Below are 62,206 nucleotides of genomic sequence, written 5' to 3' on the forward strand. Positions count from 1 at the left end.
AATAACTCCCTGAAGTGCAAGGCATACATCTCAACATTTTCATTTTCTCTCTGCCTGCATTGAAAAAACTGAACTCTGACATGAGCAAGTGAAGATGGCTGGCCATAAAGTTTCCTTAATTCATCTAAAATTGCCCTTGAGGACCCCTTTTTTCTGAATCTAACAGCATCACTTGCCTTTTTGCAACCCCATCCAGTCCCCAAATTACAAAATCAACTTTTTGCTGAGCATCAAGACCATGGGCCCTGTGCATGGACTCTATTTGTTCCACCCACACTCCAAATTTAATGTCTCCATCTTTACCTGAGAATTTTGGTATGAATGGCAAGGCCATAAACCATGGCATAGCCATAGTGGGAACTGTAACATTAAAGGGACCGGCTACAACACTGTTTCCTTCCTGCACGTTTTCATTCATTTTGCACTGTGAGGTGTGGTATGGGGATCCTGCCGACAACGCCAAAATTTATGTCACAAGGCTGTGACAAATAGTATTTTAATATCCCCGGGCCACACCAACACAGACACAAAAGGAAGGTACAAATTCAACAATTTATTTAAAAAGACAAGGTTTAAAACAAGGGGTCTAATTACTAAAAAAAAAGATTAAAAAGTACTGCAGTCCTTGAACGTCTCATAGGTTCCTGTCCAGTCTAACAAGAGTTTTTTCCTATACTCAGTCCGGTTAGCAGTGAAGGTTCAGTGGCAGGGGGCGTGGTCTTGCGTCAGCGTGCAGGCTGTCAGCTGTTCTTGTCTCTGCGCTGCTCTTGTCTCTCCGCTCGTCGTCGATCCGTATTGCTGCAATCATCAACAGTCACAATTACTGATGGGCACTGCAGCAGTTAGCAGCCCACTCACACAAACTAGACAGATCAGGCGGGTTTTCGTTCCTTTACTTATCGAGATATCTGGCTCATCACAGTATCACAGTGGCAGCAGCAGCAGCAGCAGCAGCAGCAGCGTCGTCGTCTCATCTCGTCTCGTCTTGTCTTGTCACAGCACAGCACGACTGATCGCCCCGACACACAGATTGACACGCCAGGAAGAGGGCGAGCTGATGGTCGCTAGCTGTTTTATATCAGCTGTCTTAATTGACAGCCAGTCACGGGGAAACGAAGGAGGTGACAGAGGGCGGAACTATGAAAGTTAATGTCCACAAGGTTTAGTCCATGCAATGAAATAAACTGCTTCCCCTGCACAAAAAAAACAAAAAACAAAAAAAACACACACATCAAAAGGGGAGCGAAACACACACACCAAAAATGAACACACACAAACCACATAGCTGCACCTTGTCATCAGCATAGAAATATACACGTAGACGCCGCATTGAGCTGGTTGGGCTGCATTTCTAATGCAAGGAAATGGACCGAACTTCATAAAGTGCCTTTCTACAAACTGATTTAACGTGATGCCTTGTATTCACCCATTCACACACACACACACACACACACACACACACACACACACACACACACACACACACACACACACACACACACACACACACACTAATATATTTGGGAAACAAATAGCCATCAAAAACATCAATTAATGTGATGTGATAGTGGTTATAATCTTATAGTATTTTGCGACATTTTATTATAGCAATATAAAATACCACAGGAACCTTGATAATACATACTAACGAGATCTTATAGGATTCCTATAGACCTTTTTTCGTTAGAGTACAAAGGTACCAAATCAGGGTATGTTTTTTAAGTTGTTACAGCTATCAATGTATGCAACACTGTAATTGTGATGATAAATATTGAAATATTAAACATGTTTATAATAACCAGATCCTGAATTTTAGATGTGACATGACAAACATTTACATTTCACTGATTTTGTTTAATCATTTTCATATTCAATGATTGCTGAACATATATACATACATATATCTATACATATCTGTACAGGGGTGGCATTGATGAACATATATACATACATATACCTATATCTATCAATCTATACATTTATACAACTAGTCTTGTGTGTGTGTGTGTGTGTGTGTGTGTGTGTGCGTGTAAGCTACAGTAAAAGCCTTGGAAAAGAATGGTCTTGCAAAGCTTTTTCCGTGTGTTGCCTTTCTGCAACTGAAGAGTGTTCATTTTTGGCAATGTGGTTCAGCCTTAGTTTATGGAAGACAGACACGACTAATGACATCAGCGCAAAATGGTGGTTATCAATCCCAAACTGTGTATCTTGAATGTGCGCCCCCAGAAAAAACACATCACAAACACAACAAAAAACAGAAAATTGAATAAATAAGTAAAAATATATAGAAATATATAGTATGGGGGAGGGGAGTAGGTAAGTATTAATTGATAGTCATTTCATGTAATTTGAATAGAATTGTAGAGCTGGTAAAAAATTTTTTGTTAGATTCAACAAGCTTTAGAGACTCAAAATACATTTTTGTATTTTCCCGCACAGTGAAGAGGTGGTCTGACGAGGCTGAAGAGGCTCTGAAGGACTGCTTCGAGACAACCGTGTGGGATATATTCAACGACTCTCATGAGGAGGACATCGACAGTTTGACAGACAGCATCACGGAAAACCATTTCAGGCCACCAGAAGCCAAACTCCCAGGCAGCCGGGGATTCAAAGTGGGCAGATGAGCTGAACACCTATTTCTGCAGGTTTGAGGAAGCATCTGCCCCTCCCCCAGCTGTACCAGCCCTGCAGCAGCCCTCCTTTGTTCTGCCAGCACCCTGCCCAAGTACCCCCCCCCGCAGTATTCAGCTCACCACCTCCAACGCCACCCCCCACTGTTCCTCCCAGCCCCCCAGCCACTTCACAAGACACTCAGCCCCCCTGCTCCAACTTGTCTCTCACACCTCTCCAGGTGAGAAATCAGCTGAGGAGGTTAAAGACCAGGAAGGCTGCAGGACCAGATGGCCTCAGTCCCAGACTCCTCAGATCCTGCTCTGATCAGCTGAGCGGGATCATTGGACATTTGTTCAACCTGAGGCTGGGAAGGGTGCCGCGACTCTGGAAGACGTCCTGCGTGGTACCTGTGCCAAAGACCCCACATCCTAAGGACCCTAGCTGTTACAGGCCGGTGGCACTAACATCACACCTCATGAAGGCCTTGGAGCGGCTTGGAGCTTTCAGGAGTAGACCAACACCTCACATGCTGGATAGTGGATTACCTCTCCAACCGCCCTCAGTATGTGAGGACATGGGACTGTGTGTCAGGGACTGTCCTCTGCAGTGTGGGGGCCCCCCAGGGAACGGTGCTGGCACCGTTCCTCTTCACCCTTTATACAGCGGACTTTTCTCACCTGTCACCCACCTGCCACCTACAGAAGTTCTCTGATGACTCTGCCATTGTCGGCCTCATCACAGATGGGGACGATAGGTCATACAGAGGACTTATTCAGGATTTTGTGGACTGGTGTCAGCAGAACCACCTGCTGATCAATGCAGATAAAACCAAGGAGTTGGTTGTGGACTTCCGCCGCCGCCGTCCGCACTCTCCCCCATCACCAGTGAACATCCAGGGAAGGGACATTGAGATGGTCACATCTTATAAGTACCTGGGTGTTCATCTGAACAACAAACTGGACTGGACTCATAACACCACTGCACTTTATAAAAAAGGACAGAGCAGACTCTACCTGCTCAGGAGGCTGAGGTCTTTTGGGGTGCGGGGGGCACTCCTGAAGACCTTCTATGACTCTGTTGTGGCCTCTGCCTTGTTCTATGGTGTAGTCTGCTGGGGGAGCAGCATCACAGCAGCTGACAGGAAGAGGCTGGACAAACTCATCAGAAAGGCCAGCTCTGTCCTGGGATGCCCTCTGGAACAGGTGGAGGAGGTGGGGGAGAGGAGGATGACAGCCAAGCTGTCCTCCATGACAGACAATGACTCCCACCCCCTCCAACACACACTCACTGCACTAAGGAGCTCCATCAGTGACAGGATGCTACATCCAAAGTGTGTGAAGGAGCGGTATCGCAGGTCTTTCCTTCCTGCAGCCATCAGACTTTACAATAGAAACTGCTCTAAGTAGGCGGTACAATAATCTGCATAACATTCTGTGCAATAACTGAACTGAACAATTTTTTTTGGAAAAGAATCTGTGCAATAACCTGGGCAATAATCTGTGCAATATTTCAGTACATAAAAGCCTGTAATCTGTGCAATATTTCTTTCTGTAAACTGTGCAATATTTTAGGTTTTTAAATACTATTCCCGGTACACCCTTTTGTATATACTTTGTGTTAACTGCATGCACTTTGTCTTTTAATATTCTATTCTGTTATTGATGCTGCTGTGAAATTCGGAATTTCCCCTCGAGGGACGAATAAAGGAATATTGAATTGAATTGACTTGAATTGAATTGAATTGAATTTTTAGTTCAATTAGAAAAAGAGGAAATGAAGGTGTCGCTTTGGACATTCTTACTTTATGTATATGAAATTTACCCAGCAATATAAAAAGATTGATTATATTATTGCTTTGAGGAAAAAGACCCAAATACAATAGTTTTTTCATCTAAGTGATATCTAAGTTTTTCAAATCATTCCAGAAAGTGATACAAAATGGACTTTTATAAAATAAGTGGATGATACTTTCTCGATCTTTCTTACAAAAGGTACAGCAATCATCAGTATCAGAAAATTTAGAAATGTATGCATTAGTAGGATAAATGTTGTGTAATAATTGTAAATGTAATTCTCTGATTTTATTCGAAATTAAAAATTTAAAGGGGAAAAGCCAAGCTTTACTCCAATCTATATCATGGAAGAGGGAGTTCCAAAAATTCTTACCACGAGGATATATTTTCCTTTTGCTGTATAGGAATTTTCCAATATGTTTATTAGTGCATTTATAATTAAGGAATTGGATTCTATCTAAGTATAGTGTTTGCTGAGGGTTAACCATCTTGTGTTGATCGTTACAGTTTTTCATTAGCTGTCAGGATCTGTCAGGTCTCTGTTTTCTTTTGTTTCCTGTTTTATTTTGATAGTCTCGTTTTCCCCTGTGCTGTCTCTACATTTGCTTCCTCCCTTTGTTCTTTTTCCCGCCATTGTGATTTAAAAATGTCCACTGCACCCGATACCCCACCACGTCCATCCATCCATCCATTTTCTATAACGCTTATCCCTTTCGGGGTTGCAGGGGGGCTGGAGCCTATCCCAGCTGTCAACGGGCGAGAGGCGGGGTACACCCTGGACCAGTCGCCAGCCGATCGCAGGGCAACATATATCACGCTCACACTCATACCTAGGGGCAGTTTTAGAGCATGTTTTTGGTCTGTGGGAGGAAGCCGGAGTAGAGAACCCGGAGAGAACCCATGCATGCACGGGAAGAACATGCAAGCTTCACACAGAAAGGCCCCGCCCGGGGATCGAACCAGCAACCTTCTTGCTGTGAGGAACGCGCACTACCTGCTGCGCCACCATGCAGCCGTCCACCACGTCCTCAAAAGCAAAAACACTTGCAAAAGTACAGACGTGAGTGGGAAGAGGCACATCCTTGGCTGGACAGCATCAGTGGAGATGATTACTATTAGACTATTGTGGTTTGATTGATTGTTTAGGATGTTGAGTTTTTAAAGTCGAATGAATGATCACTTATTTAATATACAGCATTATTAGCCAATATAAATGGCCATTTAAAGAGCAAATCATACTAATGTATTAACAGTTAATGAATAAATATTGTTAAGAGAAAACGTATATTTTTTAGATATACATTTCCTAGACTAAACTACCTGTTTGTAGAGCTTTCTGTGTAATGAATGAAAATGTTTGTATTTTTGAGGAATACAGTGTTCAGTGATCATTACATAAATTCTTTTATTAGTGTGGTTTAACTGTTTGGATGACCTCATCTGACCTATCTCATTAACTAGGTTAATTGATTGTGCAATAACTAAGTTGTGTGCATATGGCACTTTGTTATATATTTTCCTCATTGTATGTTAAATAGGGATGCATGTAATTATGGCTTTATGTAGCCTAATTAACAGCACTTTATATGCAACAATGTTGCACAATAAAGAATGTGTTCACTGGTAATAAAGCATTTCAAGCTTTAAGTATGACTAATTGCTCTCTTGATCACCCCTTTACTAAAAACAGTGGCTCAAAATAAAACATACCACTGCTGCGGGCGCCCCACCCCACGGGAGTTGGGCCGTGGTGGTTATGGCACCGAGGAGCTGTGGTGGGCGTCCCTTATTTTCATTTCTGAAAGGTGGCAACCCTATGTGCTACCTCCCTCCAATTCGAGTCGAGTCGAGTGGAAATGTGGTACTAGTGTGTGTTTCGACCCTCTCTTTGTTCATTGACCATTCTTCTGCCTGCTGTTTTGGATACCTCTGCCTGATTGGATTGCCTGCCCGTGTACCAACCTTTGCCTGGATTAAACCTTTTGAACTGTATCAGTCTGTCGTCTGCTTTTGTGAGTCCATACTTCTGTGAGTCTGATAGCAAGATCTGGCCCTGCTATCAGACTCACAGAAGTATGGACTCACAAAAGCAGACGACAGTCAATGAACAAAGAGAGGATCGAAACACACACTAGGAATACAGATATAAAGTACGATGGAACTCTCACACGAAGGCAAAGAAGATCTGGCACAGGAGGAAGGGAAGACACAAACTAAATAAACTAGGAGGGAGGTAGCACAGGTGAAGCACATTAGGGCGGGGCAGAGAATCACAACGGTGGGAAAAAGAACAAAGCGAGGAAGCAAATGTGGACACAACACGGGGGAAAATGAGACTATCAAAATAAAACAGGAAACAAAATAGTGCTAACAATAGATCTGTATTCGCTGGGTTTGATGGGAAAACCTCTTTTTTGTAGAAACATTTCATATGACATAACATGACCTTTGCTATTAAAAAAAATAATTTAAAAGTATTAAATTCTTTTCAGGGCTGCACAGTGGCGCAGCAGGTAGTGCGCGTGCCTCACAGCAAGAAGGTTGCCGGTTCGATCCCGGGGTCAGGCGGGGCCTTTCAGTGTGAAGTTTGCATGTTCTTCCCGTGCATGCGTGGGTTCTCTCTGGGAACTCCGGCTTCCTCCCACAGACCAAAAAACATGCTCATTAGGTTAAATTGATGACTCTAAATTGTCCGTAGGTGTGAGTGTGAATGTTTGTTTCTCCTTGCATGTGGCCCTGCAATCGGCTGGCGACCAGTTCAGGGTGTACCCCGCCTCTCGCCCATTGTAGCTGGGATAGGCTCCAGCCCCCCGCAACCCCGAAATGTTACACTGGCTGTACAGCCGCCGAGTATTAGGACCCAGAGATGCAGACCCAAAACAGAGACTGTGTGAAAACAAAGCCAAATTTATTAATAACAAGGGAAACAGAAAACACGCTCAACGAGCGGATAATACTAAAACAAAAGACGCACTCAAAAGGAGTGGAAAACAGAAGGAGCACCGATGAAGCGGGTATGACACGAGGCACGCGTAGAAGCGGCAGGCAGGCACTGAAACAAAGGAAAACACAACTCACTTTAGAGACTGGGAAAAATGTGGACAATAAACAAACGTAAATCTGATTGAGAGAGATAGACCAAAGACATGTACTTACGAACCATATGATAAGACACCGACACGGAGATCGAGGAATAATCCGGCGACGAGGAGCAGGAAGTCCTCGTCTTAAATACTCTCCCTGATGAGGGAGAGTGGCTGCAGGTGAGTCGCAGTGGGAGGAGCTGGCAGCAGGTGAGGGGCTGCCCAGCCATGGAACCCGGGGTAGACAGACAGACAAACACAGGGGAAAAGGAAAGGAGACACACAGGGAGAGACAGGAAGCCAGGATCGTAACAGTACCCCCCCCTCAAAGGTCGCCTCTCGGCGGCCTAGCAGGACGATCTGGGTGAGTCCGATGGAAGTCGTCGATGAGGGATTTGTCTAGGATGAAAGACCGGGGTATCCAGGAGCGTTCCTCCGGCCCGTAACCCTCCCAGTCGACCAGGTACTGGAAACCCCTGCCACGACGTCTTACGTCCACCAGGCGGCGGACAGAGAAGACAGGATCCCCGTCGATGAGATGGGGGGGAGGAGGGGGATCGGCTGGAGGGCACAGAGGGCTAGAGGAGACCGGCTTAGCTGGGAGACATGGAAGGTGGGATGAATCCTCATGGAGATGGGGAGCTTCAGGGTGACGGCTTAAGGGTTGATGACCTGGCTTGTAATTAGGAGCTGGAGTCTTGTGGCGGTCAGCAGCACGCTGTTTCACCTCCTGTGCAGAGAAAAGAGGTGGCTGATAGCCGGAACCCCGGGGCTGAGGCTTGGGCTGGTAGCTGGGGACCTGAGACAGAGTCTGAGGCTTAGGCCGGGGCGCTGGCACTGTGCTTCCCTGACCACTCCTTCGATTTCCCAGGAGAGGGCAGCGATGACGCGTTCCTGAGGAAGGATGCTCACCGTTACCCCAGAGTCCTCTGAGGGGTTGGGAGTTGGAGTCGGTACGGCTCGTCAGTACCCCCAAACAAATTGACGAGCCCTGCCTTTTGGGCCGAATGGGACAAGCAGGAAGGAAATGGCCAATTTGTCCACAGTACACACACTCACCCGCGGCGACCCTCCGCTGGCGTTCCGTGACGGAGAGCCGTGCTCTGCCTAGCTGCATGGGTTCCTCTCTGTCAACAGGCGGGGGCGGAAAGACGGGAAGCTGGACAGTCTTGGGCTCCGGAGGAACGGTCGCTGATTTCTGCCAAAGAAGTGGCGGCTGAGCAGGGGGACGAGAAGAGTGACGCCGAGACTGTTCCCTCCGGTGGTTGTCTGTCTGGACTGCCATGTCAATGAGTGCGTGTAGATCTGCAGGTTTCTCCCGGGTGGCGAGTTCCTCCTGCAAAAACTCGGAGAGTCCATGAATAAACACACCTTGGAGAGCGGTGTCATTCCACCCGGAGTCGGCAGCTATGGTGAGGAAGTCAACGGCATAATCAGCAGCGGCCTGAGAGCCCTGGTTTAACCGAAGCAACCGGCTGGAGGCATTACCCGCGTGGTCGGGATGGTCGAAGACCAGTCACAGCCTTCTCTCAAACTCAGAGTACGCCAGAGAGCAAATGTCCACGGATGAGTTCAGTGCCTCCGCCCAAGTAAGTGCCTTACCCCGTAGTAAACCAAAGACGTAATGAACACGAGCTCGGTCGGAAGGAAAAGCTCGGGGACGTTGGCGGAAAACAACGCTGCATTGCAACAGGAATCCTCGGCACTTATCCCGAGCGCCGTCAAAAGGCTCGGGATTCGTAGCCAAGGATTCAGGATAAGCAGGTTCGGATGGGTTAACCGTAGGCTGCGACGGGGTGGAAAGGAAACTGGATAAACTAGACATGTGGCGACACAGTTCGGCAACCTGTGCCGCCACATGCTGAGACGATTCACACAATGCCTGTAGCAGCTGCTCATGCTGGCCCAGCAGAGTGCCTTGCATAGCCACTGCTCTTTGTACTGGATCTGCTGGGTCCATACTGGCCGGATTATTCTGTTACGCTGGCTGTACAGCCGCCGAGTATTAGGACCCAGAGATGCAGACCCAAAACAGAGACTGTGTGAAAACAAAGCCAAATTTATTAATAACAAGGGAAACAGAAAACACGCTCAACGAGCGGATAATACTAAAACAAAAGACGCACTCAAAAGGAGTGGAAAACAGAAGGAGCACCGATGAAGCGGGTATGACACGAGGCACGCGTAGAAGCGGCAGGCAGGCACTGAAACAAAGGAAAACACAACTCACTTTAGAGACTGGGAAAAATGTGGACAATAAACAAACGTAAATCTGATTGAGAGAGATAGACCAAAGACATGTACTTACGAACCATATGATAAGACACCGACACGGAGATCGAGGAATAATCCGGCGACGAGGAGCAGGAAGTCCTCGTCTTAAATACTCTCCCTGATGAGGGAGAGTGGCTGCAGGTGAGTCGCAGTGGGAGGAGCTGGCAGCAGGTGAGGGGCTGCCCAGCCATGGAACCCGGGGTAGACAGACAGACAAACACAGGGGAAAAGGAAAGGAGACACACAGGGAGAGACAGGAAGCCAGGATCGTAACACGAAAGGGATAGGCTGTATAGATAATGGATGGATAGAAATTCTTTTCAACCCAGTTAAGACAATAGAGAGATTTGTGCCTTTTGGTAATATTCTCATTATTCCAGGTGATGGTTTTCTGTGGTGAGAAGTTGTGTGAGTAGTTTCCAAGCTAATAAGGCTTGTTGATAAAATTTTGATAGGCGTAAGGGGAGTTTGGATACATTATAATTACATCTTAATAGAAAATACAGACCTCCTACTACTTCTAATATGTTGTGAGGGATGAAAAACCACAAGGAGTGGGGTGCTTTTAGACATTCTTTCACCCATTTCAGTTTGAATGTGTAATTAAGGTCCTTAAAGTCCAACAGTTCGAAGCCACTCCCTGGATCCGGATAAAACCCTCCTACTTCAGGTAGTGGTGTTTATTCTTCCACACAAAGTTAATAAGGATGTTGTTGCTAGTAGAGTCTGGGACAGAGAGAGAAAGAGCGGGGTAAACCAAGCGTGAAACTCCTTCAGCTTTAGATAATAGGATTCTTTCTATGATGGAAAAGTCCCTCGACTTTTCTCCTTTTTTTTCTCCTCCCGTAGCTCTGTATGCATGCTCAAACTCCATCGTCTTCTTCGACTGCGTACCACTGCGTACGATCCTACTCCTTCTCTGACTCTCGCTTAGCTACTGAGAAAAGCTTGTTCTATGGCGTTTACTGCCCCTCTTTGAACTTCCAGTGGAACAACACCCACACAAACATTACAACTGTACAACTGAACATCTTTAAAACACAAGTGTAATTACATATAAAAAATGAATGGAAATGTAACTATAACTGTACACATGAAATGAGCAAATGAGTTTAACAATAAAATAAATCATGTGTTAAATTTATGGGGGTTACACTTGCGATCTTGGAGTGGAGTTTGGAGTGTAAACCTGTTGGTACAGTTCCACGCTGCACAAGAATGCGGCATCTTCTCTGCTCGCTCTTGCCACATTCAATATGATGGCGACGTTGACGTAGGACTCCAGCGCTCAATGCGGCATCTACTTGTATATGTCTATGGTCATCAGTGTCATTTCTCTTCACAATAAAGGACACTCCACCTCTTGCACCATCCTAAGGACATTGCTGATTTGACCGCCAATACAGCACACATGAAGAAGAACTTGCTGGTCAGAGATAAAGGGTCCAAATCTAAGGCATTACATTTGAGCCAGTACCAGTTGATCATTTCAATCTCTTCTTTCCACTGATACAAGGTACATCAAGTACATCATTAATATTTACTTAATTATTATCTATTTCATTCTATTAACCAATGTTGGTATTCACACTTTTGTTAGTTAGGAAAATGGGAGTTCAAAGGGTTAGTGTGCTTAACAACATAAAAATGAATCGATGTTTTTATGTTGGTGGTTGTCTGCTGATTTGGAAGGTGTTGTTCGGCTGTCAGCCACCAAATAGTTGGACCCAATGATGCAGACCCGGAGACAGAACTTATGTAAATCAAAACGCTGTTTATTAAACAAACAGGAAACAAAAACGCACTCAACAAATGGATAGAAAACAAACAAAAGACGCACTCAAAAGGAGTGGATGAATAACAAAAAAAAAAAGACGCACTCAAAAGGAGTGAATGAACAAAAGGAGCTCCAACGAAGCGGGTATGACAAACGAGGCATGCGTGGAAGCGCCAGGGAGGCACTGAAACAAAAGAACACAGCACACCGTAAGTGGCTGGAACAAAATAATGGAACATTAACACTTTCTCTGAGAAGAGGGAAGAACAAGAGACGTAGTACTTACTAACCAGAAGACCAGACACCGTCATGGAAGGATGAGGAATAATCCGGCAATGTGTGGGAGAAAGCTCACTCCTTAAATATTCCACCTGATCAGGGAGAGTGTTCATAGGTGAGTAGCAGGAGGTGGAGCTGGCAGCAGGTAAGGGGATGCCCAGCCACGCCAACAGGGGTGAACAGACAGACACACACACAGGGAAAAGGGGGAGGAGACACAAAAGGAGAGAGGCAGGATCCTAACAGGTGTGTGGTTCCTGTTTTTGTTTTTTGATAACTGTGTATTTTATTTTATTTAAAGCTTAAATATTGACTCTTACCTTAAATGCATTACAGCAGTGCTGTCAAAATTAGCAAAAAGAATATTCAGATATCCCTCGTAAACACTGAAGTTTTGAACCATTTCAATATATATTTTTGTGCATTAGGTCCATAAAAGGGCAAACCAATACAACAAAAAACAAAACAAAAGTGATTGACATTTATGCCTGTTGAAAGGATGTTTTTCCTGCTCATGAGGCAATTGTAGTGTCTCTCTAAATGAGAGTATGGTCTGTACCTGCACTATATGGAAAGTGTCCTGACACAACTTCTGTTGTGATTTCGTGCTATATAAATCGATTTGAATTGAATCATCTGTCTGCCATCTGTCTGTCATCTATAATGGAGGACTCAGCCAAGAGCCACAGGCAGTTCTGCATTTAGGTGCTGCAGAGTGTAGGTGCTGCCTGCCTTCACAACAGCCTCCCCCATGCAGCCACAAGTCTGGGAACCACCAAAAGGTGCAGAGGTTCAGCTTCATCTGAAGCCATGTGATGAGTTAGACTTTTCTCCATAAGTTGGAAACATTATGTGAACAGGGGGCTTGGCATACATTGATTGGGAAACAGACAAGGCCCAACTGGTGATGTCACCACATAAAGTGACCACAAAGGGAATAAAGGTGTTTGGGGTAAATTTTAGTTTATAGAGGTCTCTTTTCCATTTCTCATCTCTCTTGAGCATGGAGTCCACCACTGCCTGTTCCACATGCTCTAATGATTTTGCTGCTCCTGACTCCCAGATTTTGTTCTGGAGGAGTTGGACTGTGTTGCGAATTTCCTCTACATCATTGGGAGTCAAAACTGTGATGGCAATAGCAGCGTCACCCTCTTCATCCAAAAACATGTTACTCAAAAGGGAAGATATCGCCATTACAGGCTCTCTAAAGGTGACAATAGGGCCAGGTTTGCCCTTCCACTCACACACTCACACATTGTCATAATGTCGCACAGTAACGTGTCATTTGACAACCTCATTTGATATCCTTAGCACACAGTATGTATGATGATGATGTAATGAAGGTACAGTAGCTTGCTCATCTGGGGAGTGCCCATGACAAGAAGTTACTTTTTGAAGCATTTGACCCTGGGAAATAGGTCAGTGGGATATTCTGTCATTTTGTGTGGATTGTTAAATTTAAATTCCAACAGATAAATTCAACTAAAGTACATTTTAAAATTCACCCCTGGTGACAAACCTGATGGGCTGGTGTTCCGACAAAGATGCTTTATTTTACTATAAGTAACATCATTGTAAGTACATTGTTGACAGTAACTCCAATGCACTACATCAAACAGGATCCAAAAACCAGGGAAAAGAGGAGAATAATGAAAGTCCTGTGTAAATAATCCAGGCAGGAAACTATATGCAGTCATGTGAACAAAGAACCAAACCAACTATACAGCTTTATGTTCAGTCCAGTCATTTTGTCCATAAAAGTGCAACAGGAAGATATATTGCTTGCAACAATATGTTTCAACAAGGTTTCAATTAGGACTACAATAGTAAGAACAAACAAACAATGCTCTTAGGCCTGGAACACACTATATGACACATTATTCACCAGTCTCTTTTTATCAATGCACTGGTGAGCACTGAGAACTAAGAACCAGACAAGGTATTCCCACTTATTCAGTTGGATTTGGATAGTAAGGCATCTCAGCACAATGTCTCATGATCATGGTTACCTCTACTCAGCCTCTGAAAACAGTTGTACTGTTGTTTGTCTTCTGTGTCTCTGGAGGAACTTTATCAAGTCAGTCATATAAATGAATATCATAGTGATTTCATAATGATTATTCCCTATTGGGATTGGGGACCCCTATGAAAGAAATTAAAGCAAGGAAGCGTACGTCACCCGGATTGGCGTCACCGGGGCCCCGCCCTGGAGCCAGGCCTGGGGTTGGGGCTCGCAGGCGAGCGCCTGGTGGCCGGGTCTTTGCCCACGGGACCCGGCCGGGCACAGCCCGAAGGAGCGACGTGGGCCCGCCTTCCCGTAGGCCCACCACCCGCAGGAAGGATCAGAAGGGGCCGGTGCTATGTGGAATGGGTAGCAGTCGTGGGCGGGGGCCCCGACGACCCAAATCCTGGACAACGACTCTGGCTATGGGGACATGGAATGTCACCTCACTGTGGGGGAAAGAGCCTGAGCTAGTGCGGGAGGTTGAGCGGTACCGGCTAGAGATAGTCGGGCTCACCTCCACGTACAGTCTGGGCTCGGGAACCCAACTCCTTGAGAGAGGCTGGACTCTCTTCTACTCTGGAGTTGCCCGCGGTGAGAGGCGGCGAGCTGGTGTGGGCTTGCTTATAGCCCCCCAGCTCAGCCGCCATGTGTTGGAGTTCTCCCCGCTGAGCGAGAGGGTCGCTTCCCTACGCCTTCGGGTTGGGGATAGGTCTCTCACTATTGTTTCGGCCTACGGGCCGAACAGTAGCGTAGAGTACCCGGCCTTCTTGGAGTCCCTGGGAGGGGTACTGGAAAGTGCTCCAACCGGGGACTCCATTGTTCTGCTGGGAGACTTCAATGCTCACGTGGGCAGCGACAGTGACACCTGGAGGGGAGTGATTGGGAGGAACGGCCTCCCCGATCTGAACCCGAGTGGTGTTCTGTTATTGGATTTCTGTGCTAGTCACAGTTTGTCCATAACGAACACCATGTTCAAGCATAAGGGTGTCCATCAGTGCACATGGCACCAGGACACCCTAGGCCGGAGGTCAATGATCGACTTTGTAGTCGTATCATCTGACCTTCGGCGGTATGTCTTGGACACTCGGGTAAAGAGAGGGGCTGAGCTGTCAACTGATCACCACCTGGTGGTGAGTTGGATTCGCTGACAGGGGAAGAAGCGGGACAGACTTGGCAGACCCAAACGTACCGTGAGGGTCTGTTGGGAACGTCTGGCGGAACCCGCTGTCAGGGAAGTTTTCAACTCCCACCTCCGGGAGAGCTTCAACCAGATCCCGAGGGAGGTTGGAGACATTGAGTCCGAATGGACCATGTTCTCCACTTCCATTGTTGATGCAGCCGTCCATAGCTTATCCGTAAAGTCGGCGGTGCCTGTCGTGGCGGCAACCCCCGAACCCGGTGGTGGACACCGGAAGTAAGGGATGCCGTCAAGCTGAAGAAGGAGTCCTATCGGGCCTGGTTGGCTCATAGGACTCCTGAGGCAGCTGATGGGTACCGGCAGACCAAGCGTGTGGCAGCTCGGGCGGTTGTAGAAACAAAAACTCGGGTCTGGGAGGAGTTCGGGGAGGCCATGGAGGAGGACTACCGGTTGGCCTCGAGGAAATTCTGGCAAACCGTTCGGCGCCTCAGGAGGGGGAAGCAGCTTTCTGTCAACACTGTTTACAGTGGAGGTGGGGAGCTGTTGACCTCGACTGGGGATATTGTCGGGCGGTGGAAGGAATACTTCGAGGATCTCCTCAATCCCTCTGTCATGTCTTCCGTAGAGGAAGCAGAGACTGGGGACTTGGAGGCCGATTCATTCATCACCGGGGCTGAAGTCACTGAGGCAGTTCGCAAGCTCCTCGGTGGCAAAGCGCCAGGGGTGGATGAGATCCGCCCTGAGTACCTCAAGTCTCTGGATGTTGTAGGACTGTCTTGGTTGACACGCCTCTGCAGCATCGCGTGGCAGACGGGGACAGTGCCTCTGGACTGGCAGACTGGGGTGGTGGTCCCTCTTTTTAAAAAGGGGGACCGGAGGGTGTGTTCCAACTATCGGGGGATCACACTCCTCAGCCTCCCTGGTAAAGTCTATTCCAGGGTACTGGAGAGGAGAATCCGGCCGATAGTCGAACCCCGGATTCAAGAGGAACAATGCGGTTTTCGTCCTGGCCGTGGAACACTGGACCAGCTCTATACCCTCCACAGGGTGCTTGAGGGTTCATGGGAGTTTGCCCAAACAGTCCACATGTGCTTCGTGGACTTGGAGAAGGCATTCGACCGTGTCCCTCGCGTCATTCTGTGGGAGGTGCTCCGGGAGTATGGGGTTGGAGGCCCTCTGTTGAGGGCTGTACAGTCCCTGTACAACCGGAGCAGGAGCTTGGTCCGCATTGCCGGCAGTAAGTCGGACCTGTTCCCAGTGCATGTTGGACTCCGGCAGGGCTGCCCTATGTCACCGGTTCTGTTCATCATTTTTATGGACAGGATTTCTAGGCGCAGCCAGGGGCCGGAGGGGGTTCGGTTCGGGGGCCGGCAGATTTCGTCTCTGCTTTTCGCGGATGATGTTGTCTTGTTGGCTTCCTCGAGCCAGGACCTTCAGCATGCGCTGGGGCGGTTCGCAGCCGAGTGTGAAGCAGCTGGGATGAGAGTTAGCACCTCCAAGTCCGAGGCCATGGTTCTCGACCGGAAAAAGGTGGCTTGCTCCCTTCAGGTTGGAGGAGAGTTCCTGCCTCAAGTGGAGGAGTTTAAGTATCTTGGGATCCTGTTCACGAGTGAGGGAAGGATGGAGCGTGAGATTGACAGGCGGATCGGTGCAGCGGCTGCAGTAATGCGGTCGCTGTATCGGTCTGTCGTGGTGAAGAAGGAGCTGAGCCGAAAGGCGAAGCTCTCGATTTACCGGTCAATCTACGTTCCTACCCTCACCTATGGTCATGAACTTTGGGTCATGACCGAAAGAACGAGGTCCCGGATACAAGCGGCTGAAATGAGTTTCCTCCGCAGGGTGGCGGAGCGCTCCCTTAGAGATAGGGTGAGGAGCTCTGTCACCCGGGAGGAGCTCAGAGTAGAGTCGCTGCTCCTCCGCATCGAGAGGAGTCAGCTGAGGTGGCTCGGGCATCTCTATCGGATGCCCCCTGGACGCCTCCCTAGGGAGGTGTTCCAGGCATGTCCCACCGGGAGGAGGCCCCGGGGAAGACCCAGGACACGCTGGGATGACTACGTCACTCGGCTGGCCTGGGAACGCCTCGGGATCCCCCCGGAAGAGTTGGAGGAAGTGTCCGGGGAGAGGGAAGTCTGGGCGTCCCTGCTCAGACTGCTCCCCCCGCAACCCGGCCCCGGATAAGCGGAAGATAATGGATGGATGGATGGATGGGATTGGGGACCAACAAAAAAAAAAGTTCTTATGTACACATGCTTGAACGTTTGACTTTTTTAAAAATTATTTAGTTTTTTCAATCAGAGATGATTTAACTGGGAGAGTTGCATGCCCATCTGAGTAATAGTGTTCCAACTGTGAGTCATATAACATGGTCTTTGGGAAAAATTAATGGGACTTTTACTTCCAGAACCAGGGGCACCCAAAACAGATCCTTTCACTTCACAACTCTATGGAGGACACAATTAAGTGTAGTGTTTGCAAACTTCACCTATACTAGATACTAAATGTCTGTATCTAAACTCTCCTTAATCATTTTTTCATTCATTCGTTCATTTTTCTTTCATTCATTTTTTATCTGTCTTTTCAAAATGGCCTAACTTCATGAAAGTTAAACCACTAAACCACTGGAGCATCCCTTAAAAATCTACTTCACATCTGAATGGTAGCCGGTCGAGAGATACTGCAATAGGGATAATATGGTGTTGCTGTTGGGCACAAGTCCTAGCTGCAGCATTCTGGAAGATCTGAATTGGGTAATTGGAGGAGACATGAGGGGAACGACTGCAGGGAGTTAAAAAAATAATCTAAATATGATGTTATTACAGCATGGATAACCTTCTCCTAGACTAAGAAGGATCGAATCTAAGACACCTGTGTGTAAATCCTGTTTTATAATATATAGTGTGCATCCAGCTTTGATTGTAGAAACCTTTTTGAGAAACCATTTTTTCTTCACCAGAAGAACTAAGACAGAGTCATAGCCGAGATTCCAAAGTCTTGAGTCCAACTCTCCCAAATGCAACTCAACCCCAACACCTGACCACACACCAAAAATAAAGTCTCTATTTTTATTTTTTATTATCAATTAGATCTTTCATCACTTTGTTTATCTTATTTTCTGTAAATTCTATTTCTCAAGATGAAGGTCTAAATGCTGTATTAAGCTTTTTTCACACTGTCAGAAACTGTCAAAAAGTGTACAATTATGGTGTATGGTGTAAAAGTGGTCAAACGTAAATATAGTAAGTCTAAATTTATTTGTCTCCGCCTATAAAATATCCACCATGTGAAAAATACACAGACAACCCTTCAGTAGCTTCAATTGGTAGTAATGGCTCTGATGCAATATCTACATAGGTTTTTGTGATACAAATTTGGTAAATTAACTCAATGAACTCTGGGGAGACTTGTATTCCCCACTTCTCCCACTACAATGAATGTAAATTTGACTCCAGTCTGTATTACTTGCCAAGCTTGTGAGTGAATGTGAGCAGGTGGATTTAAAAATACTGTAGAAATTAGCAAATACACGGGTATGAAGCACAACATTTTTGACTGATATAAAAGGAAAGCATGATATTAAAATTACAATACCGTCTATTTACATGAATGAAACATTTCAGTCACTACTGTCTGCTGTCTTTGATTACAGTGAACTCAACATTTTCACTCACTGTGCTATTTGTTTTAATTACATTCTAGTAAGTCATTTTCCGGTACATACAGTATTTTGGTACATAAATTTTGCTTAATTTGGTCATTGAATGGGTGGAGATTCTGTCCATCAATAGATGCCACAAAATGAAAACCTAGACCTACCAGGGTGATCACCCAGCTGCCCTGTTCAGCAGACTAGGTACAGTCAGCAATATTTCACTATGTACAACTGTGAGCAGAAACTGGAGGGTGCAGCTGACTACACCAGATTTACAGACTAAACTCCCTCGCAGATTGTTTTAGGCTACACGTACAGGAAGCTCGTCCTCTGCCTCAGGGCCCAGGCTGGTGTAGGTGACGGAGGGCTCCAGGACTCCAGGACTGAGCGGGGGCCTGTTGTTGGCTTGCTGGCTGCATGTGTTCCGGAACTGTTTGTAGACTCGTGGGTCCTGGGCCACATAGGTAGATGAGGAGGAGTAAAGCACCAGGCCCAAGACAATAATGAAGAATGACAACAGATAGAGGCCAGAAAACTGCAACAAAGAGACAGACAGACTTAAACCTAAACAGTTTATTTCCACGCTGTTTCTTTACTCTACTTCAATTCCTATCTTGTAAACAAAAATCACTGTGTAGGTATCAATAACAGAGAGACAACATGTCCCATGCTTAGTAGTGATGTCAATGTTCCCTGGGAATCCACTCCAATTTTCTTCAGTGTTTGTGCAGCAATGATCTGCCTTTAGCATGTATTGCAGCTGATGAATGCATGCTTAAGTTAATGCATCAGGAGAGAGGCTACAAGCGCTTCCAAATTTCAATGTCCTTCTTGTCATCTTAGCCCCAACTCTCTGCTTCAAGAAACAGGGTAAATGGAAATGGAGTATATTTAAACAGTTTATACAGACTACTTTTCTAGTCTGACGATCACTTACTCATGCATGTTGTGGTAAAAACAAATTAAACTGAACCTACCAATTGTTTATTCTGACTGACATGGCCTACTGCTGCAACTGTTATTACAATTAGCCACATTCCTACTATTATTAGTATCATATACTTATTATTGCTATTATGTACATGTATTATCATAAAATAGCATATATTAATATATACATATACAGATGGAGCGGCCTCGAAATTCCCCTCCAGGCCAGAGGCCATCCAGCTCCCAGCCGGCTCCCAGCCGGCTGCCAGCCAGCTACCAGTCCCCCCCTCCTCTTGGGGGTGTGCCCAGAATCCACTATAAACACGCCTCTTCATTCAATTGCAGGGTGTCACCAGGAGATGGCTTGTCCCTCACAGGAACACATCTCAAGGGCAAAGATTTTTACTCCACTACATTCATCTGCTTTAGTAGGCTTATTTGTAGTTAGGCAGTCACAGTTACTCAACTATTTTACGTTGATTATTTAGATCAACTTAGAAAAATATTTCTCGCACAAAGTCTTAAAAAAGTCTTAAATGTGTGTTTCCATCAGCCTGTTTTAATGCATATTTTCGATTTGCAAACAGAAAAGCTGCAGGAGCAGAGCGCGTCATCTGGAGATTCCAGGGCTTACCAATGTTTTCGGCAACAGGCGCGCGGCTCTCGGCAAAAATAGACCAGGAAGCGGCCAGTAGACAGTCATGTTAGTATTGGTTGAATATGCGCTAATTTTTGCGATCGAAAGATTTCCTGGTCGGACTGATAATATACATTTTGATGCATGAGGGAGGTGGGAAAGTTGGCTTATCCATAAATGTAATTAAGTGTAATGGAAACATTTAGTGAAGTCTATAAAGTAGCCAGCGACACAATATTAATATCTGTGGCACAAATTGATTTTTAATTACTGGGGGTACACGCTCCCCTCAGCCCTCCACCTATTTTACTGGCCATAGCTAGTCTGTGGGACAGTGGGGGCTGGGAGCCTGTTTGGCTGGCGACCATCCATTGAGTTAGAACAAAGGATACACTGTAATGCAAATAATGACTTTTCAGCCAACAACGCGGCCGGCTCGACACTACACATGCCTGACAGAGTGACAGACAGGAGAACATCATGACGCCCGTGGTGATGATGCGTGATGTGTCAGTGAAACTACAGGTTTACTCAGCTCTGAAATGTGCCGGGAGTTAATCGCTTCAAATGCACAAATGCAGTGAAGTTCACAAACCACCAACAGTTTATAGAATAGAATGGACTGTCTATCAGTGGCCATTAGAGCAGCTCTCTAATAATTAAAATAGATGTCACACTGTGCGGAAGAGCTTAATAAGTTAACAAGAGATTTGGCCACGACAGCTGAAACAATGAAACAATTGGATTTATACTTTATCCAAAATCGGGGTACAATATTGCATGCCACGGATTAGATAGATACAGAAATCATCATCTGAGAAATACTCATGATACTGATTTCACTGTTTATTGGCCGTTTTCATGTGTGTGTGTTAACTGATTGGCCAATAAAAACAAGTAGATTGGCCCATCTACATCGGCCCATTGGCCCTTTATGCCCCACAACATTGTTTTTTTTCATGGGTCTGATTGGCCCATTAGGATTATTCATGATTGAATGTAGGTGTCTGTGCGGGGGATGAGGCTCACTGGCTGCGGAGGGAGAGTTGATCTTGTAGTAAGAACCTGTCTGCCTGGTCTAACATGATGAAGTCATATTGAACATTTCCGTTTCCCAAAAAAACATTTATTTGAGGTGCAGCGGCACAATATTAATATCAAACACGCGTGCACAACGCCTGACGTAAAAAATGCATTCTTGGTGCGCTTCTGAGCACTATGTTTACCCGCGACTATAACTTTTTTAAATAGTTACTGTTTATATTCATCGCGTGAACAGTCTGAAAAAAGAGACAGAGACACAGAGAGGAGGACACAGACAGTCACACAGACAGAGCGATGAAAAAGATCAGTGATAATTAACTACAGTATATTAAGTCTATGATGTTGAACATCGCAGTGCGCAGTGCGAGCCGTCTGCTGCGCTCCGCAGCCGCCTGTGAAGGCGAACGAAATCTGGAACCTTTCAGCTCAATGACATGACTTTGAAAGCACCAAGTGACTTGTTTTAACGAATTTCGTTAGATTAAAATATGTAGAACTGTAAAATATCACTTCCATGAGGCTGTTCAGTCAGACATTAACAGATCACAGGCTGAAATTGGCATTTCATCCTCCCGTCCCTCCCTCTTCAGCGCACTGTAAATGATTTCTGTCCAGTAATATACAGTACACACACATACAGGACTCTGCGTATTGCTGGTCACCGCATCAAATAGCGAACCGCAAATCTAAAATGCGCTACAAACAGGAAACCCACCAACTGAAAAGCAGAGTGGCTCCGCGAATCAGGCAGAGTATTAAACATTTAACTGTTTAGCAGTTCAAAATGCTAGAAAAATGCAACGCACAACTTCTGTTATTCATGATTAATTTTCTGGGCACAAATCACTCGGCATGCGGAGATGCGCTGGGAGCCTCTCCAAAGGTGGAGAGAGATGTGGAGGAAAAGGCAGGATGGGCAGATGAGCAGATCCAAGAAGTTTGTGAACGAGCACTACAATAATGTGGATGATTAAGCATAATTATATTTAAAAAAACTGCACAGGGTGCTCTACTAGACAAGCAGTTTTTCTTACAGCAGTGGAGGCTATGTGCAGATCTAATGAACGACTCAGCAAAGCTGACACGGTAATAATGACTGCTCCTCCTGGTGGACTGATCGAGCGAGTGCAGGTAGTTTCCGCAAATGGAGCTTAGGGGCGTTACGAGTTGGCCCCGCGCTGATGACGTCATCGCGGGGGATCTCATTACAGTCACAAACCCGCCTACTGCAGAGCAGGGACCAGTCACGGACCCGCCAGGGCCCCAGCATGAAATTAGGGGAATTTTGAGGCCGCTCCATCTGTACTATCATACACATACCATATACTTATACTATCATATAATATTTTATTATTAGTCTTTACTATTATTATGGATGTAATTATTATTGTTATTGCTGTGTATATTGCTCTCTCTATTTCTCTCTCTCTAAACCCAACCAGTCAAGGCAGATGGCTGCCCCCGCACTCAAGGTTTCTTTCTGTGAAAAGGAAGCTTTTCCTCACCGTCGTTGCTAAGTGCTTGCTCATCTCAGGGCAAAATTGTTAAGTATCTGTACATGAAATAGTCTAGACCTGCTCTACTTGGAAAAATGTACTGAGACAACTTTGGTTCTGATTTGGTGCCATATAAACAAATCTGAACTGAACTGAAATGATATTTTTCAGCATAACATTACTGTGATTGTCAGTTTTTGTGTCCTGTTCAGAGACTCTATAGTTAACAGGGGACAGTTGCCTGTTACTTCAGTTTACTGCAGTCAAAGCTGAACAGTGTAGAACAGATTTGTCATTGCACTCCTATGACATTATCAGATTCATTATGGACAGTTAAAAAAAGATCAAAATTGATGACAAGGCAGAACCCCAAAACACACTCTTCTTCCTTGTCAAGACATCTTTTGACCTATTCATCGCAAAATTAATGCTTCCTGGAAGTTTGGTCTTACCTTGTAGTGAAAGAGGAAGAGGCCACAGAAGAGGCTGTACAGGTCAGCAGTGAGCAGAGAGAGACTGACTGAGGTGGCACTCGTTCTTTTCATCACCACTGGCATGAAGCTGTAGAGGCTGAACATGAAGGCACTGAAACCAACATAGAAAAGACCTACAAACAAACAGAGATCAAATGCTTTACATTACATTTAAATTGCTATTTCGGACAACATTTGGATTACCTGTAGATTACATTTTGTGATAATATTACTGGTGTGTATGAATCCAAGTTCTGTGTGTGTGTGTGTGTGTGTGTGTGTGTGTGTGTGTGTGTGTGTGTGTGTGTGTGTGTGTGTGTGCACACTCACCTATCTGCCAGTCCCAGGGTACCTTCAGCAGTTCCTTGTGTTCCATGATGGCCCTGCAACAGAACACATGTACAGAGAGAAAGGGCTCATATTCCACATTCTATGCACACATACAGTACAGATTTTGTGGTATCTACTACGGAGGTTGTCCCACTAAACTACACAAATCTGTTTGCAGATAATCTCTGTGTGCATTGACAAATGAGAAACAAATGAGAGTCCAAAATGAGGTCCTTGAACTGCTTGTACAGATTTCTGGGACTATTCTGGAAATCATCCTCTTCCAGATCCAGATCTCAACTCCAATAACTACTCTGAGTATAGTATAGTATAGTATAGTATAGTATAGTATAGTATAGTATAGTATAGTATAGTATAGTATAAGCAGCAAAAAATGAAATACTCAAGTACAACAAAGTCGACATTGTACAGTACTTTGGTACTATTAGTTAGTTACTTTCCACCATTTTGCAGCTCTCCCCATGATGCAAACTCACAGCTGGATGCCACTGAAGAAGGATCCGAAGAGTCCCATCATACCAAGAAACTCTACCCGGCTCAAGTTCTTCACAATGAACTCCTCACAGACATTGGAGATCCCATACAGTGTTGCTCCTCCCAGAACCAAAAGATCACCAAATAGCTTCTGCTCTCCTAGACCGGTGAGGGAGAACAATGACATAAGGATAGACGCATGAGCAAGACTTTGCTTTTAGCAAAAAAGTAAGAGACTTACTGCAATCCCAATAAATTGGCAACATCCAAATACACCTGCACCCTGAGCTTGAACATGTGCCTGTACATATGTATGCAATATCAAGGTCAGGAGTGCTTTATTTGTTTTTCAGTTGCCTTTGGAAGCACTTAGAAATTCAGAGTAAAACCTAAAACTATCTGTATCTCTGGGCCTAGATGAGCTGACTAGAATCAAATATACATGTATCATGTGTTAGGATCTGGACGATTTAGTTTGTTAGTTCCTGTTTTATTTTGGTAGCCATCCCTTGTGTGTCTAAGTGTACTTTACTTCCTGTATTTGTCCCACCCTTGTGATTGTGTTCACCTGTGTCTGATTTAGTTCTCCTTCCCTGTCTATTTAAGTCAGTGGGTGCTTTTCATTAGGTTGAATTGGCCCTCCTCGTCTCCTCTCTCCTTCCTCGACCCGGAAGTCGTTTCCCCTCTGCCATGATGAAGGATCTTCCAATTGCTTAAATGCACCTGAAGGAGACGAGGAGCAAGGAGAGAGGTGGCTTCTAAAGGAGATCAGAGTGAGGATACACCGGTGTAGCCTACGCCGAAGTCTTTTATTATTTAAGGGGTGTGTCGCATGTGGCACACGTTTGAATCATGGCGGGAGCAGGTCTTCACAAATGTAAGTAGTCCATGATCTTGATTCTTATTTCAACTGTGTCCTTTGTATCTTTCACCAAGAAATTAATGAAAATTCTTGGTATATTACAGCATATTAAAGCAAGGCTTGATATATCTGTCACTTTAGGATATAAAGGTGACTTTAACTACGAATAGTTGTGGCATCACACAGGGCAGCTTTTTTTCTTTCTTTTATTTTTCTTTTATTATTATTTTTTGAGTGATCGTCAAACAACACAAACCCATACATATATTAGATGATTTAAAAGAAAGTTTAAATGATTCGCATATTTAAAACAAATTACAAAATTAAAGACTACTGTGTGTTTTTAGAAATTGTTCTTAAATAAAGGCTTCTATGTGCATTCAGCTGCAGTCCCTTTGACAGCTAATACGGCGAGAATCTTTCATTTTCAGAGTTTCGTCTCTTCCTCACATCCCTCTTTCATGTCCTCACTGGGCGGAGCTAAGACGCAGGGAGAGGAAGCGAGTGGAGGAGACGAGGAGACCAATTTACCGAATGAAAAGCACCCAGTGTGTTCCTTCTGTCTTTGTGAGGTGGCTGCAAATTTTATTGAGATTTTACAGAGCACTCCTGCAGAAGTCTTACCTGCACCATGCGATTTTATTGTTGACAATTTTAACAGGAAATTGCGATTAACCTTAGACTCTGTGGCTCCACTTTTAACAAAAGCACTAAAAACAAAACGTTTACCCCTGTGAAGTATAGATGAAATTAAAAAATCAAAAAGACTATGCAGGATTGCGGAGAGAAGGTGGAGAAAAACTAAACTCACAGTTCACTATGAAATATTCCGTGAACAACTCAAATCATACAATAAAACAGTCAAACAGGCAAGAATATCCCATTTCTTAAACCTCATCTCAGATAATAAAAACAACCCAAAATTACTTTTCTCCACCTTCGATCTTTTAACTAACACCATTTTTAAAAAATCCCCAGAAACACAAATGGATGCCCTCTGCGAGGACTTTGCAGACCACTTCAGAAGTAAAATCGACGACATCAGATCCAGGCTTGTATCACATCAGAATGTAACTTTTAACACACCTGGACAGTCGATTTTACCAGAGGAAAAACTGGAGAGTTTTGCCCTGGTTGATGCGAGGACACTTGGTCAAGTCTTCTCCCAGGTAAATCCAACAACCTGCCTTTTAGATCCAATTCCCACATCACTTTAAAAGACATTTTATGGATTATTTGAGGAACAGATTTTAAATATAGTGAATTGCTCTCTTCAGACGGGTGTCTTCCTTGCTGCCTTCAAAACGGCAGTGGTGAAGCCCCTTCTGAAGAAGAGCTATTTAGAGCTATTTCTTAATAACTACAGACCTGTATCCAACTTACCCTTTTTAAGTAAGATTTTAGAAAAGCTGGTTTTTAACCAACTAAATCATTTTTTAAACACTAACAACATTTTAGAGAAATATCAGTCTGGTTTTAGAACGAACCACAGTACCGAGACAGCCCTCCTAAAGATTTTAAATGATATCAGGTGTAATGCAGACTCACAAAAACTCACAGTCTTGGTGCTACTGGATCTAAGCGCCGCCTTTGATACAGTAGATCACCACATTTCATTAAACAGATTCATAAACCTGGTGGGTCTCTCTGGTGCTCTTTTTAATTGGTTTTGCTCTTATCTCACAGACCGTTGTTTCGATGTAAGTTTGGATACATGTTCCTCCGGAACCCGTGAAATTAAGTGTGGGGTGCCCCAAGGGTCAATTTTAGGTCCAGTACTTTTTAATCTTTACATGCTTCCCCTTGAGGATGTCATCAGGAGACACGGCATCAGCTTCCACAGCTACGCTGATGATACACAGCTTTACATTGCCGTGTCTCCTGATGACATGGGCCTATTGACACCCTTTTAAACTGTATTTTAGACATTAAGTCATGGATGGCAGAAAACTTCCTACAGCTCAACCAGGACAAAACAGAGGTTTTAGTTATTGGTCCTGAAGGCAAGAGAGAGACACTTTTACCAAAACTACAAGGTTTTACACCCTCACAATCTGTTAAGAATCTGGGCATCATTTTTGACTCTGAGCTTAGTTTTATTCCTCATATCAAAAATGTAACAAAGATAGGTTTTTACCATCTTAAAAATATAGCCAGAGTCCGCCCGTTTCTCTCTCAGGCTAACACGGCGGTACTGATGCATGCTTTTATATCCTGCCATCTAGATTATTGTAATGCCCTGCTCTCTAGTCTTCCCAAAAAGACTATCTATAACTTACAATTACTCCAGAACTCAGCCGCACGTGTGCTGACGAGGACCAGAGGGCGGGAGCACATTACCAGTTTTAGAATCGCTGCATTGGCTCCCCATATGTTTCAGGAACGACTTTAAGGTGCTTTTATGAGTTTTTAAGTGTCTTAACGGTCTTAGGCCATCTTACTTATCTGACCTATTCTTATCATATCACCCCTTGCGGATCCTGAGGTCCTCTGGCACCGGCCTCCAAGGGTTCGGACCAAAACCCACGGGGAGGCGGCATTCAGCCACTATGGTCCAAAGCTTTGGAACAGCCTACCAGAGGGCATCAGGACCGCAGAGACCGTTGGTGTTTTTAAAAGGAGGCTCAAGACTCACCTTTTTAGTTTGGCTTTCATTTGATTTCTTATGCTCTTTTAATTCAGACATGTTTGACCTTAGTACATTGTCTTTTAGCTTTTAGGTTCTTTTATTTTAGACATGTTTTACCTTAGCACATTGTCTTTTAGCTTTTAGGTTCTTTTATTTGATTAAATTTTAGGTTCTAGGTCTTTAATTCTATTTTCTTTTAGGTTTTAGGTCTTTTCATTCTATTGTCCTTTAGGTTTTAGCTCCAGTGTTTCCTCACGGGGGCCTCCATGCTGGGAGGGATGTCTGGTCTGCCCGCCAGGGCGTTTTCCGGGGGACCCCTCAGGTCCAGAGGCCTGGGGGGCTCTTCCCGGTGTGTGGAGTCCACCCCGGTCTGCCCAGGTCGGGGGACTGGGGGCTCTGCACTATGTATGAGTCCACCCTGGTTTATCTGGGTCGGGGGTCTCTGTGGCCATGGGCTGTGGTCCTTCGCAGTGTGGATGAGCTCCCCATAGGTTGTTTTCTTTTTTTTTCCCCCTCATGATGCCTCAGTGCCCTGCCATGTTATTATACCGACAGTTTCGTTGGGGTAAGTGTCTGTGGGTATGTATGTGTGTGTGTGTGTGTGTGTGTGTGGTTGTGTGTGCACGATGTAGGTCTGCGGGTGTGTTTGGAGGAGTGGGTGAGTGGGGGGCGGGCGGAGTTGCTATCATATTGCTATTTTATGTTTTATCTCTTTATGTTTTTATCTCTTGTCAAGCACCTTGTGTTGCATTTTTATGTATGAAAGGTGCTATACAAATAAAGTTTGATTTGATTTGTGGCACCATCCCTTATGTGTGGCTTTCCTTGTTCCCTGTGATTCTAGTTGTATTCTAGTCTAGTCCTTGGTTTCCCTCTTTGTTAAAAGATTGTTGTTTTCCTGGTATTGCTTTTTTGTTTTTGGATTTTGTACTTAGTTGGATTTTGTTTGCTATACTTATTAAATAAATCATTTGGACAGTTTCCTCTCATCGTGTTGTAAAGTCTGCAACATTGGGTTCACTCCTTGCCTTTTGCTCAGCCACAAACTGTAACATCATGCTGTGTACTGCAAGTGTTTATGTGAGGGGGAATGGCTTCTCACCAAGGCCTTGCTGCCGACCAAGTAGAACGTCGGCTCCCACCATGCAGCCAATACCCAGCAGACATAGTCCTGTCCCGACAAAGTGGACAGCCTTGTACCTCACCAAGAGAAAGAACCAGGACAGCAACAGAGCCACTGGGATGACAAAACAATCCAACAGCTGAGAGGATGGATAGAGACAGAGAAAAACACATTCATGAGTACTTTTATCTTGAGTTCAATTATTTCCATGTCTGGACTTGTTTTATTTTGGTTGTTGGTTTTATAACTTTGTGCAGAGCATCAAACTGGTGACCAGTGACACTGATGATCAATAAACAGCAGCAGCAGTGGGCTGGAAAGTCGACAGTGGATAAGAACCATGGACTATCTACTGCCACACCATTGCTCCCTACAATGTGGAGAGAGTTGTTCTGGCTGGGTCTGTCTTGTTTGAGAGGATGTTGTTGTCCCTGTGAACCTCTGTACTCCGCTGGGGGGACTGTATAGCTTCAAAGAGACTTCAAGCAAACCTAGAACTTGATCATTGAACTTTGTCTGTTAAGTTTGTTAGTTTCTGAGTAGTTTCAGGTGTTGTATTTTCTGCAAAGCTGTGGATTGTGTTGACTGCTGTTGGGTATGTTAAGAAAAGACTGCTGATGGCTTGACAAGGGTGAAGCAAGCTTGCTGTTTGGAGCTCGGTCCATAGGCTCTGTAAAATTACTTAAACTGAGTAAGCAAGCCAGTGTTAGCATACCAACCATTATTTGTGATAACGTAAAAGGTGCAGTAATATACATTGTGGTACAAAGTTGAACTGTGTGTGTCTGAAGATACAACCAGCCTCTTCTACATAGTGTTCTCACAAATGGCCAGTAACTGGATCTTAAGTTGAATGAACTTAGGAGCATGATGGCTTTTCACATGGCACACTTAGAACTGCAATGTTACGGTTTTCACAGAGACTTGGTTCGACCTTTCAATACTGGACTCTGGCTTCATTCCAGAGGGTCTCTCCATTCACCACCAGGAGCAGAAAATAAAATTGGGGAAGAGTAAGGGGGGAGGTGCCTGTTTTGTGGTTAACAACCAGTGCTACTCAGAGTGCTAATTTCTATAAATTAGATATATTTATGATACAGGATAGCTGGTTAAATCAAAAATGTTTTTTCATACCAAAACACTTTATCTTATGTAGATAGTAACAGTAGTATTTTTATAATATCATTCCTCTGCAACAAAATATTTCAGGGAAGACATGACTACAGATATAGATTTTGCTATAGATGTTTGGTATAACCTGGGAGTGGAGCAGGTCATGTGACTGAGGCAATTCACATGCACTGACTGCACCACCATCAGCTGCTACGGTTACATAACTTGAGGTAAAGTTTATTCCATCAAAACTACGGTGTGTTATGAAAATTATTAAATTGCCTAAAGTCCACAGCTTGTAAGTATATCTTTAGCGAAACAGCAGTTACATTCAACTGAAATTCTAATTACAATTATAATATCAAGAATGGGTATGTGTGTTAGTTGGTGGTGTAGGTGCATGGCAATGCTCCCATGCTCTGTGTCTGTCCTGTCTGTCCTGGGGGGTATTCCAGAAAGTGGGTTATGTGAACGCTCAGAGTATGTTAACCCTGAGATGAGGGAAACTCTGAGTTATCCGTTCCAGAAAGAGAGGTAACTGAAACTCTGAGTCAGTCACCATGGCAACAGACTCTGTGAACATAACCCGCTCTCTGGCAGGTTGACTACAACCCTGAGTGTCGACATCTCCTCCCACATTAAGAAAGCAGTTAGACATGGATTGCCCATTCATTCCCAATCCGATCAATATCGAAGCCCAACTGATTCGAAATGCTTTATGTCACGAGAGAATCTTTTGACCCAGATTAGATGTCCTGTCATTTCCAGATGAATATCTGTTCGAATGCTACAGCTTTTCATCAAACGGTATAATTTATCTCGATAACATATGTAGCAGAACTGGCCTCTAACTGACCTTCTCTTACCCTCTCTGCATTCCTTCAGGAGAAATGGAGTTGTAAAGCATCCCAACTTTCAAGAGCTATTGACCATTTGAACTGTTTACAGGGAAGGTGTTAATTTCAGAGACAAGATGTCTGGACAAGAGACATCTCCTCCATGTTTTCTTTTCAGGGAAGCCAGGGACACAGACACCTCAACATCAAAGGTGGCCTTCTCCTCACCTTCTCCTCACTATGTTTCTCATGGCAACGCTAATTCGCTCCTGATAGCCCCATGGGAGATCAAGACAATAAAACCGTCTGGAGAGACAAATGCCAGGCTCCAGAGGAACCTCCAAAAATCAGATAATGCTGATGGGTTGTAAATTAGACATTCTTGAAGCAACTGTGGTATATGCTTGTGTGCTTTTCTCAATACTCCAGGATAACCAAACTTCTATGTTAAACTTAACTTTTGATGTTTTCACCCTACAGGACTCATTGTACGCATAATATTGGTGTTTTCCCAGAATCTCTCACCTGAAGTATGACCAAGTTGTGATATTAACGGTTTTATAAAAGTTTGTCTGAATTATCATTACAAAACCATACTGTCATCCAGAGGTCCCTAACCGTCAGATTGAATATAATTGACTTGACACATTTATCGATAAGTAACCGTAATCGTGATAATCATTTTTGGCAAATATAGTCTGCCTCTCTTTATTCCTATCTTTATTTTTGTATTAGTTATTCATTGAATCATTATACATGTTGGGATGAAACTGTGCCATGATTATCATTTAATGTTGTCAACCAACCATAGAAAGTGTCTAATGCATGCTGTGAACAATGGTGAAATGTCATTGAAAATTTGTCATTGAAATTATATGTGATTGACCATGGTGAGAAGCAGATGAGCCCCTCGTATGAATCATTGATTAGTTCAGCTCCATGAGGCGAGATTACATCGCGCGCCACAAACCGTCTCACGCGATTCGATGGCCTGCACTTTCGACACGCCCCAGAGCGACCTTTAAAAACTGCGTGTAGTGCGCGTTAGTTAGTTAGTAGTTCTTTTGTTTTCTTTTTTTTCACGTCTAGTTACTCTCAGCTGGGTTCTTTTCCTTACTTCTTTGTCTTAAGTTTTGCACAGTCATTTTGCTCTTTAAGTTTTTCATCTTCAAGCTACTTAAAGCCATTCTGAGTAGCGTAAATTATCTTCAGAAGACGTATTCTTATAATTTGCCGTAAGCTTTAAAGTTAACTTTCTATTTAGCCAAACGTTTTGTTTTTAACATGAGTAAATTTAGGCAAGTAATACTAATTTTGTAGCCTTCTTCGACGGGCCATCGAAGAGACTCTTAATTTGTACTATCAGTCTAAAATAATCCATCACGGACTCAACCGAACCAAACCCTGCAGCCAGCCGTTGATGCTTGGTCCGGTTCACAACCACCCGGAGCAGTCCCTCATCTGTAACCGACACCGCAGAACCAGTTCCAGAGACGCCCCGTTCAGCATCAGCTCGTCACCTTGGTGTGCCTGGGCCTTCCACTAGACCACCAAGCAGATCGAGTCATGGACGAACATCTGGAACGTCTTCGAGTCAGTTCGGAGCAGAGCACAACGGGACGCCAGCAACCAAGTAGGCACACTAAGCGGGTTTGAATAAGAGTTGGTCCGTGAGGTTAAGAGTAGGTCAATTCGTCCAAATTCTCTCCATTAATCGTTCATTCCCTTAACTCTGCGTTCGCGTCCCCATTATTCCCTTTCAACTGCCTCTCACTATCGCCAATTTATTTACCATTGTGTTGCCTTAAGTTTCATGTGTGTTCTGTCATATCACCTCCCATCTTCTGTCTTATTATTCATGATACATTACCCATTATCCACAATTCTGCTTAATAAATGATATTTTGATTTAAGTCCTGGTTAGACGGTGTCCTTTTGAACTGAATATCTACGATCCCTGTATCCAGAATTTACACTTCAGGTTATCAGACTGATTTACTTTTAGTCCATTCATTAGTATTTTATCAGCGTTATAGCAGTTAATTTCTGCAGTCCTTCTTAGCTGAGGAAGGTGGTGCCCCGACATTTTATCAACGAATGCAACATCAAATTAAGGTAGTACACACTACACATAAGTTACGTTTTTTTGCAAATGGTAGTTTTTTGTACAACATTGGGGATGCAGAGCACTTCGGAAAGGCAACAGTGTGTAGAGCTGTGAGGAAAGTAACCCTTGCACTGAAACGCCTGTCACTAATGATGGCAGTGTTCCTCAAACCTCTTAGAAACATCAAAGAGGAATTCCACAGGATTGCAGGTGACTGATGTAGAAATCATATATTCTATTATTTTAAATTATGATATACATTCTGCTGCGACCTCAGAGTGGGTTCAGTAGCTTAATTAGCTGTCATTTTTGGCTTCCAAATGTGAGGGGATGCATAGATGGGACACAAATTCCTGCGCCTGCAGAAAATGAAGGGGACTATGTGAATAGAAAATCCTTTCACAGTATCAATGTCCAGGTTTATGAGCTACCATCTTAAAAATGATGTATGTATATGAAAATGTATACATTACAATACACTTTAACTCATGTCATTCTCTGCACTGTGAAGATCATATGTGATGCAGCCTACATCATGACAAATGTAGAAGCCAAGTGGCCTGGCTCTGTACATGACTCCTGGATCTACTAGGAGTGTAGTCTGAGCAACAGATTTGCATGTGCAAGGAAGCTAAAACTTTGTACAAATGTTCTTTGTCTCACTTTTTAATGCACTCAAATGTGTCCTCTATAATTACAGGAGTGTTTGATGGCTACCTACTAGGGGATCGAGGCTATCCATGCCAGCCCACACTGTTGACCCCTTACCCTGACCCTGAGCCGGGGCCCCAACAACATTTTAATGTGGCCCACTGCAGGACTGGAGCCCGGGTTGAGATGGCCATAGGCATACTCAAATCCTGGTTCCAGTGCCTGCGTAAGCTCAGGGTCACCCCAGAGAGGGTGACCATCTCCATAATATTGCAACTATTAGAGGAGAGCAACACCCTGCCGTACAAATTAATGACCCTGAGGATGACATCCCATCCACTGCAGACGTCCAGGATGGAAGGGCTGTAAGGGACCTAATCAGCAAAAATTACTTTTGATTAAAACAGTCAAATAAAGACAAATTCACACGTGATTTGGTCTTCTTTATTCCCTAAAAGTACAAAAGCAGCAGTAGGGATTTGTAATATAGTTCCATCCATTAACATATTTCACCTGTGAAGTGCACCCACCTCAACTGCCATTCCAGCAATAGAATTTCAAGGTCTGTTTTTATAATCTGGCAATCCAGATAGACCATTTCCTTTTAATTTTTCTCTATACTCTTCATAAGGTGAACTCTATACAACTTCACTGGTAACTGGGAAACATGTGGACGAATCCTACAGTTCTACATACAGATTTAACATGGTATTGACCGAAAATTTCACTATGTCACGCTATGTACTACTGCAGAAGTTGTTGGACTGTCCTCCTGGTGATGCCCAGCCATGTTCTGTTGACGGACAAGAATGTGCTAGCTGTTTGTCCATTATCTATGCTCATCACTTCAGTGTACATGTCAAACTCCAAATTACACTCAAGAATGTAAAGGAATGTGAATGGGTAGAGCACTGCCAGTAGCTATACATAATATTAAGACACACTTCAGTAAGCCTCTCTGGATCTCTCCCTGTGGCAGCAGACAGTGTTTCATCATCATCATCATCATCATCATCATCATCATCATTCTCCTGTGATGCAGGAAAAGATACCGTTTCAGAATACTTTGAACTACCATCTGAGGCAAGATCTGAGTATGGAATACTTACAGCTACAGGGTGTTCAATTGTTTCAGTAGTAGGAGGCTGAACGAGGCAGATGACACCATCCACAACTGTTGGGGTGTGGAGATTTTATATAGTTTATAGTATTGTATTGTATTGTATATATAGTATACAAGTGTATACTTGCATCTGATGTACGCACTTGTGTCCTGGGGGGTGACAGGCTCAGATGAGCTTCGCCCGGGGATGCCTTCAGCCACCGGTCGGTCGTGGTTTTGGCTGAGGGCCAGCTCCTCAGCCTCTGTCAGAGGTGGTGGAGGTGGCCCTCCACCCATTTTTCAGGCCTCTGCCTTCTCCCTGTTGGCAGTGCAGAACTCAAATGTTAATCCTTTTTAAATTAGTATTTTATTGAGTTTGTGGACACATCGTCACATTTTAAATGACTTCAATATGTATAAAATAAAAATGTGTAAACGTATCAAGTGTTAATCTACTAAGTGGGATATTAAGTGAGATGACACGTTAAAACAACATTTTGTGAGGGGTTTAAATTACTACTTGAAGTAGCAACTGAATTAATATTTACTTTGTTTAATAGCCTAAGTCAATTAAAAAAAAATAAAATTAAAATGAAAGTGAGGTACAATCATAGCCTAGCAAAATATGCCTTACCTTTTTGAATGATGTTTTTATATTTCATTTTTAGCTGCTTCCAAGTTCGTTTCTCCCCTGTTGGATTGCACCTAAATGAAAAACAGATTTTATTCCTATTTATATTCATAACTGTATGCTACGATCTTAAGTACGGTTAAATGTTAAGTTAATGGAATAGTACATTCAAACTTACGTGTTGACTTGGGAAGCAATTTTCTCCCATGCTGTGTCTCTCTCCTTCGCTGCTGGAGCGGTGATCCATTTACACCGAAATATGTGCTCATACTCCCCATAGGCTTGCAATAAGACCTCCAACTCCATTGGGGTATAATAACTTGATCCTTTGTCTTTTAGTTGTCTTGCTGACTCACGATATCAGGGCTGCCATTAAGGATGCTTTTTATGGTGGTTGTGCACGCGCTCAACTCAAGGTGAACATACTCAGAGTTGACTGAACTCAGATCAGCTGTTCTGGAACCGGATACTCAGAATTTCCCATCTCAGAGTAAGTCAACTCAGAGTTCAGGGATAAACTCAAAGTTTGTTGAACCTCCTACCTGGCATACCCCCCTGCAGGGATGCTGCCAGATCAGTTCTATGGCCCTGGCTGTTTCCAAACGGGTAATTGCTGACATACAGTCTTAATATAATGTAAAATATTGAATTTTCCAATGAGGATTTATTAAATTACCTTCTGAGAAATTAAATCCATTTAATATGTGTTCATAGGTACTATGCAATGTGAACCAGATAAATACAGTTAATACTCCATTAGGTTCGGAGACTCTCAAGAGACAGAGACAGTGCAGATTTGACTTGTTAACTGATGGTTTGATTACAGTATAAACATCTGCAGCCAGTCTTGCACCTCTTTGAGGTTTGAGCTAAATATTATAGAATTGTACCCAGGCTGAGTTGTACTAACCATGACAAGGATGTTGATGTTCTGTTTTTGTGGGTAAACAAAGTTTTAAACACATACACACTAACCTGTACACTGGAGAGTGTAGTGTACTGGTAAGCTTTAAGAACCAGATAGTTGGCCTCTATGTCTATCAAACCCAGAATCATATAGTTCCACCAACGCTGCTTCAGAATAGCAAGCAAGTTCTCTTCCCCTGATAAGACACAGAGATGGAGAGACAGGTCAAAAAATGCAAATACAAAGCATCAGTTTCTTAAACATACAATATATCATCAGAGTGTCCAGAGTGGACACACTATTTCCATAGTCCTCCTTGGAACATTCTGAAAATCCTTCAGTGTTTCCAAGTTTTGAGTGAAGAATCTTGCAAGCACAATCTTTTCTTCAGCTCTTATATATATTTTTTTCATATTATTCTTTTGTTATTTGTACATAGAAATTACTTACTTTAGTGGAGGAATATACTGGCATGCTGTCTTGCTGTGGGTGTGTTATGAATATTTTGTTTAAAGAGTGAAAATTTGATTTGATCATTGAAAAGCCCTAAATGTTCTCTGTAAATAGCAAAAGGAATTAATTCAGTAGTATGCAGGGGGTGGGAGATATTCAGTTTTACAAATGTCTTCCACAGAGGACAAATTTGAACTACTGGTAATGAGGAGGATTTGGTGATTCTGGCCATGCAAATTATTTGTTTCTCGATTGAAATCACAATCTGTGTGGTTGCTCACTACTAGTTTCAGCATACTTACAGTAGTCTACACACACACACACACACACACATACACACACACACACACACACACACACACACACACACACACACACACACACACACACACACACACACACACACACACACACACACACACACACACACACACACACCTGCATGCGCATGTGCATGCGCGCACACACACACATTAGGTCATCACTTTTGGGGACATTACATAGACTTACATAGACTTTCCTGGAGATTTACCCTAACCCTAAACCTAACTTTAACCTAATCCTAACCTTACCCGTACCTTAACCCAAGTCTTCACCGTAAAATATAATGATTTACATTATGGGGACCTGCATTTTGTCCCCACTAGCCTCAGTTTCTGTCTGTACCTTGCCTGACTGCCAATGTGGTGGTGTAGACAAGAAACAGCAGGATGTAGTTGAGAAAGCTCTGGAACACCGGCGTGTTAGCATGGAAGTCATCAGCCAGGTACTTGCTGGTCAGACCAATAGCACAGATTAACAAAGACAGGACCTGACCCAAGGCTAAGGTCACCAACAGATCCCTGCAGAGGACAGGAGACACGGACAAAGGGTAATCAGTATCATTATTTTAGAGCAGATGCAAAAGCAATATAATAGTTTCAGTAATAGCCCAAGTATTACTTCAGCAACACTCAGCTTGTCACATACATACATACTTAAACCTGCAACAACTGATTTTTTTGCCAGTTGCGGGAAGCAGAAAAATGCTGTGAACTGAACATTGACACATCATCACCTCTTAAATGGAGTGTAATGAACTATTAGCTAACAGAGGGTTAGACACTGTATGACGAGCTAATTGTTCATCAGAGTGACAGCTTGTGGGAAGATATTGTTTTTGTGTGTGGCTGTGATGGCATTCAGTGATCTGTAGTGACTACCAGAAGGGGAATATTGGAACAGGTTGCGTCCAGGATGTGAGAGGTCTGCAGTGATGCTTCCTGCCCACTTCCTCAGTCTGAAGGTGGGCAAGTCCTGAGGGGAAGGCAGTTTGGCACCAATGATTTTCTGAGCAGTCCTTAGAGTCCATTGCAGTCTGGTCTGTCCTGTTTGGTGGCAGACCCAAAGACAATGTCAGACAATGACGGATGTGCATAGAACAGGCTGGATTGTTCCTGTGTAGACCTGGATCAGCAGCTGTTCAGGCAAGCTAAACTTCCTCAGCTCATGTACAAAGTACATTGTTTGTTGTGCCTTCTTAATGATTGAGGTTATGTTTGAAGTCCACCTTAGGCCCTAGGAGATGCATCCCAGAAACCTGAAGGTTTCGAAAGTGGAAACAGTGTTGTTGAGGATGGTGATGGGGGAAGTGTTGAGGGCTTCTCATGAAGTCCACAGTCATCTCTGTGGTTTTGAGCATGCTCAGCTCCAGGTTGTTCTGACTGCACCAGAGGACCATGTGTTCAACCTCCCATCTGTATGCAGACTTGTCACCATCTTGGATGAGACTGATGACCATTGTGCAAACTTGGGAGTTTAACAAACAGGCCTCCTGAGGTACAGTCATTGGACTAGAGCAGGCGTCTCAAACTCATTCCACAAAGGGCCACGTGGCTGCAGGTTTTTCCTCCAACCAATCAAGAGCATGCAGTCTGACCAATCAGATGTCTGAAGACTGAGATCAGCTAATGAAATGAGTCAAGTCTGGTGTGCTGCTGCTTGGTTGGAAAGAAAACCTTCAGCCACTCAGCCCTTTGTGGAATGAGTTTGAGACCTGTGGACTAGAGGGAGAAGAGGAGGGTGGAGAGTACACATCGATGAGGGGCTCCCATGCTGATAGTCCGGTTGTTGGATGCAATGTTCCCCAGGCTCATTTACTGTTCCTGTCTGTCAGGAAGTTCGTTATCTACTGACAGGTGGAGACATGGCTGATAGAGCATACAGTACAGTATACATCATCTGATAGGTAATGTAAATTACGGTACAAAAGGCTAAAGAGTGCACTTACTGAACTTAAATTTTACAAAAAATATATATATAAAAAAAAAAAATATATATATATATATATATATATATATATATATATATATATATATATATATATATATATATATATATATATATATATATATATTAAAAATATATTTTTATATTTTATATATATTCATAATATCAAAAGGATCCTTTCATCTATTTCAAGTTAGTACACATTCATATAAATGCACTGGAAACATAATTTACTCAAGTATACTTTAAGGAGGCTTAAATATATTCTTTTTTCACTTCGGGTGCCTGCAGATGTCATGCAGAAGGAGCCCAAAAGACATCTGTTGACTGTCGAGGTAACTGGAGTACATGATTTGTAAGACCAAGCAATATAAGCCCCTTCTGAAGAAAAGCTCTCTAGATCCCAAAGTTTTTAATAATTACTTACCTGTATCCAACTTAGCCTTTTTAAGTAAAATTCTAGAAAAACTGGTTTTTAACCAAGTCAATGACTTTTTAAACAGAAACAACATCTTTGAGAGACAGTCTGGCTTTAGGATAAACCACAGTACCGAGACAGCACTTTTAAAGATTTTAAATGACATCAGGTGGAACTTCGATAACTAGAACTAGTCTTGGTTCTACTGGATCTAAGCGCTACCTTTGATACAGTAGACCATCACATTTTATTAAATAGACTCAGACACCTGGTTGGCCTCTCTGGTACTGTTTTTAAATGGTTCCACTCTTATCTCGCAGACCAATGTTTTTATGTAAGTATGGATACTTGCTCCTCAGGAACCCATGAAATTAAGTGTGGGGTTCCCCAAGGCTCAATTTTAGGTACAATTCTTTTTAATCTTTACATGCTTCCTCTTGGGGACATCATCAGGAGACACGGCATCGGTTTCCATAGCTACGCTGATGATACACAGCTGTACATTGCCGTGTCCCCGGATGACACAGCGGCAATAGATACCCTTTTAAACTGCATTTTAGATATCAAGTCATGGATGGCAGGGAATTTCCTACAGCTCAACCAGGACAAAACAGAGGTTTTAGTTATAGGTCCTGAAGGCCAGACTGAGAAACTTTTACCAATACTACTAAAACTAAGATTTTAAACCAACACAATCTGTAAAAAACCTGGCGTGATTTTTGACTCTGAGCTGACTTTTATCCCACATAACAAAAATAAGCTTTTATCATCTTAAGAACAAAATCAGAGTCTGCCCCTTTCTCTCTCAGGCCAACACAGAGGTGCTAATGCATGCTTTTTAGTGCTGTCAAAAATATCGCGTTATTAACGCAAATCAATTTTAATGGCGTCATTTTTTTTATCGCGCGATTGACGTTCTTTGTGACCTCGTGAACATGTAGTTTTTTATAAGCTGTGGCCACTGCTAGTAACGTTACAAAAACTACAGGATCCGATTGTAAACCGGAAACAAAACAATGGGCACGCCCCACGCATGTTTTGGTCTTGCCTGCTCGCTAGCTGTGAAAGTGTAGGCGGATGTCAAGTGCGAAGCGCCGAAATGGATGTAAACAAGATTCTGAATAGAAAGTTTAGCTACAAAAAGTTGCCAGATGGGTCGACTGACAAGATCAAAGTTTGGACAGAGGCATATGGATACTGCAACTAAGAACAAGCTTACTGCAGCCATAGCCAAGTAATGTTCATTCTTCCTGGAGAGAAATAAGAGGCTGCGTTGATAAGCCTCTTTAATAAACAGAAGAGCATTATAGTCTGACTGCTTGTATGTTCAGAGGAAACTTAAAAAAGGAAAGTTTAAGCCATGGTTTAACTGCACTATAGCCTGAGTCCTAGTTTACAATGATGTGCACTTTGTAACTTTATCTTGTTCACCCTGTTTTGATCCCTTAGAAAGGGTTGTTGAAGGGGCTTTTTTTGTAACCAGCAATTTATTTTTTTGTCATCTGTTTATTGACAGTGTTAAAATGTGTGAGATTTGATTCATTCAAATGTGAATGACTGCTCAAAATGAGAATGTTAGTGTGAAATATAACAATAAAAAACATTTGTACAAAGCAAGCCTATCCACTTTTCCATGTTGATAACAGTATTAAAATGATAATTAATGGGACATTTAGAATAGATAAAAATGTGTGATTAATTTGCAATTAATCGCGAGTTAACTATGACATTCACACGATTAATCGCGATTAAATATTTTAATCGATTGACAGCACTAATGCTTTTATTTCCTGTCATTTAGATTACTGTAATGCCCTGCTCTCTGGTCTTCCCAAAAAGAGTATTGCATACCTCCAAATACTGCAAAACTCAGTCACACGCGTGCTGACGAAGACCAGAGTGCGGGCCCACATTGCACCAGTTTTACAGTTGTTGCATTGGCTCCCTGTCCACTTCAGGACTGATTTTAAGGTTCTTTTACTAGTTTTTAAATGTCTTAACGGCCTTGCGCCCTTTTACTTATCTGACCTACTACATTAGAAAAATCACAAAGCACACCACCAAACGAAAAGCCACAAAAAAGTATATTTATTGAAATGTCATGAAAATCTAGTCTCAATTTACTCAATTTACTTACTCAGTGTGAAACCTGGACCTGTCTAGTTGAACACAAAGCTGATATTCTTGCAGGAATTGAAGAAAGACACACAGGAAGATTTCACCTGTTTGGTGCTCTCAGCCTTAGAGCACCAATCAGGTGAAATTGGATAATCTTCCACAGCACACCTGATGATTTCTTGCAGCACACTAATGTGCCACGGCATAGTGGTTGGGAAACACTGGTTTAGAGATGCTTCTCTATGTACCGCTGTTGTAATGTCCTGTTGTCTTCCTGTCATCCTGAGCCTGTCTTTTGCGTCTGTGTGTGAAAATCCCAGGAGATCCATGGTTTCTGAAATATTTAAATCACCCCGTCTGACATTCCACATTCCAAGTCAGTTGGATCTCGTTTTTGCCCCATTCTGATATTTGGCCTAAACAGATCTGAGCCTATTGAATATGTCTGCACACTTTTATGCATTGACTTGCTGCCAAATGATGAACTGATTATATATTTGCATTACCAAGCAAGTGTACAGTTGTACCCAGGCCAGCTGACAGTCTTGTCTGGGCCCGGGACAAGATAATGTTAGATGGGCCCTCCCCTCCACCACAGCCGGGGTTTTTTGTCACTAAACATCACCAGTTATGTTTGATATATTGTGATAATGCAATATATAAGGTATTTTATACGAGGGGAAAATCTTAGCTCTCCATGGCAGCTGAGATTTTTGTTAAATATGACATTTATATACTTGTCACAAAGGACCTGCTAATATTATTAAGAGTTATGCATACACATTTTCTAATTCTTATACATTCTCTTTGTCAACTGATAATACAGTAAATATGCATGTATATCAAACTTTAAATGAAAACGTTATCAGTTCAACGTCATGCTAGAATTGTCAGTTCTGTAACTTCATAACCAAATGAACATCTCATAACTGACATTAGTTCCTCTCTTCTCCTGTCTTCCTCTCCTCACCTCTGCTCCTTCTCACCTCTCTCTCTTATCTTCCTCTCTTCTCATCTGCTCTTCCTCTCCTGTCTTCATCTCCTCACCTCTGCTGTCTTCCTCTCTTCTCTTCTCATCTGCTCTTCCTCTCCTCTCTTCTCATCTGCTCTTCCTCTCCTCTCCTCTCTTCTCATCTGCTCTTCCTCTCCTCTCCTCTCTTCTCTTCTGCTCTTCCTCTCCTCTCCTCTCCTCTCCTCTCCTCTCCTCTCCTCTCCTCTCCTCTCCTCTCCTCACATCTCTATAAAAAAAAAATTGTGGGATGTGGAATACGTCAAATAGTTTGGAAATTCCTTTGCCCTCTCTGAAAAAGGCGTCCATTTTGCCATCACGCGTACGAGGTTCACTCTATCAGAGTCGGTCATTGTAGCTGGCCATAATGCAGGATCGCTGAAATTTTGTGCCTGATAATCCGTTTCTGACCCCTGCTCAGCGGACAGCTCCCGCTCTCTCTCTCTGTCTTCTCTGTCACCTGCAGCCTCCGCTCCACCGTGACACTGACACACCCCCTCTCTCTCCTCTCTGTCACCGGTAGCCTCACTCTGCTGCTCCGGACTCGGTCCAGAGTGGCACAGCCCCTCTCTCTCCTCTCTGTCACCGGTAGCCTCACTCTGCTGCTCCGGACTCGGTCCAGAGTGGCACAGCCCCTCTCTCTCCTCTCTGTCACCGGTAGCCTCACTCTGCTGCTCCGGACTCGGTCCAGAGTGGCACAGCCCCTCTCTCTCCTCTCTGTCACCGGTAGCCTCACTCTGCTGCTCCGGACTCGGTCCAGAGTGGCACAGCCCCTCTCTCTCCTCTCTGTCACCGGTAGCCTCACTCTGCTGCTCCGGACTCGGTCCAGAGTGGCACAGCCCCTCTCTCTCCTCTCTGTCACCGGTAGCCTCACTCTGCTGCTCCGGACTCGGTCCAGAGTGACACAGCCCCTCTCTCTCCTCTCTGTCACCGGTAGCCTCACTCTGCTGCTCCGGACTCGGTCCAGAGTGACACAGCCCCTCTCTCTCCTCTCTGTCACCGGTAGCCTCACTCTGCTGCTCCGGACTCGGTCCAGAGTGACACAGCCCCTCTCTCTCCTCTCTGTCACCGGTAGCCTCACTCTGCTGCTCCGGACTCGGTCCAGAGTGACACAGCCCCTCTCTCTCCTCTCTGTCACCGGTAGCCTCACTCTGCTGCTCCGGACTCGGTCCAGAGTGACACAGCCCCTCTCTCTCCTCTCTGTCACCGGTAGCCTCACTCTGCTGCTCCGGACTCGGTCCAGAGTGACACAGCCCCTCTCTCTCCTCTCTGTCACCGGTAGCCTCACTCTGCTGCTCCGGACTCGGTCCAGAGTGACACAGCCCCTCTCTCTCCTCTCTGTCACCGGTAGCCTCACTCTGCTGCTCCGGACTCGGTCCAGAGTGACACAGCCCCTCTCTCTCCTCTCTGTCACCGGTAGCCTCACTCTGCTGCTCCGGACTCGGTCCAGAGTGACACAGCCCCTCTCTCTCCTCTCTGTCACCGGTAGCCTCACTCTGCTGCTCCGGACTCGGTCCAGAGTGACACAGCCCCTCTCTCTCCTCTCTGTCACCGGTAGCCTCACTCTGCTGCTCCGGACTCGGTCCAGAGTGACACAGCCCCTCTCTCTCCTCTCTGTCACCGGTAGCCTCACTCTGCTGCTCCGGACTCGGTCCAGAGTGACACAGCCCCTCTCTCTCCTCTCTGTCACCGGTAGCCTCACTCTGCTGCTCCGGACTCGGTCCAGAGTGACACAGCCCCTCTCTCTCCTCTCTGTCACCGGTAGCCTCACTCTGCTGCTCCGGACTCGGTCCAGAGTGACACAGCCCCTCTCTCTCCTCTCTGTCACCGGTAGCCTCACTCTGCTGCTCCGGACTCGGTCCAGAGTGACACAGCCCCTCTCTCTCCTCTCTGTCACCGGTAGCCTCACTCTGCTGCTCCGGACTCGGTCCAGAGTGACACAGCCCCTCTCTCTCCTCTCTGTCACCGGTAGCCTCACTCTGCTGCTCCGGACTCGGTCCAGAGTGACACAGCCCCTCTCTCTCCTCTCTGTCACCGGTAGCCTCACTCTGCTGCTCCGGACTCGGTCCAGAGTGACACAGCCCCTCTCTCTCCTCTCTGTCACCGGTAGCCTCACTCTGCTGCTCCGGACTCGGTCCAGAGTGACACAGCCCCTCTCTCTCCTCTCTGTCACCGGTAGCCTCACTCTGCTGCTCCGGACTCGGTCCAGAGTGACACAGCCCCTCTCTCTCCTCTCTGTCACCGGTAGCCTCACTCTGCTGCTCCGGACTCGGTCCAGAGTGACACAGCCCCTCTCTCTCCTCTCTGTCACCGGTAGCCTCACTCTGCTGCTCCGGACTCGGTCCAGAGTGACACAGCCCCTCTCTCTCCTCTCTGTCACCGGTAGCCTCACTCTGCTGCTCCGGACTCGGTCCAGAGTGACACAGCCCCTCTCTCTCCTCTCTGTCACCGGTAGCCTCACTCTGCTGCTCCGGACTCGGTCCAGAGTGACACAGCCCCTCTCTCTCCTCTCTGTCACCGGTAGCCTCACTCTGCTGCTCCGGACTCGGTCCAGAGTGACACAGCCCCTCTCTCTCCTCTCTGTCACCGGTAGCCTCACTCTGCTGCTCCGGACTCGGTCCAGAGTGACACAGCCCCTCTCTCTCCTCTCTGTCACCGGTAGCCTCACTCTGCTGCTCCGGACTCGGTCCAGAGTGACACAGCCCCTCTCTCTCCTCTCTGTCACCGGTAGCCTCACTCTGCTGCTCCGGACTCGGTCCAGAGTGACACAGCCCCTCTCTCTCCTCTCTGTCACCGGTAGCCTCACTCTGCTGCTCCGGACTCGGTCCAGAGTGACACAGCCCCTCTCTCTCCTCTCTGTCACCGGTAGCCTCACTCTGCTGCTCCGGACTCGGTCCAGAGTGACACAGCCCCTCTCTCTCCTCTCTGTCACCGGTAGCCTCACTCTGCTGCTCCGGACTCGGTCCAGAGTGACACAGCCCCTCTCTCTCCTCTCTGTCACCGGTAGCCTCACTCTGCTGCTCCGGACTCGGTCCAGAGTGACACAGCCCCTCTCTCTCCTCTCTGTCACCGGTAGCCTCACTCTGCTGCTCCGGACTCGGTCCAGAGTGACACAGCCCCTCTCTCTCCTCTCTGTCACCGGTAGCCTCACTCTGCTGCTCCGGACTCGGTCCAGAGTGACACAGCCCCTCTCTCTCCTCTCTGTCACCGGTAGCCTCACTCTGCTGCTCCGGACTCGGTCCAGAGTGACACAGCCCCTCTCTCTCCTCTCTGTCACCGGTAGCCTCACTCTGCTGCTCCGGACTCGGTCCAGAGTGACACAGCCCCTCTCTCTCCTCTCTGTCACCGGTAGCCTCACTCTGCTGCTCCGGACTCGGTCCAGAGTGACACAGCCCCTCTCTCTCCTCTCTGTCACCGGTAGCCTCACTCTGCTGCTCCGGACTCGGTCCAGAGTGACACAGCCCCTCTCTCTCCTCTCTGTCACCGGTAGCCTCACTCTGCTGCTCCGGACTCGGTCCAGAGTGACACAGCCCCTCTCTCTCCTCTCTGTCACCGGTAGCCTCACTCTGCTGCTCCGGACTCGGTCCAGAGTGACACAGCCCCTCTCTCTCCTCTCTGTCACCGGTAGCCTCACTCTGCTGCTCCGGACTCGGTCCAGAGTGACACAGCCCCTCTCTCTCCTCTCTGTCACCGGTAGCCTCACTCTGCTGCTCCGGACTCGGTCCAGAGTGACACAGCCCCTCTCTCTCCTCTCTGTCACCGGTAGCCTCACTCTGCTGCTCCGGACTCGGTCCAGAGTGACACAGCCCCTCTCTCTCCTCTCTGTCACCGGTAGCCTCACTCTGCTGCTCCGGACTCGGTCCAGAGTGACACAGCCCCTCTCTCTCCTCTCTGTCACCGGTAGCCTCACTCTGCTGCTCCGGACTCGGTCCAGAGTGACACAGCCCCTCTCTCTCCTCTCTGTCACCGGTAGCCTCACTCTGCTGCTCCGGACTCGGTCCAGAGTGACACAGCCCCTCTCTCTCCTCTCTGTCACCGGTAGCCTCACTCTGCTGCTCCGGACTCGGTCCAGAGTGACACAGCCCCTCTCTCTCCTCTCTGTCACCGGTAGCCTCACTCTGCTGCTCCGGACTCGGTCCAGAGTGACACAGCCCCTCTCTCTCCTCTCTGTCACCGGTAGCCTCACTCTGCTGCTCCGGACTCGGTCCAGAGTGACACAGCCCCTCTCTCTCCTCTCTGTCACCGGTAGCCTCACTCTGCTGCTCCGGACTCGGTCCAGAGTGACACAGCCCCTCTCTCTCCTCTCTGTCACCGGTAGCCTCACTCTGCTGCTCCGGACTCGGTCCAGAGTGACACAGCCCCTCTCTCTCCTCTCTGTCACCGGTAGCCTCACTCTGCTGCTCCGGACTCGGTCCAGAGTGACACAGCCCCTCTCTCTCCTCTCTGTCACCGGTAGCCTCACTCTGCTGCTCCGGACTCGGTCCAGAGTGACACAGCCCCTCTCTCTCCTCTCTGTCACCGGTAGCCTCACTCTGCTGCTCCGGACTCAGTCCAGAGTGACACAGCCCCTCTCTCTCTCTCTCTTCTCCGTCACCGGCAGCCTCATTCTGCCCCTCGGCTCCACCGTGACACAACCCCCCTCTCTCTTCTCCGTCACCAGTAGCCTGACTCCTGACACCTGACTGCTGCTCGCTCTGGCCATTGAGTGTATTTTTCAACTGTAAAATGTCATGCTCAGCCAACATATCACTATTGGCTTAATTGTGAATCTCAAATTCGCTGGCAGGCCGCCAGTTCAATGACCCCGGGCTCCACAGTTGCTAGAAAGGTTGCTAGAAAAAACAGCAGATGGCAAGGAAAGGTGGGTGACAAGGTGTGTGTGTGTGTGTGTGTGTGTGTGTGTGTGTGTGTGTGTGTGTGTGTGTGTGTGTGTGTGTGTGTGTGTGCTCGATCAAGGATATACATCTGAGTGCATGAGAAATGCAAAGGGAGAGTGCGAAATAGTGAGAATGAGGCAGGTAGCTAGAGATGAGTGAGGCTCAAAGATAACGACAGCAGCCATTGTGCAGCACAGCCTGACACCAGGCTGATAAAGCCACCACGACAGCCCCCTCCTCTGCCAGAAGGCACCGAACCAGCACACCGTCTCCGGGCTGTGCTCCGATACCACAGAGTGTAATAATGCCCTCGACGCTTTCACACGCACCACAAATGATGCGATGTTCACGCAAAGGGAAGATGCTGTGTGGTTGTTATGTTGACATCTGTTGCAGCATGATGCAGCAGTAGAGTGAATATGACGGTTCTGATGTTAAAGGTTGTGTATGAAACAAAAAGAAATCAAGCTCCCCTGTCCGTATATGCTTCCGTTCTGAATAAGTGTGGAGTTATACAACCGAACGCTGGCCTCGGATCAGTGCCGTCATCATCGCCTTACCTGGTGAAGACCTTCCTGATCCGTTGGTAAAGGCTTGGCACCGGGGTACCCGTACCTCTGGGAACGCTCTCCACAGTGGAGACGACAGAAATCATGCTGTCGCAGATCAGCGTTGATCAGCACATTCTGCTCCGAGGAAAAACGGAGGAGGAGGATGGGACGGGGAGCGGGCTCACCTCAGCGGCGGCGGAGATGCACGGAACCCTCCAGGCAGTAGTGCAGTTCAGAAGAAACAGACAGCAGTGTCTAGTAGTGATGGTGTTCAGGCGTTACAAACCTGCTGCTGGAATGCACGAGAAACTAAGGGATTCAGAACCTGGTCCTGCATTTAACACGGATAAACTGATTTTACCACAAGGTGGCATTCTTTTACCCAGACACCCTCACAGATGAAGACGGAATACATCAGCATACCAAGTAAACGTCTTCCTTCAAATAACTACGTTTAAATAATTTTACCACTTGTGATTTAAAATTGGAATCATTTTTTGGTCATTGCCTGAATTTTCTAATTACGTGAGCCTACATTTCTCCCACGTCCAACCCATACTGTTTTCTTTTTCAAAAATGTATTGTGCGAACTCGGGTTACTGTGCATTTGATACTCAATACATGTTAACAATTTGCTTCTTTTTTTTTTTAATTTTATGTTTGACTCATCAACAAAGCTGCCGTCAAGGGATAGTCGGGAAGCCATTGTCTCAAAAGCTCAATAAAATGGGTTGAACCTGACATGGTCTGCCATACTTTTCATTTGTGGGTTTTTTTTTTCCTTTGGGGTTTTTTGTTTACTTTGACCCTAAGTAACAATAATTGGAGGGTCTGCTCTGCTGGAAATATCGCGAGAAAAATTGTGGCCATTTTAGTGTACGCACCTTTTATCTTTTTATAGGAAAAATGTGAAAAATGATTTTTTTCCTCACATCCCCAGTGGGTTGGGTAAGCTGTCAATAAATGCATTCCAGATACACAGAACACATGTGCTGACAACATCCACTGAAAAAATAACTCTTGAAACACATTTCTACATTATTTTGCATCAAATTAATGCAAAAAAAAAAAAAATCTAATTGCATTTTTTACTTTTTTCCAATATTTTCATCTTTACTTCATTGGCAATCAACTATTCCCCCAAGTTATGACATCAGTCAATATGCCATTCTTTTCACCAAACAGTATACTCATTCCACAGAAAAAATTATAAAAATCCAACCAAAATCATTGGATCTGTGATGATCTCACTACTAGTTGGTGATCAACAGGCTCAGAATCTCAATAGAATTTTAGGCTACTCTCAAAATTCCGAAAGACGTACCGGATATTCAACATGGTTGTTAATGTCCACATTATTAAACATCATGGCCTAGGCATCTTTTTAATTTCAACATAACTATGTTCTCCCAATGGAAATGTATCACACAAGAAATATAATACAGTAAAATGACTTTGATTATTTTATTGCCTCAGATGACAATTATTGCAACTTTAACGGAACAAAATAAGTTAACATAACTTAATTAACTAGGTGCAGGTCCCTGTGAGGTGGATAATCAGGAGGGTGGCAGACTGCAGGTACTGCTCTGGGGACAGACCCTTACCCTCACCACCTGAGGAGACAGCAAACCAGACTGGCAGGGTAGGTAATACAGCAGCGCTATAAAAGATGCCCCCCTAGAGTACCACCAAAGTCAATCCTGTCATAGAGCGACACCATGTATCGCCGAGCTGCTGTTATAACCTCTTCCTGAACATCCAGGCTTTCTTCAGGGTCACCGTACCTGCACAGCGGCATGTCTGTCAGGTGTTTAATAGCAGTTGTGTAGGCCCGCCTTTTTCCTCTTCTGTACAGATAGCTCACTGTGTCACATCCGGTAAGTATGTAGGTGCTGAGGAGAAGGGATGTAAGATCTGAAGCTGCAACATCATACTTCCCCACCAGAGCTTCTGTGAAGGCATGAACAGATAGGAAGATATCCATCTTCTTCACCCGCAGCTCCTGCAGCCCATCCATGTGTGTGATGTAGTACATGCACATCATGATCACATCTGTCAGTCAGTGGATGCAGTCACGCTTGTCTGGGAGGATTCCAAGGAGCTGCCTCAGGTACTTTCCTTGCAGTTCATGGAAGGTGCTGCCTACAGGAAGGTGCTTGCCTAAATCTGTGTGAATCTTGTCTCCATTTAAGACAGTGTGTGTATGTGTGATACCCGCCACCGTGGAAGCAGGCAGCTCCTACACTCCAATGCTGTGACACGGCACAGGCTTGCGTAATTAATCATCCCCAAGAAGCACTTTACAACTATCTATCCATCCATTTTCTATGCTGCTTATCCCTTTCGGGGTCACGGGGAGGCTGGAGCCTATCCCAGCTGTCAACGGGCGGGAGGCGAGGTACACCCTAGATCGGTCGCCAGCCAATCGCAGGGCAACACATATACACAAACAACCATTCACGCTCACACTCACACCTAGGGGCAATTTAGAGTCACCAATTAACCTAATGAGCATGTTTTTGGTCTGTGGGAGGAAGCCGGAGTACCCGGAGAGAACCCACACATGCACGGGAAGAACACGCAAACTTCACACAGAAAGGCCCGACCCGGGAATCGAACTGGCGACCCTCTTGCTGTGAGGCACGCGCACTACCTGCTGCGCTGTTTTTGTTGGATCTGCTTGACATCCTCTGTTTGTGAACATGTGTCTGACACGGACCTGTCAACCCTTCCATAGCTGTTGGCTCTAGGTAACCAGACCGTTGTGCGTTGACATTTATTGAATAAAGATATTAACCCATCCATTGGTTTGATATGCACAGTGCATTAATCTCAGAGATAACATTTCTCATCCAGACAATTGGCTGCAAAGTGCACAATCCTATTTTGCCATAAGTTCTGTGTTGTTGTTGTTTTTACCAAGTGTCTTGACTGAAGCTCAAACATTTTCTTTCTGAAAACTGAACACTCAGAACAGTCCATCACTGGCCAAAAAACTATTTTAAAATGCAATGGACCAAAGTAAAGATTGTGATCTATCACTATGATCAAGTTTAATAAGGTGCACTCTGTTGTTTTGGAGGTACTGCTGCAGGTTGATTAGAAAGGTAACATAGAATGGAGATGCATTAGGGATTCTGTTGGGGAATAAATTAGATAATGTGGTAAGAGAACAAAGATATTAGAGGACAGAAAAGTAAGGAACTTTAATGCAATACCATATGAGACATCTGGCAATAAATCCAGACAGAAGATACATGTGGGATATGGTAGACTATGTTAAGCTGGAGAGGATTCAGCAGCAGTCACATGAAGTGATGCAGTTGTTAAACGCCACAACATATGGATTACCACTGTCATCTTCAATATGTGATGTTCAACACAGTCCAGGGGAGAATTTCTGCAAATGTGAAGAGAAGTTGTGGTTCATTTTTTTTGTCTCATTATCTTCCAGTCAATACTTTATTCTCTCAGGATAACAAATATTCTTTCTATTAAGCTTTTATGCCCTTTCCAGATAACCACTTAAAATACAATACAAAATATTGTATTATAATAGATCAAAAACAGCCACCACTCCACATTACCATGCTGACAACCAACTGTAGTCTTAATGGATATTATTATACAACTTTTCAAACATTAAACATAAGCGTAAACAAAACATTATTTGCCGTTTCTTAATGGACATGGCTCTGTTGTGTGGAGCTAGGAGATTTCCATACTCCACTCACACAATGAGAACTGAGCAAAGCCCATCTGTTGAAGACCATGAGATCATGATGTAGCTGCAAGCACAGAAAAGGGTAGTAAGTGGACCATGAGTCAAGACTATCTTGTCAAAGCACTGTTTTTCAGGTCAAGAATGAATTTAAATCTCTCATCTTATGTGTGATTTTGACTTGAGAAAAGATCATTAAGGTATAATCACTTTGCAAACACAGCCACTGTTCAATGCTGTTCTTTTATAAGATGTTTTAATTTATTTTATTTTCTACCAAAATTGCCACACTTGCATGCTAGATAACTGTGATGACCAACAAAAACACATCTTGTGGCTACAGTGCATTCTGGTTTATTGAGCGAGGTGCCAGTTTACAGATAAATTAAAAAAAAAAAATCCCTGTGTGACTGCTGAAAATTCAAATTGGTTAATTAGATTACATTAGATTCATTGATAACTAATTGAATAAGCTCAATTAATTACGATCTCAATTCTGTTCTGCATTTGGTGCAGAGACACTTCAGTGTGATGTCACAGTCAATTTGCCAGCGGTTCCCAGTTTTAATCAACTGGCACCAACACTGGGGAAACCATTGACTAATGCTTAGGTTTCTGTTGTGCAAATAAAAAATCCAACTAAAAATCTGCTATACTGACCCTAGAGAAAGATATGCTTCTTTACATTTTAATTTGACTGACCTGGTTCTTTGATAAGCCACATTTTAAATTCCCAATTGAATCACATTCCTTTACTCTTTTCACAGCACACATTCTGACTTGTCATAGCAGGAAAAGTACAGGTGAAACTAAAAACACTACTGATGGTTCTGTTAAAGGGAATATTTAAATGCAATGCAGCAATTCATGTTTTCATGCACTCTGACCCGTGCTTGACAAGACAAAATGTCTGTCTGTGAAAAAAGATCACAAGAACTAAAGGATAATACAGTTTCAACTAAGATTTACTTTCATAGATTCATCCAACATTTCTATCAGCAATAATAACAGTGTGGAGTCAGATGAGACCAGATACCTGGGCAGTAGGCCAAAGTAGAAGCAGGACATGGGTCTATAAACTGCGGTGGATGGTTAAAAAGACAGTTTGGTTAATCATATTACCTTAATTTTCTAAAGTGAAGGATTACTTCCAACCTATCAGATTTTTTGTCCGACTTCTTTTTAGTCACGCCGCCGTGTTATCAGATCTTGATTACCAGAAAATATTATTAGCGATATGTCTATCAAAATAAGACCCAAGTTGAGTGTTAAAGACTGTTCAGAGTAGTTTTTAAGAAAGCTCAAACTCCACTTACTAGCTTTTTGTGGACTTCCATCATTCAGATATCATCTCATGGTCTGCATCCGCATATAGAAATAGCTATGTTATCAACACAATTATGGACCTCAAGTATGAGTTAAGATCACTTTGTCATGGAAGTATCCATTATCCCAACCCACTGAAAATGTCACATAAAACTTTTCTATATGAGCTGTCAGCAGACATAGTGCATTTCTTTATTTCAGGGTTGGTCAATCTAACAGAAGCCTTAAGCAAACCTCTGCATATGTCTGAAACAACACTACACGGAGAACACATGATTGCAAGCTGGAGGCCACAGGGACAAACTGAGAGCCACACGAATTTATCATATTTACACATTATTAACCACTCTGTATAAAAGCTCTGCTTCAGCTGTTAAACTTGTGTTGTTCGTAGTTGGTAGTGTCTCCCTAAAATGCAGCTGTATTTCCCAGGATGCCTCACAAGGACAGGCACAAAGCCTTGTTTCTTCTTTGTTATCTGGTGAGTGAAGGCAAGTCTTCAGCAGTAAACAGCAGCTGGAGACTGAATGACAAATAGTGAGCCAGAGGGTTTGGGAGGACAGAACAGGGTTTGTGGAATACTCTCCTCTCATGTCAGTGTCTGTCTCTGATATGCTATCCCAGAAGCACTGGAATGTGAGTTCATCATAAGACGAGAACTAGTGGCAGGAAGTGAGCTGGCTGGCTATGTCTCCTGGTTTACTTGTCTTTGACTGTCTTAGTAAGTTAGAGATCCAGGAGATGGAGAGGGGAGGAGAAGTGAGAGACACAGTGAGGGATGGAGGGGTCAATACCTGTCCAAACTCTCCTCTGACTGTGTGAACCCCACATTTATTTCTGTCCAAGGAACCTGAAGCTGGCTTTAACATTACTGGCCGAGCCGCTGCTGACATGCGCCATACTGTTGCAGGGCACAAAACAAGTCCTCATAGGAGATATTTCTGTGGGAAGGCAGGGAGCTGAGGGCACAGAGCAGGAGACACATGTCAAACACAGGAAATATCAAACTGTGCACAATTGAACTGCACCCAAAGAGAAAAGCACAACTGCATGTAATTTCAACACTGCCATCTTCTGTTCATGTTGAAGGGTCTTTTCTTTTTATTCTGTAATATTTAAAATTGCAATGCAGTTTCAAAAAGAAACCTGAATGTTCTGTATGTGAAAGTGTTACCAGGTCTATTTTTTTAAATTTTCGTACCTCAGTCATTGATATATTCAACTGATACATTTAAACATAAAAACTCAAAGACAGACAGTAGCATACATGAATTCAGTGAGTCTGATGTGCCAGGGGAGGAAGCCCAGTGTGCTGTCCACAGGACCAAACTTCACCACCAGCTCAGGGTCTGGAATGTTCTTTGACTCTGAAGCGAGCATAAAGACAGACAGCATGTCATCAGCTGATTCATCCAAAGAAACTCTTTATCACAAGGACTTCAACAATAACAAAAATCAAAGGTGAAAACCTGCATTTACACAGACCTAATAAAAAAAAGTTTATTATTGGTATCATCATTATTATTATTATTAGTATTACTCTTAATATCATGGAATATACTGGAATACCTTCTGTGGTGGGGGACCTTAATTGATTTTAAAAAATGATCATCGCGCATGCATGTCTACATCACGACAGAAAGACATGTCATATACCACCAATGATAGTGGTGGGACAAATGACAGAAACTGTGATATATTGTGATATTTTTTTTGGCAGAACACCAGTTCTCTGGCAGCAGTATTGTGACACTGTTTGTGAAGGCAGAGATGATTTCTTCCTTTGTTGAACTCTGAAGAGTTTTGTTTTCTGGCAGTTCAGCCATTTATCAGTTTATGCTGTTAGCCATTAGAATATTGTGATGCATTCGTGTATTTGTTTGATAGGTATCTTTTGTATTTGTAAACCACACTGTGTTCCTTAGTGAATCACAGGGCATTTGTACAACATACTTTATTTGTTTGTTATGTTTTGGCAGGTAATTGCTCTATAGATATCCAACATGCTGATATAGGTATGATAGTCAGGTGTCGACTGATTTTTGGCCATATAATGTATGAATGGATGTTCACTCAGTAATTACAGAAGAAACTGCATGATTTGCATTGTCTGTAACACATATGTTGTTGCTGGGGTTTGTAATTATGAGACATTCATTTTTGATTTATTCAGAAATGTAAATTTCTCACACTGTGTACAAATAAGATGGCCATAATAAAAAAGCAACTTGTTTAATTTTAAGTTACTGCTGACCAATACACAACACCTGATTACACGAATGTGCCCACACCTACAAGCATACATGACAGAGCATAGCAAGAAAATTCCAAGAGTTGGTTGGAAACATATTTGCAATATTTGGAGGCCAGGTGAACAATAAGACTTCTGATATGGACCTCTGATCTGACAGATATGGTAGGTAGAATAGTGATATGGTAATATCATTAGTACATCCATCCATCCATCCATTGTCTATACCCAACTATCCCTTCTCGGGGTTGTGGGGGGGCTGGAACCTATCCCAGCTGTCAACGGGTGAGAGGCGTGGTACACCCTGAACCGGTCGCCAGCCGATCGCAGGGCAACACAATCACACCTACAGGCAATTTTAGAGTCACCAATGAACCTAATGAGCATGTTTTTTGTCTGTGGGAGGAAGCTGGAGTGCCCAGAGAGAACCCACGCATGCACAGGAAGAACATGCAAACTTCACACAGAAAGGCCCCGCCCGACCCGAGGATCGAACCGACGACCTTCTTGCTGTGAGGGACGCGCACTACCTGCTGCGCCGTGCCGCCCATTACTGCATACACTATAAAATAAATAAATTGCTGTCAGAAATAGTGAGTAATGTAACACATTTCCTCTACTGTATACTGTACATAAAGGACAGATGATCAATCCCTTCTGTTTTAATCAGTCCAACTTTATATAGGCAATGTAATAGCTTTCGTCTATTTTCTTGACTTTTACAAGAGTAACTACTACTGATTTTGTGGTGGGCTCTGAAGTGCTGCCAAAACGCAAGTGACCTACACTCATACTGTGCTTGGACACATCCTGTGTATACACTTAAGATGCTGCTGTCCTCTGCAATTGTGCTGCTCATGCTACTCGTCCTGAGTCGCGAATGTTCAAAAGAAGAATTATGTCACAGCTGTGACAAGTGCCATTCAAATCAAAGCCTGCTGTAATGCTGCAGCAGAGCATACCTTGTGTTCTCCATTAAAGTGTTATCAAGATTTTTCAAAACAGATGATTATTAGGATTTAACTTGTTTATTGCTTGTAATTTGTTGCTGCATGATGCTGCACTATTTTGATGTATAGAAAATATGAAGCTGAGACATATTGAACTTTGCGCCTGAGTGGTCACAATGTGGACTGCATCCCAAACACAAGACACATTCAGTATGAGAGATATGTGCCAACCAGACAAATGAAAAGACATATTGAAAAAAGTGCGTCTTATCTAATTAAGGTCTTCAGAACTTTTATGCACATACAACCAGAGACTAGTACCTCTGAGCAGTATGTCCAGCATGGAGACATTGATGTCTTTGGAGCTCCTCTCTTTGTTCTCCACAGAGCGACAGAGCTGCTGTGCTGCCTGGACAATGCTCTGCTTCCCATCCTCAGGAGACAACACCTTGACAGTGGGCCTGCAGGACACCACTGACAGCCATACACAGACAGACAGACAGACAGATTACACAATTTGTCATTTGGTAGATGCTTTTGTGATATTTCAGTTTTTTATTTTTAATAAATTTGCAAAAATTTCTAAAAAAAAGAAAAAAAAACCCTTTTTCACTTTGTTTTTATGGGGTGTGTAGATTGATGAAACCAAAAAGGAATTTAATCCATTTTGGAAAAACACTGTAACATAACAAAATGTGGGGAAAGTGAAGGGGTGTGAATACTTTCCAAATGCACTGTGTGTATGTATGATGCAGCCTCGATAAATATATAAATATGTACAGTGCTTAACAAATTTATTAGACCACCATCCAAAGTAAGGTTTATGCCACAGCTGCCCTAAATTAAAAGCATTGGTCATTACCAAAATCATTTTTTATATTTCTGTAATGGTTAATACACCAATATGTAGAAGCTCTTTAAACCAAATATTTTTAATGCTAAAATATAATTATTATTGTTATCCATGAATTTTCAAATTTACTGATTTACAACAAGACCGTCTACCATAACATCTTAGTGCATCATGGAATCCCTTCTGGACTGAATCTGATTGGCCGTGGGTTCATATACCAACAAGACAATGACCCCAAGCATCCTTCAAAGCTGTGCAGAGAGTATCTGATCAAAAAAAAGGAATCTGGTGTATGGAACTGATGGACTGGCCAAGTCAAAGTCCGGATTTGAATCCCATTGAACAAATTTGGGATTTAGTAGATTCAAAGATTGATCGCACAAAAGTTTCATCTAAAGCAAGTCTGTGGGAACAGCTAGAAACTATTTGGAACTCAATAACAAAAGAGACTGTCAAAAAGTCCATAAAAACAATGCCAGCAAAAATGCAAGCTGTTATCAAGGCCAAAGGAGGCCATACAAAATATTGTTTTTTGGTTATTATGTATGAAAAAGGACTATTTAAGACATTTCAGTTTATTTGCCAAATAAATAACAGTAAAATTTTTAGTTTTAAACAAGTTTTTGAAAGAGTTCTAAAATATTTATATTTGGTGGTCACTGTTTAGTCATGTGTAAAAACTTATATATATATATATATATGTATATATAGGTGTGTGTGTGTGTGTGTGTGTGTGTGTGTGTGTGTGTGTGTGTGTGTGTGTGTGTGTGTGTGTGTCTGTATATATACATACATACATACATATGTGTGTCTGTGTGTGTATACACACACACAGACACACATACATACATACATACATACATACATACATACATACATACATACATACATACGTACACTCCTGATCAAAATTTTAAGACCAGTTGAAGAATTTACATCTTACACTGTTGGATCTTAAGAAGATTCTAAGTAGAGCTTCAAAATGCAAAAAGAAGAAATGGGAGTGACACAAAAAAAAATTTGAGTAAGCAATTTATTGCAAACAAGTATTAAACTGAAATAGGCTGTTCATCAGCTGATCAAAAGTTTAAGACCATACCTCAAAAAAAACCCCAAACCCCCTTAAAATAGAAATAAAATTTTCAAAAAAGGACTCAGTAATGAGTAGCTGCGCAATTGTTGTTAATCACCTCAAAAATTTGTTTCGGCATGCTAAGTCCTTACCATGTTGCTGGTGTTTGTCACTGCCACTACTGAGGAACTCCACGTTGGTTTTGGATCCGTCTACACCCAGCAAGTCTTGCTGCTGCCTTACTATCTCCTCCAGCATACGGTTGTTCTTCTGGAAAATACCTGAGGGAAGAGAACAATGAGGGTGATAAGCACATCATTCAATCCAGAATAAAACATTTTATCATTGATTTCAATAATGTTGGAGAAGAACGTAGCAAAGGCTACAAGCGGAACCAGAAACATTACAGGTCTGACTACGTAGCTGTGGTTAGATAGGAAAAGGTTCTTTCTTCGTTCAAATGGAATCACTTTAAGTAATAGTTCCCATAAAAACTACACAAGTACTAAACAAAAGGATTAGGTGTTCTGCTCACACACAATCAGAGAGGACAAAACCAACATGTGCAACACTGACTCCAACTGTCAACCAAGAACACACATAAAAGATGTACCAGTGTTGAGAACTTGGCACTAATATAAGTTTACTGCTATACCTCCATAGTTACCTTCTTTTATCAGTTCTAGTCTCAACTCGAACTCAAGTCATTGAGGGGAAGTTATTAGGCGGCTGCGGCTCAAGACACGGTCATCCAACAATCAGGAGATCGGTGGTTCGATCCCTGGCCTCGGCAGTCCACATGCCGAAGTATCCTTGGGCAAGATACTGAACCGCAAAAACTGCCCCCAATGTTGTGCAATCAGCGTGTGAATTCATATGTACGTCGTTTTGGATGAAAGTGTCAGCCAAATGACTAACTGGAATTGGAATTTTATTGAGCAGTACCAGTTCTAGTAAATATCAAATATTCAAAGATGGTTGGCCCTGAGAGAGATGCCTCACCTGCAGGCACTGACTGCAACAGGACAATGTTAAAGAGGAGAGTATTTTTACTTAATTCAAAGGTGTGAGCATGCACAGCACAGAACACAAATATTTAGAATCTGATCAATAGATTGACATATATATTGAACAAAGGTTGTGCTGAAATCCAGGATCATGTACATACATGTGTGCATGGCCTTACATCTCATCTATGAGCCTCTAGAAGAGGCTGGAATAAGTTTGGGTCCCATATTTCAACAGAGAAATCATTTAGACCCAAGTAATAAATATCAGATTTTGGTCCAGGCCCAATAATATAGTAATATAGGCATTTAGGCATTTCTCTTTCCTCTGACACACTGTATGTCTGAGGCACACAATGTGTAACAAACTAATATAACCTTTCCAGTCATATGACATTATGATATGATATGAAATGATATGATATGATCGTTTCCTTCTTGTAAAATTATGGTCAGATGAGTTATGAAACACTACGAAAGCCAGACAAACCTATCTAAACCAAACTAATCAAACACAAAAGGGTAACTGCAAACGATTGACAAAAGTGATATGTGCTCACTTCTGGAAAAAAACTGCAGTTATACACACTTCTGTAGATTTAAACATTTTCAGATGGGAGAATATATTTCAGACAGAAATGAAAACTCCGACATGAAGGCAGTCGCTCCTCTGTCTGTTGAAAACGTGAATTTTCTTTTCTTCTAACCCCTGCTCAACTCACGAGATTTGAAATTGTTGAGGGCTGACATGAAAGACCAGTCAGTAGCAGAAACAATATCATTACGTTAAATTTGATGTTTTACTGAAAGGTAAATTAAAGAGCTGCGTGACCTTATTGAGCTCATGTAAACAGCAGAGACACTGACGGTAAGACTGGCCTTGCCAGTTAGGATAACAGTTCAGTGAAGTGTAAAATGTTTACCGTGATTATCATAGACGCTGACATAAGATATACCGACAGCCATACACCAGACTACCAGGTTTGCTATGTCCGTATAGCTGGGCTCTTCTTCCGCAATCAAAAGGCCAACATGGACCGGCAGTTTCTCCAGAGACCTGCCATCAGACAGCCACCGTGACATGCGACTGCCAGAGCGTTTTCCAGTCACCGGGTTAACGCTAGAATCAGAGTTATGGTTTAACTTCTTCTGATGGCCGGGGAACCCAGCTAGGGCTAGAGGCAGTAGCAGAGCTGCGATCGCCCGCTCCCACAGCCGGCCCTTCCAGCTTCGAAACCGTACACGGATCCATGAGAAGAGCGCCCTGTTGACGTGTACCAGAACCAGCAATAGCCGCCATAAGAAACCGTACAGTAGCGCCATTAGTGTCCTTGATCCTTCAAAGCAAATTCTTAAGGAATAGCGGTCAAAATCGGCAGTACAGGAGCTTTACCCGTAGCCAAATCAGTAACGGCGTTGCCTATAGTTCAGTACGCCTCTCGCCATCTTCCTCTCTCCGTGGCAACCTCTGACCTGTGAACCCCCAGCGTGTTACACGTAGCACTCTGATTGGGCAATGTAAGAGTGACGCGCTGCAGCGCTGTGCTGTGCAAGAGTTGCGACCATAGTTTGCGACACTCCCAGAGACTGCTGATGGAACGCGGAAGTAACTCGTGGCGGTGGGCATAGATATACATAGAAAGGCTAGATAGCTTTTTTTTTTTTTTTTATTATTGATAGTGTCCACCACACAATATATACATTACAATATATACAAACACCAGTGTATATAAAAATATACAATATATACAAATGTACATATATACATAAACATTTAGGGTACCTGCAAAACTAATTAAACATGTTAAAGGATTCACAAATGTCCAGAGTCTTCATTGCTCTTTTGTCTTTTACACTGTGTAAGAAGGTCATATAAAACTGTACTTCCTTTATAAACTGCTGTATTGTTGGAGGTTTTTGACTCCACTTGCACTTGTGAATATAATACTTGCCATACAATATAAGTAAATTCAAGATGTAACTCTTTCGATGTTCGCTAGAACTATTTTCATAAAAAAATAAAACATCCTTTTCTCTCAGCCAAATATTGGAACCAGTCTGTACATTGTAGAACTGCTCTACTTTTGACCAAAATATTTGACAACAAACACATTCAAAAAATAAATGGCAGATAGTTTCTGTCTCATGGTTACAAAACACACAGTTTCTCTCCACGACTCACAAATCTTACAACAACATGATTCGTTGGGTAAATTAAATGTAATATTTTGAAGGCTACTTCCTTGATTTTATTTGTTACAAAAAAAATTCTGATCGAACGTTCATACAGATTTCCATTCAATGTTTTCAAATTTTGAATTCCAGATGGATTTTGACTGAGGGGTTGAGGTTTGGTGGTACAATTTTCTAATATGTTTATTGGTACATTTGTTACTTATTAATTGTACTCCACCAACAGAAAGTTTTGATGAATATTGTGTGTTCTCCTCCCCTCCCCCTTGCAGAAGTGTCAGCAGTCCAGTAGGAATTGCATCAAAAACTATTGCATATTCTTTAGGAGTGACAGGGATTTTATATTTCGTTAGGAATTCTGTATAGCTGTACAGGTGTCTGTTTCTATTTAATAATTGTGTGACAAATATAATGTTGTTTCCCACCAAACCATCAAGAAACAATGTTTTATTTTTATATTTGATGTCTTTATTGTTCCAGATTAAAGATCTGTGTGGAGAGAAACTGTGCTTGTATATCATTAACCATGACATTACCCACCCAGCAAAAATTGGTTGAAAAGACGTTGAAAAGACATCATTTCCATACGTTGAAACAACGTTTAGATTAGGTTGAAAAGTGAAAGGTGAAAAGCCGTCATTTTCAGGTCGTTGAAAAGACGTCTCAATAAAGACGTCCCTTTGCTGTCTAAATTAGGTTTGCAAAGTAAACGTAATTTCAACCTATGAATTAATGATACAATCATAAATTCACGACTGAATTTTTACCCTAAAAAAATGAGACGATTCACAAAAAAAGTATCAATAAAACATTTATTGTTCTCACATGGACTTTGAGAACCTGACTTCTTACATAAACACTTGCAAAACTTTTTAAATCTGCCACAAAACGCCCCCCAAAACAACAACAAAATGATCATACATCCAGAAGAACATGAAGAAATAAAACTGGTGTGGACTGATGAACTCAGAAACAATCGAAGTTCCTCCCTGAAATTTCCTCTTCACTGCAGCACTGCGAACATGAGGCAGGTTATGTTTACTTCATCACATTTTGACATGAACAGCACTTATTGTGTATTTGAAGTCTGAGCTCATATATTTTCTAAAGAACATTTGCAAGCAGTTACTTTTTTACACATCCAGTGCAACATTATCAT

General features: G+C 43.9%; 2 protein-coding genes across 4 annotated transcripts; both read right to left on the reverse strand.

Annotated features, from left to right (window-relative positions):
- Positions 1 to 17,529: 17,529 nt before the first annotated feature.
- slc35f1 (solute carrier family 35 member F1) lies at positions 17,530 to 48,059 on the reverse strand. 2 transcript variants are annotated; one of them, XM_070988142.1, is made up of 11 exons: positions 47,681 to 48,024; positions 37,097 to 37,272; positions 35,249 to 36,173; positions 35,074 to 35,144; positions 34,604 to 34,758; positions 34,447 to 34,511; positions 28,610 to 28,769; positions 24,019 to 24,175; positions 23,522 to 23,574; positions 23,171 to 23,325; positions 17,530 to 19,146 (listed from the first exon to the last, which is right to left on the reverse strand). In XM_070988142.1, exons 5-11 carry the CDS (start codon positions 34,734 to 34,736, stop codon positions 18,913 to 18,915), a joined length of 957 nt encoding a protein of 318 aa, XP_070844243.1. In that variant the 5' UTR covers positions 34,737 to 34,758; positions 35,074 to 35,144; positions 35,249 to 36,173; positions 37,097 to 37,272; positions 47,681 to 48,024; the 3' UTR covers positions 17,530 to 18,912. The 2 variants fall into 2 exon arrangements, with proteins under 2 accessions (XP_070844243.1, XP_070844242.1); XM_070988141.1 differs by lacking the exons at positions 34,447 to 34,511; positions 34,604 to 34,758; positions 35,074 to 35,144 and having other exon boundaries at positions 36,046 to 36,173; positions 47,681 to 48,059.
- A 1,062-nt stretch (positions 48,060 to 49,121) lies between these two features.
- On the reverse strand, positions 49,122 to 60,344 carry nus1 (NUS1 dehydrodolichyl diphosphate synthase subunit). 2 transcript variants are annotated; one of them, XR_011603362.1, is made up of 6 exons: positions 59,778 to 60,331; positions 58,000 to 58,128; positions 56,244 to 56,396; positions 53,989 to 54,088; positions 53,516 to 53,680; positions 51,346 to 51,462 (listed from the first exon to the last, which is right to left on the reverse strand). XR_011603362.1 is itself a non-coding variant. In XM_070987927.1 (5 exons), exons 1-5 carry the CDS (start codon positions 60,175 to 60,177, stop codon positions 53,590 to 53,592), a joined length of 873 nt encoding a protein of 290 aa, XP_070844028.1. In that variant the 5' UTR covers positions 60,178 to 60,344; the 3' UTR covers positions 49,122 to 53,589. The 2 variants fall into 2 exon arrangements, 1 of the variants encoding a protein (XP_070844028.1); XM_070987927.1 differs by having other exon boundaries at positions 49,122 to 53,680; positions 59,778 to 60,344.
- Positions 60,345 to 62,206: the final 1,862 nt, after the last annotated feature.

This window comes from Chaetodon trifascialis, chromosome 19, assembly GCF_039877785.1.
Source record: "Chaetodon trifascialis isolate fChaTrf1 chromosome 19, fChaTrf1.hap1, whole genome shotgun sequence".
Taxonomy (NCBI): domain Eukaryota; kingdom Metazoa; phylum Chordata; class Actinopteri; order Chaetodontiformes; family Chaetodontidae; genus Chaetodon; species Chaetodon trifascialis.

Coding starts and splice junctions, on each gene's coding strand:
- slc35f1 (XM_070988141.1), bottom strand. CDS start 47,775: ATGATTTCTGTCGTCTCCACTGTGGAGAGCGTTCCCAGAGGTACGGGT. Junction 28,770..36,045: donor CTACACTCTCCAGTGTACAG/GTTAGTGTGTAT, acceptor CCATCCTCTCAG/CTGTTGGATTGTTTTGTCAT. Junction 24,176..28,609: donor TGGTCGGCAGCAAGGCCTTG/GTGAGAAGCCAT, acceptor TCACCGGTCTAG/GAGAGCAGAAGCTATTTGGT.
- nus1 (XM_070987927.1), bottom strand. CDS start 60,177: ATGGCGCTACTGTACGGTTTCTTATGGCGGCTATTGCTGGTTCTGGTA. Junction 58,129..59,777: donor CAGCGTCTATGATAATCACG/GTAAACATTTTA, acceptor CTCTTCCCTCAG/GTATTTTCCAGAAGAACAAC. Junction 54,089..56,243: donor GCTGGACATACTGCTCAGAG/GTACTAGTCTCT, acceptor TGCTCGCTTCAG/AGTCAAAGAACATTCCAGAC.